The 72,089-nt window shown below is 46.1% G+C and overlaps 1 protein-coding gene across 1 annotated transcript; it reads right to left on the reverse strand.

The window, feature by feature from the left end:
• Positions 1-22,241: 22,241 nt before the first annotated feature.
• LGI2 (leucine rich repeat LGI family member 2) lies at positions 22,242-50,062 on the reverse strand. Its single transcript, XM_032633072.1, has 8 exons — positions 49,652-50,062; positions 47,657-47,728; positions 46,599-46,670; positions 44,543-44,614; positions 39,378-39,449; positions 38,517-38,686; positions 32,180-32,344; positions 22,242-24,025 (listed from the first exon to the last, which is right to left on the reverse strand). The coding sequence occupies exons 1-8, from the start codon at positions 49,846-49,848 to the stop codon at positions 23,208-23,210; spliced, it is 1,638 nt and encodes a 545-aa protein (XP_032488963.1). The 5' UTR covers positions 49,849-50,062; the 3' UTR covers positions 22,242-23,207.
• Positions 50,063-72,089: the final 22,027 nt, after the last annotated feature.

Here is a 72,089-nt window from a genome sequence, read left to right on the forward strand (position 1 = left end):
GACACTCAAGATCTGTGGGGAAACATCAGTGGTTCCTGCTTGCCCGGTACCCATTATTCCCTTCTCCTTTAGGGACCCGCCCCCGACTCTGTCTTGCTTTCATGGCGCCAGAGGTGGACACTTGACTTAATCCTGGGATATAGTTATTGGGTCAGGGATGGGAACGGGCCCATGCCAGACCAATGAGATCCCTCTGCAGGCCTTTGTTGAAACTGTTGGGAAAGAGGTTTCTTTTTTTTTTTTTTTTTTTTTTTGCCATTGAGGATACCAAGCTGGCAGGATGGTGATCTTTGCTATCTTGTGGGGAGAGCCTGCCTGAGAATGACAATGATACTAAGCATAGACAAAAGCAGAGTTTTCCTTTATAGGCAACATATTGATTCCTAACTTGTTTCTTTCTTAACTTTGTTCCCACAACTGAGAAGACTCCCTGTGGTTTCAAAATCAGGGTTGACGGGTAAGTCATGCCGTTTTTTCCTTCCTGAAACCAGAGTGCAATGGTAAGTGAATGAGGAGCTGCAGGAGGTGGGGGCCGAGTTCTTCTTGTGACCCAGCAGCCCTTCCAGTGAAGAGGACCTCGCTGGGGAACCCACCCAGCTCTCTCTAAACACATTCAGCTCCATGTTCCAAACTGAATCCCATGTCCAATGCATTAGTGTTTCTTCCAGAAAACTGAATTCACATCAAAAATCTTGCTTCTAAGCACAAAGGCTTAAAAGGTTCCTTTGATGCTTCAGGGATTCTTACAGAACAATAAATGGAAAATAACTAAGGAGTTATTTGTATACAATATAAAATACTTATTTCTACAAATAATTTATGAAAAATAACTAAGGAAGAAGTTAGAAAAAGAAATTTCTCTTGAAATTCACATCATTTCACAAAGATTCAGGAGGACATCTGGGCTCTAGGAAGATTTAGCATAACATCTGAGACTCCCTGAAAGCCTGCCTCTCCAGTATCCAATCCTGGATCCACCAACTTGGGGCAATTCCTCTTTTCAGTTTTGCTTTTGGGGGATGAGTGGGGAGGTGGGAAAAGAGATACAGTTCCATTCCTGATATGGCCACAAGAGGGAGCTCCCAATGATTGGCTGTACCTGAAAGGAAATTATAGTCCAGTCCACGGAAACTGACAAAGAAAACTTGATTTAAAAGGTGTCTTCTGATAAACCTCAGCGTCTTCTTGCTAACATGCCAAGAACAATCGCTGAACACTTTTAGTCTGTTCAGTGCATCCTCCTGGGATCTGAGAAGCATTGTCCTATTAAATCTAGGTCATTTGATTTTGGGCATCAGTTTATCTTGGGAGTTGCCCCTACATTTTACAAGGTGAATTCTGGAGCAACAAGATTAAATATTCAGAAAGGGTAAAGTTACCACTGAGCCCTTGGCCTGGTAAATTGACAATCGTGCCAGAATAACTATTTACCATTCTAAACCTCTGATCCTCATTTCACAATTGTTTATGAAGAATGCCACCATCACCTCCCTTCCCCACACTTGCCCGGGTCTTGTCAACTCATATTCGAATTGATTTTCTCTCTCTCTCTCTCTCTCTCTCTCTCTCTCTCTTTATTATTATTATCATTTTGCCAGGGACTTTGGATCATTATAAGATTGCTGGTAATGACAGACTATAATTAAGCTTAAGACAGATTTTCCTTTTAGGAAAGAGGAGAATCAGCTCTAGCTGAGACTCCAGACGGCTGGGGCTATAATTTGCGGTGCTGTCACAAAGGGGTCCTTCTCGGCAACGGCGCACACAATGATGAGCAAGGAGCTGCAGTTGGGGGGTGCGTGCCTTTCCCCCCACTCTCTCTGGAGCGAGCAGAATGGGCGCCTACGTAGCTGAGTATCGTTTGAGACTGATTACAGGCCAGAGCCTGCTATTGTACCTCATCAGTTGTCATTGTCGGGGCTGCAATTGCGCTGGGATATTTCTCTGTTGCCTGCTCCAAGCTCGTTTCTAGGACAGTAGAGAAACTGTGTGGTGAGCCTGAGGCCAGGGTGAGGAGGATTGTTCTGGTTGTCGCCCAAGGAAGGGCTTGGCAGATCACTGGAAATGAAAGATGGACTGACTTCAGCCATGATGCCTGTAGCCTTGGTCTTGGTATGGCTCCCAGGTGTATGGATTATCTCTCACAAAGACAGTTGAAGTCGTGGCTTTGCCCTCATCAGCTGTGTGTACTTAAGAAAGCAACTTAACTTCTCTGGCCTTAGTTTTCTCATCTGTACAATGGGATAAACAATATTTACTCTCCTATTCCCAAAGCAGATTTGAGGACCAATGGAAAGAAATTTGAAGAACCTACAGATAGCTAGATGTAGACAGATAGAGATGGAGATAGATAGATACACACACGTATAATTTGTACAGTAAATATAGCAACTACCCATATATATTATTATGAGCATTGTGTTTGCATGTGTGTGTAGTTTCTAGGTAATAGGGATCAGATTACAGAGGGTTTTATATGCCGGGAGATGAAGTCCAGACTTGACTACCTAATAATAATAATGATAATGATAAACTTGCATTGGGTGCTTACTATGAGTCAGGCACTGCTCTGAGCACTTTTCATGCATTAATTAATTAATCCATCCATGCAGTGGGTCTCAGTCAGAGAACTCTCAGCACTTGGGCAGGACACTTCTTCATCCTCTTTGGGACCGTCCTGGGCATTGTGTGAATGTCAAGATTCTTGCAGGACCCTCAGTTTCTCAGCCCACCCAGCGCAGCGAGTGCATTTTCAGTCATATGACATTCCAACCCCCTGCACTTCTTAAAATATCCAGCTGAGTGCCTGTCTGCTACAGTGTAGGCATGTACCGTCCAGTATGGAAGCTCCCAGCCACATGTGACTATGGGGCTGTTGAAATGAAGCTAGTTTGAATTGAGATGTGCCGTGAGTATAAAATAATACGCATTGGATTTTGAAGACTTGGCATGGAAAAAACCCTGAAGCATCTCATGAATGTTTTGTAATATTGGTTACATGATGAAATAATAATACCTTGGAAATATTGTATTAAATAAGATACATGAATTCAATTTCACCTGATTCTTTTTTACTTTTAAAAATGTGGGGCTTCCCTCGTGGCACAGTGGTTGAGATTCCGCCTGCCGATGCAGGGGACACGGGTTCGTGCCCCGGTCCGGGAAGATCCACATGCCGTGGAGCAGCTGGACCCGTGAGAAATGGCTGCTGAGCCTGCGCATCCGGAGCCTGTGCCACGCAACGGGAGAGGCCACAACAGTGAGGGGCCCGCGTACTGCAAAAAAAAAAAAAAAAATGTGGCTATGAGATAATGTTAAAGTAGCCCATAACTTGCATTTGCAGTTTGTGTTATATTTTTACTGGGCATTGCCAATATGGACTGGGATGTTGTAGAGGGTTTTGGAGCCACAATGGTGCCCAGAGCTGCTGAGGCACACTGCTGGGCCAGCCCAGCAAATATCTGTATTCTGTTTCCTCTGTGCCAACAATATCCTAATTGAGTTTGGAATGGCCTTGTGTTAAAAATACTCTTTTCCTTAGCTTCCCATGTAACCTAGTTCTTGCCCAAAAGGTACAAATGGAAGTCTACTGGATGGGGCATCTGGGAAAGCTATCATTAACCTGAGAAAAGGGGGATTTGGCTGACACGTGACTTTTGACCATTGCTCTTCACCCCTTTTCCAGCCTGGAATGCAGACACAATGTCTAGAGGTAAGGCAGCCTTCTTGGAACCATGAGGTTCACAGTCACACTCTAAGAATGGTGGGAGGAGGAAAGAGACTGGTTCCCTGTGCAGCATCACCAGCCCAGCACTCACCACCCCTGGACTCTTCGTGATGTAAGCAGAACAGACACCTCTTTTGGTTAGGCCCCTGAAGCTGGGTTTCTGTTACATGAGCTGAACGCGAGACTAACCAATTATCATCTTTACCTTTTGGAGTCAATACAGGGGATATTTATCCCATTTTCAGTTTTTCCCAAACATTGGAGCATCCTCGGTATGTCTGGGGAAATTCTGACCTTAAGACTTGGGCTTCCCCACAGCAGAACTCAGAAAACAAAAATGCTCGGGCCCCTCCCAGCATGAGACTCTGGCGATCAAACTGATGTAAGGGAGGCTTCAATTCAGAGAAACTGGAGAAGGGGATCTATGGGTTATGCCCCAGTAGCCTTTTAGTAAGCTCCTTTTTGGCTTAGTCATCCCAAGTCAGCACCTACGACCTGCGACCTAGAGGCCCAATATACGCAGCTGTGACTTGGTGAAAGCCCTGCTCCTCCAAAGTCTCTATTAAACTCCAATTCCTCAAGAAAAGACACAAGAGCCCTGGACTCCTCAGCAGGAATGGCCGATCTGAGATCAGGCACTTCCTTTGGACTTCTGTGACACAGACAAAATGCAAGACAGTTCTTAGTGTCTCCACCCATCTCATTCCCAGAGGCTACCACAATGCTGGGCTTTTTCAGTTGAAGTTACTGATGTGGAAACTAAGGCAAAAACCAGACCTTTGTAGGGAAACCTAACAAGTGAGGAGTTGCTCAAACCTCAGCCTTCTGACTCCAAATGAAGTGTACTTTTCAGCTCAGCCCTCTGCCTTCAACCTAAGGAAATGTATATAGAGTTAGACAGCATGGATTCAAATTGTTGCAGCAACACTTAAACCGCTGTGTGACTGTAGGCAGGACACGTAACCTCTCTGAGCTTTGGTTTCCTCTTCTACAGAACCATCTTCTGGATCGTGCAAGCTGTGGTCACACAGGGCCCACTCTGCTTAGAAGGGTCCCCACTTTGTTTCCTGCTTTGTTATCACCATCTTGAAATTCTTAATTTTTGAACAAGGAGCCCAGCCTTTTCATTTTGCACTGGGCCTTGCAAATGATGTAGGTAGTCCTGCTACTTTATAAAATGTGAATGATATGTACCTCAAAAGTTTGCCATGAGAATTAAATGAGAAAACAGCTCTTATGTGCTTAGCCTGGTGCCTGGAAATAGCATCATCTCAGCAAATGATAACTGCCCCATGTCGATGCAGGTTAATTTTCATGTGGCATCTTCTCTGGCAGGATAAGTCCCCACTCGCTTGCTAACCTCCGTATAGTCAGGGCCCATCTGGGGACAACTATGACACCCACTGCAGCATCAAGGAAGTGGGAAACCTTAGGCAACTCAAAATTCCCAGAGGTGAGATTTTATTTCAGTTCTTTCCCAATGTAAGGGCACATTGAACTTCTATGAGTTTGAGGCTGCAGATGGAATTTCCTAGAGAACTCCACGATGAGAAACCCAGGCCATGTAATTAGCCGGAAACGCCACAGGCTCATAGTCACCTTCCTCTTCTGAACGCCGACATCCATCTGCGCGGGAAAGAACTGAGGTTTAGGGATCAGACCCCTCCTGAATGCTCCTTAAAACTCTCTGGGGGCTTCCCTGGTGGCACAGTGGGTGAGAGTCCGCCTGCCGATGCAGGGGACACGGGTTCGTGCCCCGGTCCGGGAAGATCCCACATGCCGCAGAGCAGCTGGGCCCGTGAGCCATGGCCGCTGAGCCTGCGCGTCCGGGGCCTGTGCTCCGCAATGGGAGAGGCCACAACATTGAGAGGCCTGCGTACCACAAAAAACAAAACAAAAGCTCTCTGGACCTTGCCTCTTGTTTCAGCTGCTTCTGCAGTGACCAGTTCCAGGCAGACCCTGACCAGCTTTGCCCAGGGGGCAACAGGAAACATCGCGTGGAATCCTCCTTGGGAGGACATATATATCTTGATGCCATCGTACGGGGCACCCCCAGAGGCTGCCCAACCCAGAAGTGGGCAACAGTGAATGCCTGCAAGGCAACGCTTGGCCAATGGGGAGTGACAGCTGATGGATAAGTACTTCCATCCCCTCAGCAGGCAGCTCTGAAATTCAGGTCACACGGCCACTTAGATGTCCCTGGTAGGATCGGATAGCAGCCCCCAGAGCACCGGCCAACCTGTCTCTTCCTTCTCCCGAGGGTCACAATGCCCTTGCAACCAAAGCTTTTGTCTCAGGCCCTGCTTTCTGGGGACCCAGGCTGAGACGATCCCCATGGCTCTCCTGAAATGAAATTCATTCATAATAACCTACCTCCACACGTATTTCTTTTAAAAAATCAATATGGAGTTCTAACTGGATTTCAATGGAGAAATAAAAGGAAGTAATAAAAAAATACATCTTTCAATTCGTACATGTTCAGACCAAACTCTACTAGAAGACCAGATGAGCAGGCTGAATACCAGCACCTTCTTGTGGAGTCACCTTGAATGTGACCTGGTGGGAAGAACCTGGAAGGAGGATCGGGAACCTGGCTTTAGGAGTCAGCTCTGCCGTTAACCTCCTGTGTCATTTGAGTCCTATTCTCCGGGCATCCGTCTCCTCAAGGATAAAGTGTGGCATTGAACTGTGTGCTCATTAAGGACCAGTTCTGCTCTATTTCTATATGGTTTTCTGATCTTCTGACCTTTTCTGAACATTTGTTTTCTTGCCTGGCCTTCCTCCAGCTGTTAGATCAGCCATTGAGAGTTGAAATAATAAAGTTTGCACTGAGCATCCATACCTGCCAGGCTTTGACAGATGAGACAAAGTTTGCCATTATGAAATTTACATTTTGGGAGGAGCTAGGGGTGGGGGTGGGTGAATAGACAGCAAGAAAACAACTAAACATCGAGTGTGCCAGATAGTAAAGGGTTAAGGAACGTGGAGGTTAGGAGGCAAGGGAGGTTTGCCAAATCGATAAATTCCTTATAATACTCATCCCAGAATCGTCTATGAGGGGCAGGTTCTCATTTGGAATGCCCGCTGTTCTAGTCACTAGTGCTACATAGAGAAAGGCCCCAAATTGTAGTGGCTTAAAACAATAATTATTTCATCATCTCACATTGTTTCTGTTGTCTAGGAATTTGGGAAGTGCATAGCCAGGTGGTTTGGGCTCGGAGTCTCTCCTGCAGTGCAGTCAGATGGGGGCTGGAGCAGCTGGGAGCCTCCTGGACATCTGTCTCTCTTCACGGAAGCTTCGAGTTTCTCCAGAAGGTCTGTCTACGTGAGGTAGTTTGAGCTTCCTCACAGCATGGAGGCCGCAGTGCAATCAGACCCCTCATATGGTGGCACAGAGTTCCAGGTGAGCATCCCAGCAAACCAGACGGACATTGTAACACCTTTTAGGGTGCACATGGTGGACATCCCCTAGGGAGGCCCCCATGATTGTTGTGCCCTAATGTCTACACCCTGTGTAATCCCCATGCCTTGAAGTAGCAGGAATTGTGCCCTGATTCTAAGAATGTGGCCAAGGCAACAGACTGTCGCCCCCATGATTAGGTTACGTTATATGAGAAAAGTGTAAGGATTCTTCAGATGCAATTAAGGTTACTAATCAGTTGACTCTGAGTTAATAAAAAAGGAGATGATCCTGAATGGGCCTGACCTAATCACATGTACCCTCTAAAAGAAGGCCTAGACCTTTCCAGAAGTGAGGGACTCCAAGAAGCAGAGACTGTCTCTGTCCATTGCTTGCTGTTATGGACTGAACTGTGTTCTCTCTAAATTCATATGTTGAAGTCCTAACCCACCCCACCATATCTCTGAATGTGACAGTTTGGAGATAGGGCCTTTAAAGAGGTGATTAAGTTAAAATGAGACCACGAGAGTGGTCCCTAATCCAACCCAACTGGTGTCTTTATAAGAAAAGGAAGTTAGGACACACAAAGAGACACCCAGGATGCACACACACAAGAAAGGACCATGTGAGGACCCAGCGCGAAGGCAACTACCTGCAAGCCAAAGAGAGGGAAACCTCAGAAGAATCCAAACTTGCCAACACCTTGATCTCAGACTTCCAGCCTCCAGAACTGTGAGGAAATAAATTTGCGTTCTTTAAGCCACCTGATGCTGTGGTGTTTCATTATGGCAGCCCCAGCAAGCTAGGACCTTGCCTTGAACAAGTCAGCTGCCACGAATTGGACAGTCACAAGGACATAAATTCTGCCAGAATGCCAAGGGAGCTGGAAAGTGGCTCCTTCCCTAGTTGAGCTTCCAGACAAGAGCACAGTCCAGCCAAATGCCTTGATTTCATCCTTGGGAGACCCTGAGCAGAGAAGCCAGCTAAGCTGTGCCTGGACTTTTGACCCACAGGGAGTGTGCAATCATAATGAGTGTTGCGGTTAGCTGCTGTATTTGTGGTAATTGACTACACAGCATAGACACTGAACCCATCTTTTCTGATCCGGCCTTGGAAGTCACAGCATCATTTCTGCTGCACTTCACTGGGGACAAGTGAGCCATAAGCCCACCCAGATTCAAACACTGAAATGGGAGTTATTGCTGGGACCAAATTTGGAAAATACAGCCTGTAGCACCTGTATAATTAAACTTTAATTTGTGGCTCGTGGTTGAAACGGTAGCCTGTTCTTTATCTACATCATCTTAGTTTACACTGCATGCTTTCTCCAAGAGGTCTTCACATGGGCCTCTACTGAGGCCTGTTTGAGTCCCTCTGGAGGATGTTTGTCTGTTCCTTTGAGGACACCCCCCAACTTACATAATACCAGCATGGCTTGTAAAACAGGCTTTTCCAAACATACCACCCACATTTTATGACTCTTCAGTCAGACATTTTCTCATGGTGCCTTGATAGAAACATTGATTTATTTTCATAGATTTTCCTTCATCCCACCTTTGCTGTTTCCAGTGGCTGATTCCATCTGTCAAGGCTGGGAAAGCATGAGTGTGGTGAGTGATGGGAAGCGTGTGTCTCAACACCCTGTCAAGTGGTCCCTGACATAGGTTCTCGGGGGGTGGGAGGCGGTATCTGCTGTGAGAAGCCCCCAGTCTGGGCTTGCACGGCACCTGAGGGCGTAACAAAAAGCCTGGCTCAGGTGGCCCCAGCTAGGAAGGCCCCTGGAGACCTCTAGGCCAACCAGACATCTGGGCTCTGTTCCCTTCTACAACATCCCCATCTAGTGGGTCTGCTGGAGTGCTTCTCCAGTGGGGATAATAATAAACCCCAGTTGTCCCAAGGAAGGAAAAGAACAGGTTCTATCTGGAAGAAAGAGGCCATTCATCAGCTTGAGTCTCTAAGCTCCCTTCCTTGACCTCCTTGGCAAGTCAACAGTCTTCACGGCCAGGCACTGTCTAAATTCCTCTAGTTTGATTACATGTTAGAGCTTGGCTGACTAGAACAGAGAGTTTTACCTTAAGACAGAGGAGAAAGAAGCCATGGTATGAGGCAGAGAAGATGGGCAGTCCATTTCTTCTACTTTGGGAGATTATGGAAAAGGGGAAAGATGCAGGGGAAGCCAAGGACCAGTCAAGGTCCTGGCTGTGCAGGATGTGTTGCAAAGGTCAAGGTGAGGGCCAACAACTCAGCAGAGCCAGTGACCCACTTCTCTACACGTCCCAGTGGTGGCTGCAGGGTCTAAGAGAAGCTCACCTAGTGGCTTCTTCCAATATGGCGCGAGGGGAGGGATGGTGACCCTGACGGAGAAGCTTCTGGCCCCGTGGACTCTCAACGTCTATGCACCTTGGGGAGCAGAGTTGCAGAGGCTGAGGGGGCTGGCAGGGAGGCCTGCGAGGGGGACAAAGAAGCCACTGATCTTTTATTATGATCACAATTTTGTAGATGAGGGAATCTGTGCAATGTCACTCAGAGAGAAGAGATGGGATCAGTCAGACCTTAGTGGTCCCAGGGCCAGAGACCGGACCAGGGCAGGGCAGAGGCCAGAAAATTCTACATGTACGTGAGGACCACTCCCTACCCCAATCCCACTGCCTTGAGGACCTTGAAAGCTCTCCTGAAGGAGAAGTCGAGAGGGTGGAAATCTGTAAAACTGTGTGTTTGACTCACCACAGCCTGAATGATCTAATGAGACTATTTAAATTGTTGGGTTAGACTGAGTTTACTAGATTGGTCTGCACTTAGTTTACTCATTACCCTTGGGGTGGGATCCATTAAAAATATATTAAGTCAATTAGAGGAAAAATACAGAAGCTTAATTTTTTGCATGTTTAACTGCAGTGCAAGTCAACTTACAACTTAACATCAACGCTAGCCTGGCTTATCAAAGGCACTATTTGGTCTAAACTTGAGATTCAGACAGTTCTGGGTTGGAATTGCAGCTGAGCTACTACTCACTAGCTATTTGACTTTGAACAACTTATTTAACCCTGGAGGGCTTCAGTTTCTTCACATGTAAAATGATGATCACGAGTGTATGTTCTTTTGATCAGAGGCCAGCAAACATTTTCTATAAAGGTCCAGAGAGTAAATATTTTAGGCTTTGCTGGTCATGGAATCTCTGTCACAACTATTCAGCTCTGTGGTTGAAGCACAAAAGCAGCCACAGGTGATACATAAATGGTGAGCATGGCTGTGTTCTAATAAAACTTTATTTACAAAATCAGACAGAGCTGATCAGGGGAGTCCTTGCCGTGGTGAGGACTGGGGACAAGGATAACGTCTCCAGCTTTTCATGTTCCCCACGCAGCACTCTTTGCGTTCCTTGATCCAATACTACACACACAGGCTTTACTTAGAATGGAGTCAAACACATGTGGACCAGCAGTCGGCACTTACAAAGCTACAGCCTTTTTTTGTATTTGTGAAATAAAGCGTGAATGTAGGACAGTGGATGAGAGTATACTCTTTGATGCCAGATTTTCCTGGGTTCAAAGCCAGGCTCTTCCACCTGCTGGCTGTGTGACTCCAGACAAGTTCCTTAACCTCTCTGTGATGCTATTGCTCCATCTATGAAAAGGGTATAATGATTGGAACTGTCTTGCAGGACTTGTGAGGACTAAGTGAGAAAATAGGTATAAAGCTCTTAAAAGAGCACCCAGCACTGGGCAAGTGCAATGTAAGGGATAGATGTAATTAGCATTTTCTGTGTGATTTTAAGGCAAAAGACATGAGCTCTTTGGGCCTCAGATTCCTCTTAGTATTGACCCTGCACATTGGTTTTGAAGATGAGATGCAAAAATTTACATATGACGTAAACTATCCAGACATACAAACTAAAATGACAGGGGGGATCCTTCTCTCCAGCTGCAGGAAGCTGAGCATCTTGAAGAGAGTGCAGTGCAGTGGTTAAAAGTGTGGGTTCTGGATTAGGGTTGCCAGATTTAGCAAATAAAAGTACAGGACAGGGCTTCCCTGGTGGCGCATTTGTTGGGAGTCCACCTGCCGATGCAGGGGACACGGGTTCGTGCCCCGGTCCAGGAAGATCCCACATGCCGCGGAGCGGCTGGGCCCGTGAGCCATGGCCGCTGAGCCTGCGCGTCCAGAGCCTGTGCTCTGCAACAGGAGAGGCCACAACAGTGAGAGGCCCACATACAGCAAAAAAAAAAAGTACAGTACACTGTACCTGTGAAATTTGAATTTCAGAAAAACAAAGAAGAATTTTTTAGCATAAGTATATCCCATGCAATATTTGGGATATCCTTATGCTTAAAAACACTGTTGCTATCTGAAAGTCAAATCTAACTGGGCAGCCTGAATTTTTAACCCTAGTCTGGAGGTGAACTATGTAATTGTGTTCTCAACCCAGGTCTTAATCGCTGAAGAAACGTGAACAAGTCACCTGACTTTGCCACTCTGTAACAGTGTGACCCAGAGAAGCCCTCAAACTATTTGTGACTCCATTCTCTTGTCTGTGAAGTGAGGATACGAGAGTGTCTGCTTCACAGGCTCGTGACATACTGGGTGCTGGGGAAACAGTGGTGACCCACAGACACAGCCCGTGGAATGAGAGCTTCCTCCTGCCATGGCCTCCTTCCCCACCCACGACTTTAATGGTTATAGAAGTTCCACGCCTTTCATTTCCTAACAGCCATTGAGCTTTTGTTTGAATTCACTTATTTTTCCTTTACAAATGTCCACTTATCCCTTCCTCTGGGCCATCACGACTATAAATCATTGTCTGTGATTCCATGCTTAGAAAGAGCCAGGGCTAGAACCTACTCATTGGAGGGTTTTACTGGGTTATTTATTGTGACAGAAAATGCAAATGCATTGGCAGTAAACATCAGGGCAAAAAGCTACCTCAGCAGTACGCACAGAACGTAAATGCAGATGGAAACGGTGGGGAAAGATTGTCATTTTTAGTAAGTAGAGCAGATACTCCACTTTGCTGAAAATATGGAATGCCAGAAAATTCTCCTGAATTTCTATGTTACTGAAAGACAATTAAAGTTGCCCTGCTTCTTCTTTCAGGACCCTGGAATGACATTATATTTCACTCTATTTGGTGCTATGCAATGTGAAAAGCTGATAAAATAGCAAATAAAACTTAGAAAGGGATTATGGGGAGAACAGAGCTTTACTGAGTCTTATCTACTCCCATCACCTGCAGGGAGGATCCTCCCTCAGTGCTGGCAAATTTCCCTTTTCTTCTGGTCTATCTTATACCAAAAGATCTTTTCCAAATGGTTAAGAATATGTTCCCCTGGTCTCTGTGGACGACTTGCAGAGTTAAGAAACAGGGAGCTGAGCTCCCCAGATCCACTCAAGGATCAAGAAACATTGCCTTATCCTGAGCTGTCGATGGTGGCAGAGAAAAGGCTGCTTTCCTTCTCCTGAGGTTGCCCTCCACGTGGAGGAAGCCCAGGAGCATTTATTCCTGGCACCAGCGTGTTGGCTTTCTCTCTCCACCCTGGAAACGGGGGTGAGATGTCTGAATGCAATTGGTGACTTAGGATGAGAAATTGGACGTGCTAAACCCAGTCACACCCTCTCCCTCCTGGTCTGCCTGCAGAGAGCAAGTGTGTCCCTTGCTCCTCCAAACTGTAAGTCTGTGGCCAGGTATGGCAGTCTGTTTCGGGGTTCAGTGTTAAGAAGCCCACTTGCCCGCAGATAAGTCACAGTCTCTGAAGTGACCCTTATCAGCTATAGAGGTGCTATTCTGGCATTTTCGTATTTCTCAATGGGAACAGCTTTCAGACAGAGAACAGGGGCTTGTGTCTTAGTCTGTTCAGGCTGCTAGGACAGAATACCATAGACCGGGTGGCTTAAACCACATTTATTTCTTGCAGTTCTGGAGGAGGGAAGTCTACGATCAAGGTGCTGACAGATTTGTGTCTGGTGAGGACCCGCTTCCTGGCTTGCAGACGGCTGTCTTCTTGTTATATCCTCATGTGGCAGAGGGAGAGATCCCGTGTCTCCTCCTCTTTTATAAGGGCACTAATGCCATTTTTGTTGTTGTTGTTTTGTTGGTTTTCTTTTTGCGGTACGCGGGCCTCTCACTGTTGTGGCCTCTCCTGTTGTGGAGCACAGGCTCCGGACGCGCAGGCCCCGCGGCCATGGCTCACGGACCCAGCCGCTCCGTGGCACGTGGGATCTTCCCGGACCGGGGCACGAACCCGTGTCCCCTGCATCGGCAGGCGGACTCTCAGCCACTGCGCCACCATGGAAGCCCACTAATGCCATTCTTAAGGGCTCCGCCCTCATGAGCTAATCACCCCCCAAAAGCCCCACCTCCAAATATCATCCCATTGGGGATTAGGCTTCAACATATGAATTTTAGGGGGAAACGTTCAGTCCATAGCAGCTGATGACAGGCTTACCTCAAAGCCCAAGAGCTGACAAAAATATCTCTGAGGTATCCTGGATGGTCTTCAGAGCATCGCTATCTTTCTCTAGGTCAGCCACAACCCACAAGCCTCACTGTCACTAAGAATTCTTCTTGGGAGTGGTTAAGGAAGTTAAGACAATTGCATTCCTCCTCCACACTCAATTCCCAGTCAAGATTCTGATCATATGTCTTCAGGTAACCTCTCCTGATTTTTCTAGGTAAACTGAATATTTTCTCCTTTTAATTTTAATAAAGCTGTTTACTCAGGAGGCATATACCAACCTAGGAATGAACTATTTGTGGAAATGGCACCTGTCCCTTAAACAATGTGTGTGTGTGTGTGTGTGTGTCTGACGTGGCATGGCGTGTGGTGGAGTGTGGTATAGTGTGGTGTGTGTGCATGTAGTGTGTGTGTGTGTGATGTGGTATGTATGTGTGGGGCTGTGTGGCGTGTGTATATGTTGACTATTAAACTTCCTCAAATTAATGGATTCACTTGGCAACAATCTCATTCCTATAAGCCAATAAAAACATTATATAGTTATCCATTACTGCACAACAAATTACTCCCAAACTCAGCAGCTTAAAATAATAACACTTATTATCTCAGTTTCTGTGAGTCAGAAATGCAGGAGTGGCTCAGGGGCACAGGGCCTCTCATGAGGCTGGAGTCAAGATGTTGGCCGGGTCTGCAGTCATCTGAAGTCTTGACTGAGGTCGACAGATCCACCTCCAAGGTGGTTCACTCACATGGTGCTGCTGTTGGCGGGAAGCCGCAGTTCCTCCCCCATGGGCCTCTCAACAGGCTCCTTAAGTGTCCTCGCAACATGGCAGCTGGCTTCCCAGAGGGAGCGGTCCAAGAACAAGAAGGAAGCCACAGTGCCTTTTAAGACCTATTCTCAGAAGCTACACACTGACACTTCCACTACATTCTGTTCCTTAGAAGTGAGTCACCAGCTACAACTTGCACTCAGAGAGTGAAATCAGGCTCCAGCTCCTGGGAGGGGGGAGGGAAATCAAAGAATTCGTACACATATTTTAAAACCACCATGAGTAACACGGTGCAGAAAGAGAGAAGCAAAGTAAGAAGAATCTTAAAATTTTCGGAATTTACTACGGCAGCAATAAAATATATTAATGTTTGAGCATTCGTGCTTCTTTCCCTCTCCTGTTGTCCCAGAAGAACTGAGGTGAAGAAATGGGAAAGAGGGCCAGGCAGCGGATGACAAGGTGATGGAGGGGAGGTTTTGGGAACAGTGGAGACTCAGGACTGGGGCTGCTTCTGGGGGTAAGCTGTTGGAGAGTGAAGGGCTTGAGGGAGGCTGGATTTAGGAAGCAGTGTGTAGAAGGTTATGAACAGGCTTTCCTCTCCTTTCAGGGACACAAGTAGAGATCAGAATCACTCGTGTTAACTCTTTGGTTTGGGGCTGTTTCATTAAGTGCTACACTGTGGTGAGACTGGATCACATGGGCCTCATTATTTACTCGGGTTACATTCACACTTCCTGAGAATTTTCACCATGAACGTAAAATGGCAAGGAAATACTATTTTTAAAGCTTCTTAAATGCTTCTGCCTCTTACTAAAGACTTTTGTATTCTTGGTATCTAGCACAGCACTGTTCACATAGTGGGTACTCAATATTATCGGAAAAGAATCAAGTGAAAAAGTTCATTTGGATTTTCACATAATTGATGAACCAAGATGCTATAATCCAAAGGAACAGAGGAACAAGGTAAACTTGAAATGAAAATATTTTGGAGTTGCAATGTGTCAGAATTCTTAGGTGGGCCAGCAAAAACAAAGGCAGGAGATTAGGAGCGAATCACCCCAGGGGTGAGCAGAGTTGCGCTTGGGGCCAGGCAAAATGTCAAGACTGCTATTTTTTCCCGAGGCCACAACCTTACTTTCAGATGCTCTTCAGGCCTACTGCCCTTGAGAGCAAATAGGGAGATGACAGAGCTCACTGGGCTGCCGACACAACCTGGAATCTCACAGCCCTACTGCTGGAGATGCTGACTGGGGCTCTGGATCATTTCTGGGGATGCTGGATGCGGGGAGGTGGAGTCTGGAGGGCGCGGCCGGTTTCTAGTAGACTTTCTGGAGCAGAACCTGGAGATATATGCAGGAGAATGTTCTCCAGGGCTCACATGTAATTTCGGAAAGGCCTGGGGATTCTGGCGTGGTTCCTCCATTACTGTGGACCTCTCTGCCTGTGTTGTTTCGGTTTGTTGTCTGGGTGAAGGAGAATCTCAGGTTTACCAACAGGCTGCCTGGAGCAGAGGCCAAGAGGTGGGCTTCGCCAAAGGCCTTCAGTCTCAGCTCTGCTACCAATTTGTTGGAAGAAGTCATTTGTGCCAATTAGACACGGTTAGTAAAGGGCTGTAGTGTCTGGGAGATAGGTAGAGAAGCCAATTGCAAGAATAGGTGATCAATGCAAGTAACACATTACTTATGCCTCCAGTTCTTTTTAGACAGTTAGTCCCCCTCAATCAGCTCTCTGAGAAACAGAGAAAATAAGTGCGCTTGCCTTGCTAATGGGCACATGGTCAGGACCGGGCAACTTGCACAGAGCATTTTAGCTCCAAGATGAAATGCGCTGAGAGACTGAGATGAATGAGCTTCTGACTTGCAGGTGTGGAAAAATTCAGTTCTTTCCTGCACGTCTCCAGTAACACAAAACAATCATGAAAAGGAACGAGGCCCTTCTCCCCTCTATCCTGGTCAAGGGTTCTTGCCCTGGCATGAAGTGACCTTCTCTCCTACAAATTTATTATCTGTATTTATAGCTCATGTTCCACTGGAATGCACTGGTCAAGGTTGTTCATGACTAGTATCTACTCTGATCAGCAAGGCATCCATTCTATTTGGCTGGTGCCTGTTTTGGACACAGTCTAAGGTGATCTGTCTCCAGGAGTCATGCTCTTTATAATTCCCTCCCTATGAGTGAGGGTGGGACCTGTTTCAAATCAGTAACAGGGCAAAGGTGATGGAAAGTCATGCCCAAGATTCCTGATGACCATGAAGAAACCAACAGCTCATGTTGTGAAGACAGCTATGGTGAAGGTCAGTGGCATGGAGCCATGAGGGGCCTCGAGGAGCTGGAAGTGTCCCCCCAACCACAGCCAGCAAGAAATGGGCCCTCAGTCCTATAATCACAAGGAAATGAATGAGCTTGAAATCAGATCTTTTCCTAGCTGAGCCTCCAAATGAGAATGTGGTCTGGCTGACACCTGATTGTAGCCTCGTGACGCCCTGAGCAGAGGACCTGGTGAGACAGGCCAGGACTCCTGACCCACGGGGACTGGAAGCTGATGGATGTGCCTCTGTTTAAGCCGCTACATGTGTGGTCATTTATTAAACTAATTCAGGGCACACGCCATACCAAGAGTTAAATATCTGGTTGTCACCCTTACTTGTCCCATTCATTGCACGGTTAGTCACACACTGTTTTGCAGAATATTCCTTAAACCTCATATTATAACTATAGCTTCGTGCAATTATGACTTTTCCTCTTCGCTGGATTGTAAATCCAATGAGGGCAAGAACTCTGGTCTTGTATTTTTTAAAAAGCCCCACAGCATATCAAAGTACCCGACACACAGTAGGGACACAGTCATACGTGACTTGAGGTTCTGACCCTTCATTTGTTCAACTAAACCAAGTGGGTCTTAGATTAAAGGCAGGTGGCCGACTTTGACTGCATGACTACTGGGTACCAGGTTAGACCTCAGACATGCAGAGAACAAATCAGAAGTCCTGACCTGAAGTTGATCATGGCTCAACCCAGCCAATGGGATCTTATAATCTCATCTCCTTCTCACCAGCAGAATCAGAAAATACCCAAAGATCCCTAGAGTTCTTTGTCAATCTGTCAAGATTGCGATTCTGCTGATCTGGCCAAGGTATAACCGTAAAAGTTCTTCAGTGACTTTTTAGTTTGCAAGTAGAAGCAAGAGGCACCTGCCATGCCCATCTCCCATGTAAACGGGGAGGAAGCCACCAAGAGAAATGGGCACGCGCTGCCCTTCCTCAGTAGCCCATTGTGGGCAGCCCTTCAACTCCACGACTCAAGTGGCTCTATCCAGATTCAAGCAGACCAGAAATCAAAGCCATATTAGGCACAGGTTACTTTTTATTCATAGGCTTACAGGATATATTGAATTAAGAGGCAAGTCATTCGTTAAGTCTATTTACCAACAAGAGCTAAATATATGTTCAGCCTTAAAATTCATCCATGGTAGCTTGCATTGTATTGTAGATTGCAAAATCTGCTTTCATATACATGTAAACTATTCTTATTTGGCCTAAGTTATGCATTTAAAATACATAGAAATGGTACCAAATGGCATATTGGCCAGTTTGTCACAGGTCTTATACATTCCTGATAGTCAAAGAGATTGATAGGGAATGCATAGTTTCCTACTAGAAAAAAGGCAGATTCTGACACAAGCAATGGAATGATGTCAGGATAGGAGTGCCTCAGTGTAGATCTCAGTAGCTTTACAATATAATTCTTATTTTAAATTGCATTACACTTGGTTCTCTTCATTAACAATTGGGATGCTGTTAAATTTGCCTGGTCTTTCCACACTCTACCAGCTCGGCTGAGGCAAAGGAAACCATTATTACTTTTTCTTTACTTCCACTTTATTTCTACTTTCCTAAGAGAGTTTCCTCCACAGCCATCTGCCCTGCTTTTCTGCCCATTCCACTATCCCCCAAGTCTGGGCCACCTTGCTCACTGCATCAACTTCTAGATTATAGCATTCCACTCCAGAATGCTGTTTAACAGATTCTTTGACTACGGCCTAATTAAAGAAGTCTCTTCCAAAACCACGAACGAAGGCCTGATACCTCTGCAGAAGAATCAGGAAGCTGCCTAAGGACATTTTCTTTAGATGGCATGCAAATAGAGTCCCCTCCTGCAGACCTTCATCTCTCTTTCATTATACCCAGGTCGGAGAAATTTCCATCGTGAGTGTTCCTGGCAGCCAAACCTCCAGCATCCCACGCTGATTTCTTGCCTAAAAATACACAGCCTCTCACTCCATGGGGAAGAAAAATGCAACACTGCCATTTCCCCAAAGGCTGATTACGGCCCGGGGGCAATTCATTATCACTCGTGCATTGGAGGTTTTAGTTTTTCCCTCATGGAACTCTTCTTGTTTATCTTGTGGACATTGTGACAAGAACCAGATGTGTCTCAACTTTAACATCCCTCCCATAGCTATCTGGGGAAGGGGTTGGGGAGAAGCTCTCATGCTAGCTAAAAACCCTCCTTAGAACAGAAAATTATCTATAACTTCTGGCAGACTTTTAAGAGGGTCTTGCTTGTAAGAGCAGTTCTGTACTGTTTAATTGTTAAATGGACCGGTTGATGGAATGGTGTCTGTTCAGCACGATTTTCCCTCTGTCTATGCACATTTTGTTGCATTTTTTATTTTATCTCAAAGTGCTGCTACATTCAAAATTGGGATAAAAAGTCTTTACTGGGAGGGCATGGCAGTGTCACAGAAAGAATATACAAAGCCTGCTGTTCAGAGGGAAAGCTCTGGCTCTGCCACTCACAGCTGGATAACCTTGAGCGATTGACTTAAGGTTTTCTGTGTCTATTTCCTTCTCTCTGAAATTAGAATAATATCTGCCCTCCAATATGCCTTCAAAAACTGAAGAGCTATTTATGAACTGAGATGAACACAAATGTACATTGTAAAATATGAAGTTTTGCCAAAATGCAGGGTGGTCTTATTATCCATTGCCTGAGAACACAGTGATACTCACACCTAAGGCTTATTTTTAGAGTGTTCGTGAGAGATGTATTCCTGACCCCGTGGAGTCTGGGGACAAGTCCTCAACTTAAGGCTGTGTGGCTTGGCCACATGGCCATGTGGAGGGACTCCATCTGGGAGCCTAGACGCTGAGATTATAAAGAAGAAACAAACTGAGAAGATGTGGGTAATGGGAAGGAATGGAGATGCAAAGGCAGACTCTCCTAAGGCCAGCTCCACAGGGGATGGGCCCACATGTCTCTCTGCTTTGGGTTTCTGTTGCTGCTCTTTGGGGTTTTTTTGTTTGTTTGTCTTCCATTATTACTGGAAGAAAGCTTCTTGCAGAAATTCTTTCTTGGGGTTCTTGGGACGGAGCAGTAAAATGAATGAAGCAAAGCTTCCACAGCCTCCCGTCAAGAACATCTATGCTGTTTCGGTAAGTTGGCCAGAACAAATACCTCCTCCCTTAGCACGGCGACTGTACATTGCAGCCTCCGATGTTGTCTGCAATTTTTAAAAAAGAAAAACTGATGGTAGCCGAGTGGGTTTCCCACCCTCTCATCCCCACACCCCTCCCCATCCCCAGTTGCTTTAGATCTTCCTTTCACTCTCCAGTATCTCATCTGGACTTAGCAAGTCCCCCCACTCCCAGTCCCGCCCCCTTTGCTCCCTGGTTTTCCAGATTCCAGGCCATGGTTCCCAGCATGGTGAGTGCAGAGGGCGGCCCCTAACTCCGCCCTCAGAGGTAAAGGCTGGGAAGGTGGTCACTGCTCCATGGAGACAGCACTGAGAAAAGATGCTCCTGCCGTCTCCTCTACATTTCAACCCAGCACGAGTGCTAGGACAATCTAAATGTCTCTTACACTCCTTGCCAAGTGTGCATTTTTCCACCCAGGCTTGTTGCCTGAGGGGCTCCATGCGCCAGAAAGCATAGCTTGCCCGTCTTGACAGTCAGAGGAAAGGCAGATCAGCCTCTGATGTGAGGATCTGGGTATTTCTAGTCAATTCAAATAAACCAGGAAGGCAAAAGAACATGGAAGAAAGAGTGATTTGTGCTTACAAATGAAAACAAACCACTTTTTTCCTTGTTTGCTCCACGGTTAGTAGGAAAGTTTCAAGCAGCAGCGCTACTATGTGTGGGTGAATTAGTTCGGCTGGAAGCCCTGAGCCTGCAGTCCCATAATGTTCCCAAGAGCGCTGCTGTGACATGACCACATCGTTCTCTAAGTGCTGTTTATTGCCTCCATCTGCACTGCTCAAAGTCTGGAAACAACAAACACATCCATATTTGTGACAAAACATCTACCTACTCATGACTTGGCAAACAATCATTAAAAAACAGCAATACAGGGCTTCCCTCGTGGCGTAGTGGATAAGGATCTGCCTGCCAATGCAGGGGACACAGGTTCAAGCCCTGGTCCGGGAAGATCCCACATGCCATGGAGCAACTAAGCCCGTGCGCCACAACTACTGAGCCTGCACTCTAGAGTCCACGAGCTACAACTACTGCAGCCCGTGCACCTAGAGCCCGTGCTCCACAACAAGAGAAGCCACCGCAGTGAGAAGCCCGTGCACCAAAACGAAGAGTAGCCCCCGCTCCCCGCAACTAGAGAAAGCCTGTGCGCAGCAACGAAGACCCAACACAGCCAAAGATAAACAAAACAAAACAAACAAACAAAAAACAGCAATACAATACAAGGTGACTGTGCTACTTTCACAGCCACAAGAAAACTTGTTGGGTTTCTCTTTGAGAGCCACTCTTGAAAGCACTCATTTCATATTCTCTGAAGAGAACCAGCTAACCAGGCAGACTATCTACCTGGAAACTTCCACAAAACCAGACCCCATGAGCTTCCTAAATGGGCCACACCAGAGAGGCCATCTTGTCCCCTGCGTGTGGACCGGGGTTCAGTATGTCTGGCTCCAAATCTGGTCCCTCTGGATCAACCTGAGACCCTTCCCACCCCCAGCCCCAGCCTGTACCAGATGAGCCCCTGCCAGCACGTCACCCTGTGTAAGGGCATGGGTTTCCTCTGCAAACGTGCTGGGAGAGGAAGGGGCATTGCCATCACGAATACCCGGGTTTCTGCAATTTGGTGCCACAGCACCTTCAGAAGGACTGGAGTGGCAGCAGCAATATAAGCAAGTCGACAAAGCAGGACTGTGACGTGAGTAGGCGGGTAGGCAGATGGGCAGGTAGGTAGGCTGGTATTCAGTTACTTGAAATATTAAGTTGCCCAGAGGACAAAGACATGCATCCATCACAGAATCATCCTCTAGGCAAGAAACACAAGAGAAGGAAAAGACCTACAATAACGAACCCAAAACAATTAAGAAAATGGGAATAGGAACATACATATCGATAATTACCTTAAATGTAAATGGACTAAATGCTCCCACCAAAAGACACAGACTGGCTGAATAGATACAAAAACAAGACCCATATATTTGCTGTCTACAAGAGACCCACTTCAGACCTAGAGACACATACAGACTGAAAGTGAGGGGATGGTAAAAGATATTCCATGCAAATGGAAACCAAAAGAAAGCTGGAGTAGCAATTCTCATATCAGACAAAATAGACTTTAAAATAAAGGCTATTAGAAGAGACAAAGAAGGACACTACATAATGATCAAGGGATCAATCCAAGAAGATGTAACAATTGTAAATATTTATGCACCCAACATAGGAGCACCTCAATACATAAGGCAAACACTAACAGCCATAAAAGGGGAAATCGACAGTAACACAATCATAGTGGGGGACTTTAACACCCCACTTTCACCAATGGACAGATAATCAAAATTGAAAATAAATAAGGATACACAAGCTTTAAATGATACATTAAACAAGATGGACTTAACTGGTATTTATAGGACATTCCATCCATCACAGAATCATCTCTAGGTTTCAAAGAACATCAAGACTTGTATAAAAAAGCCCTCTCTGACTCCACAAAGACTTACTTCAAAAATTCTACCAAATGCTCAACAGATGAAAATACCTGTTCTATTGCTCTAAAGGACAGAACAGAAAGCACCATTCAGTCTTTGGCCTGTCTGCTGGTTACCCACAAACTCGAAGGATGGGTCCAGAGAAGCAGATGAGTCATGGACAGCATCAAACAAGCACAATTGCTCTGGCCACCATGCGGGTCATCTCTGAACCCCAAGAAGGGGGGGAAACTTCGTCTCACTCCTGGGTCCACAGCCTGTGATGGACCAATACATGTGTCAGCGGAATATTTTTTCTGTAGCAGAGGAAACAATGTTAAACGTTATTTTGTTAACACACCCGTGATGAACATCCATCTATATGAGCCAATGAAACAGTCAAGGCTCTGCTATTAGGGGGGATTCAGGAAACAGGGAAGGCTCAAAATAGCATTGCTGAGTGTTATCAGATTTTTAAACTAATCTTCAGCAAATCTTTTCAGCTGACTTTGGCTTTAAGAGTTCTTACCCACTAGATTGCTAAAATGGAATGAGAAGGGCCCATAGTGTGTTTGGTCTTTTTTTGTTTTTATTTCGTTAGAAGAGCTGTCCCATCTTATCCGATTTTCTCCTTCCTCATTAAAAAGAAAAAAAGGCGCATTGTTTCCCTAGATGGTGAGACTTAACGTTGGACTCTTTTCTCAGTAATTACAGGCTTTCAGATGTGCTTTTAAGTGGGAGAATGGACATGTCATGCAGTTAGCCAATAAATGCAATCCCTGATTAAAATATGAGTTCTAAAAGTTTGAAAACTTCTATTTCCCCAGTGCATTTGTAATTTCAGACCTGTGAACCTGGATTCTTTTTTCCCCCTTGGTCCTCTCCTGTGACAGCTAAAGCTACGCGTCTTTTACATTCACCAATCACACCTTCACAAACTTAAGTCAACAACTATGTGTTCAAAAATCTTTGTTTTCCCTTTGAAACTGGATGCAAAAAAGAAATCTCTCCTGTCAGTGGAGACGGCTGTGAAGGAACGAGGCGCCTGCACATAAATCTCCTTAAATTTTTTGAAGAGCTTCTTCTCTTTATCCCACTGGTATATCTGGGAGAACGTATAGTCACTCCCCAGGGCCAGGTAGTGATTCTCTTTAAAAGAAAAGGGCTGCAGGGTCATGGCCCCCCGGGATGGGAGAGCCTGGATCTCCACAAACTGCTTACTATTCCACCTCATGACCCTAGAGTCCCCGATGAAGCGGGTGAGGGAAAGGTAGAGGGCGTTCTGCATCCTGAAGCTCTTCACGGCCAGCACATCCTCCATGTTGGGGATGTCGCTGTACGGGACAAACTTCTTAGAGCTTTTATTCCACTGGAGGATGATGGGGACCTGGGAGCGGCTGGAGAGGATCAGGTGTGATTTGCCGTCTATTTCAACAAACTCGGCATCCGTGTCCCTGAACCACTCGTGCAGAGACTGGTACGAGTAGAATCCTTTGCTGTTCCATTTATACACGGTCGACAGACCAGCTTTGGAGCTGTCTGCGATGACAAAGAACGTCTCGTCCTCGATCTGAAACAGCTCGATGTCGTTGGGCTTGGAAATGCGAGAGACTTCTATGTCCTGGAATTTGACAAACTTGGTCCAGCTCTCGTCGTATCTGTAAATGTGGGAGCCACCGAAGAGCTGGGCCACCACCACAAAGACCTGGTCGTCGATGAGGATGGCCTTACAGCCCACGATGGACTGACCTGCGCTCCAGAAGAGGGGAGATGGGGTTAGGGCAGCCACCGTGAGAAACACTCGTCCAGAGTCAGAAAAAGACAAATATTATATGATACCACTTATATGTGGAATCTAAAAAGAAAACAAGTGAACTTATTTATAAAACAGAAACAGACTCACAGACATAGAAAGTAAACTTATGGTTACCAAAGGGGAAAGGGGGTGGATAAATCGGGAGTATGAGGTTAACAGATACACACTACTATATGTAAAACAGATAAACAACAAGGACCTACTGCATGGCACAGGGAACTATATCCAATACCTTATAATAATCTATAATGGAAAATAATCTGGAATATAATGGAAAATATATTGGAAATATATAATGGAAAAAATATATATATATTATATATATATAGTATATATATATATAAATATATATATATATATTTCCATAAAATATAATGGAAAAAATATATATATACACACACACACATATATATATAAAACGGAATCACTTTGCTGTACGCCTGAAACTAACACAATATTGTAAATCAACTATAGTTCGTTTTTTTAAAAAAAAGAAATAACAAAGAACAATGAGCAGAGTAAATATTTATTTATGTAAATCTAAACTATATATAACAAAAATTTCTTTAGGTAAATTAACTGTATTGAATAATAATATATTAAACAATCAGAATATTTTTTGCGTTTAATCAAGAGAATGAAAAGGATAAATCTTTATGTAAATCTAATTGGTACAAAACAATAATAAAATCTTTAGGTTAAAAAAGAAAAAATGCCCGTCCACAGTGAAACTGGAAGCCTTATGAACTGCTGGTGAGAAATATAACATGTTCAGCCACTGTGGAAAACAGTATGGCGATTCATCAGAAAATTTAACAAAGAATTACCATACGATCCAGCAATTCCACTTCTGGGTCTGTACCCAGAGAACTGAAAGCAGGCTTTTGAAGAGATATGTGTACGCCGTGTTCACAGCAGCATTATTCACAAGAGCCAAAAGGTGGAAACAACCCAAGTGTCCACTGATGGATGAATGGATAAACAAAATGTGGTTTATACACACAATGGATTATTGTTACACCTTAAAAAGGAAGGAAATTCCAACACATGCTGTGTCATGGATGAATGTTGAAGACATTATGCTAAGTGATATAAGCAGTCACAAAAAGACACATAGTGTATGATTGCACTCATATGAGGTACCTAGAGGTGTCAGATTCATAGAGATAGAAGGCAGAAGGGTGGTTGCCAGGGTCTGAGAGGAGGGGAGAATGGGGAATTACAGTTTAATGGGTACCGAGTTTCAGTTTTTCAAGATGAAGAGCTCTGGGGATTGATGCATTTATTGAACCACAAATAAACACAGTTAAGACGGTAAATGTTATGTTATGTATATTTCCCCACAATTAAAACAAATAGTTTTAAAAGTACCTCCATCGAAATAGGTAAGTGTTGGTCACCTACGCCTCTGGCATCTTTAGAGGCAGGTGTATAATTCAGGAAATTCACTAAGACACCAAGCGAATTGTCTGCATGCTATTCCCGACTCCATAGGAGAGAATGAGGCATTTAAACGGGTTTCTTCTCTTGGGGGGTAAAAAGCTAGGAGTCAGGACTTAGAGGCAGGAAAAAAAAATGTGATGAGAGCTCTTGAGGACGTTTGACCTTTTCTGATTTCTGAAGCTGAGCGGAGGCAGAGCAGACCGGTGTTAAACCTTGTGACTCTAGACCACACGGCCCAGCACCTCATAAGCTTTCTGACCCTGTGGCAGTTCCCTCAACTCCCTGTGCTCAGGCTTCTCCCCTACCAGATGAGACTAAGGATGCTGCCAGCTCTGACCTTACACAGCCGCTGTAAAGACTACCTGAGAAATTTCACGGTCAGGGTTTTTAGTACAGAGCTTGCACACACAGGAAGTGATCAATAAATAGTCGCTCTCATTATTGGATCATTGAGGCAATTGAGATCACGAGCCATGATCTGAATGATCTAGCTCAGGCGGCACCAAACCAGAACTTTGCAGGAAAAGGGTAACATTTTCAGTCGTTGACTCACTCCCCTGTCTGGGTCACCTCCCATCACCTTCTCCCTATCTGCACCCAGACCCCCCACCCACACCGTTCCAGCCAGACAGCAATAAGCTCACCCACATCTCAAAGAGTATTGGCCCGTCATCTAGGTCATTCAATTAAAAGTTATTTCTTTCCCCTAATTTTCTAGGCAGTTTGGACCAAAGTGAATTTGGTCTGTAAATTACAAGGATAATTACCCAATTTCTGTCCTCAGTATTAACATTGGGGGCAGACGGTTGGTGGATTTTCGGGTGGTATTTACTTTTCTCTTCCACTGCTTTGGCTTTCCTGCAAGAACCTGGTCCCTTTCCTTTGTTTAAAACTAATTATTACATTTTTTCTGAGTATAAAGGTTTTTAATGTTCATCAAAGCAAATTCTGAAAATAATAATAGGTAACACATAAAGGCGCTATACTAAGCACTTTACATGCTTATTATATACTTAGCATACACTTAATTTTGTACCCCGCTTTATAAAGGCACAGAGAAGTTAAGTAACTTATACAAGGTCACACAGCTACAATGTGATGGAGGCTGGAATCCAAATCCAGGTAGTCTGGCTCCAGTCTACACTCCACCACAAATGTACCAAAAAGTACAAAGAAGAAAATCAAAATCACTTGAACTGCAAATGCTGAAATAACATTTAATATCTTGATATATTTCTTTAATTGCCAATCTCTGCACATATCCACATGTGCCTTTTAAAAATAGATCTGGGCTTATAGTATACATAGATTTTTTTATAACCTGCTTTTTTCCCTTGACCACTATGTTGTGAACATTTTCCCATGTTATTGCGTCTTCTACAACTTGATTTTTTAACACTACATGGTATTCCATTGCATGGAGGCACCATATTTTATTTAATCCCCGACTGCTGGACATTGCACTTATTTCCAGTTTTTCATTATTGTAAGTAATAGGCTTCCCTGTAGAGAAATCTGTGTTTGAAAACCATCTGGCAGTGTTCTTAAATGGAGAGATTGCGGGGTAGACATTGTGCACATTGTAAAGGCTTCTGGGTTTAAACTACCAAACTGCTCCTCAGAAACTGCACTGACTCCCCCCTGACAGCACTAACTGAGGTACATGCTCCCCCTGAGTCCCTGGCTACGTAGGTCCCTTCTACCCAGAAGCATCCTGCAGCTCTACTGGTCTCAGCTGAGGGGCCGTGTGAGAAAGAAAGAATTCCTTTCTTGGAGATGCTCCATAAAGCATCCTCTTTCCTGGTGTAGCCTGTGGAGTTGTAGCTTATGGAGTTGTCAGCAGCAGCAGAAATCCTCGTGTGTGTGTGTGTGTGTGTGTGTGTGTGTGTGTGTGTGTGTGCGAATATGTGTTTTAGTCTAGGAGGAGAGATGCTGCAACATACTTAATGGGCAGAAATCAAAAGGCAAACAAAATTAACCAAAAGCAGGAGAGGTGAGAAGAGATGTAGAGAGAAAAAAGGAGCAAAACTTGGCGGTGGCGGGGGGCGGCTCATGACCCTGGGTCTCCCTCTCTCGCCAGAGGATGGGTGTCCCTTTTGCACAATGCCCAGCAGGGCCACAGAGGGGGAAGCATGTGTCCCGCCCATTCCTCGGAGCCCCAGACTTGCCGGCCATGGATGGAGAAAATCCTGCCCAGCTCTTGCTGACTCTGGGATCACCCTGTGATCAAACGAGATGATAAATGAGGCATGCACAGCCCCATGAGGAGAGAACGGTCCACGTTTACCTTGGTCTTGTTCGAGGCAAGTGGTTCTGGGGCTGTGCCCTTGCTCATCCATTTGTCATCTGCCCAGCTCGTGTGAGCTGCAGGGCTTTCCTTCACACCAGGCTGAATTCCAGCAAGCCACACTCTTCCCTCCACAGAGCGAGCAAGGCCCCTACTTCTGTAACCACCCTCTTTCCCAGCCTCCCTCAGGCCATGCTCTGCTAGTCCTGGCACTCCTATGCTTTTGAAAGTTGTGGAGACAATTTTATTGAAGTCAAAGAATTAGGGTCTATGGGAGAAGGAGGGCTGCTCCTATTTTTTTTTTCACTATAAAATAGAGACAATAAGTACACATTATGAGGTTGTGTAGCTGACGAAAGAAACAGCTTATAAATCACTGAGTATGTAAATGTGAGTTGCCTTCCTCTAAGTGAAAAATTATGTGACGAGATTTGTGTTTAATGGAAATTCATGTAATAAGGGAGCAGAGAAGGCAGACTTCATTCCAATCCGTTCATCAAGAAATGCTTCCTGTAGGAGGCTGCATTTGAGCCTGGAAACCCAGGTGAAGGGAGAAACAAAAGAGAGGTGGTTGAATTGTAAGATGTGATCAGAAATCAGTGTGACAGGAATTTGGCAATAGGTATTCGGAAATGTGTGTTGGGACCCTGATGTATGAAATCTGTGTGCTTTCATGAATTAAGAAGAGTAAAAGATCCAAACCTGATGGATTTCCCTAGCGGTGGTAGCAAGGCATAATAATCAAATATCTATTTTTTTATCCGCAACTGATATCCCAACACTTGGTGAGAACTTACTATATGCCAGGCCCCATGCTAAGTGTTATATAAGCTACCCAGTTAAATTCCCATGGGCCCAATACTATGATGATACCATTTTACAGATGGAATTCCCACTTTACAGATGAAAGGGGCTCATGGAAATTAAAACTTGGCCAAGGTCACCGGCTAGAAAGATCTAGAGACAGATTTATGAAAAACTAGTGTGACGTTGGAGTTCATAAACTTAACGAACACAATTTTGTAGCTCACTTCTTGGGCTTGGCTGTGAAGAGGATCCCAGTGGGCTGCATGTCCAGCTGCCCACCTCTCAGAAGATTCAGACTTCAACACTCAGAGGCCAAGGGATCCCTGGAAACCAGTAAGCTCCAGCCCTGGCTCTGGCCACACCCACTCTGCTCTCACTGACCACTTCCTACCCGCAGCTCTGCGGCCTCCGCTGGGTCCAGGCCATTAGCACTTGCCTGAATCCTTGCAATAGCCTCTCAACTGCTTGCTCTGATTCCACTTTGGTCCCCTCCCCACACACGGACTACTCTCAGCCCAGCAGCTGGACACAACCCAGCATTCTGTAGCAGGCACCTGCATCTTCTATGCAGCCTGGCTGACCTCTGCACAAAGGTAAAAGCCCAAGTCCTTCGTAGGACCTGCAAGGCCCCCATGATCAGCCCTCTTACCTCTCTGACTTCGTCTCCTACAACTGCCCCCGGATCATTCTGTCCAAGCCAAACCAGCCACCTGCCCGTTCATCCAACAGGAAAAATACCCTCCTGCCTCTGGACTGCTGCACTCACTCTTCCCTGTCTGGAATGTTCTCCCCGCTGTTCCCACTCTCCATGTGCATCAAGCCCTCATGTCCCACAAGTTTTATTCAAACACCTTCTTAACGAGGCCTCTACCAGACACTCTACCTAAAATTTCAGTCCTCTCATGCCAACACTTCAAATCTTTCCTCCCTGCCACCTTTTCCCTTCTTAGCACGCTGTCATCTAATGTGTTGTACGTATTACAATTATTTGTCTTATTTTATTGTCTCTCTCCCTCCCGTTATAACACAGACTCCTTGAGGGTGGAGGTTTTCTTGTGACTTGTTTACTGCTATGGCCCCAGCACCTAGACTGGGCCTGGCTCAGAGAAGCACTCAAGAAATCTTTGGGAACAAGTGAAAACAATGAATGAATGACTTGATGAACCTAGGGGTGTGACCAGCTGCTGCATGTAGGAAGGGCAGGTGGAGGGCAATGCTGTCGCCTCCTACCAAGGTCAACCTGGGAGAAGGAAAGGGTGGCATGCAGCAGTGACAGGTCCCGGGCTCTGCCTTGGAAGTAACAGTGGAGTGATTCAACGTGCCTGAGCCTACATCTCTTCTTTCGGAAAGGTAAGGAGGAAGCCAGCATTAAGAACTGCCTGCTTGGGACTTCCCTGGTGGTGCAGTGGTTAAGAATCTGCTTGCCAATGCAGGGGACACAGGTTCAAGCCCTGGTCCGGGAAGATCCCACATGCCACAGAGCCATTAAACCCATGTGCCACAACTACCGAGCCTGTGCTCTAGAGCCCGTGCTCCGCAACAAGAGAAGCCACCGCAATGAGAAGCCCACGCACGGCAACGAAGAGCAGCCCCAGCTCTCCGCAACTAGAGGAAGCCCACGCGCAGCAATGAAGACTGAACGCAGCCTAAAATAAATAAATTAAAAAAAAAAGAGAGAGAGAAAGAGGAAACACTTTAAAAAAAAAAAAAGAACTGCCTTCTCTGTGCCTGGCACTCATCCAGTTCTCACAACATCCATGGAAGGTACATCTCCTGCCCATTTCACCCATGAGAAAACAGAGGCTCAAAGGCCACAGCTACTTCCTAGCACATGGCAGAGTCAGGAGTAGAATCCATGTTCATAGGTTTTCAAAACCTGAGCTCTTTATAGTTCATATGCCTCCTCTCTCTTGAAGAGAGGTCGCTTGTCCTCTACCTACAGGCAGGGAACCCGCAATAACACCTCAGACAGCTGTCGTGAGCCCCAAGGAGACTAACCCGAACCTGGCTCTCTGCAAGCCCACAGCCAGCACGGGCAACAAGCACCGGCCTCAGAACTGCCTGCACGAGAGCACGGCTTCCCTCTGCTCCCACCTCCTCATGTGAGAGGGAGGAGAGAAGGCAGAGGGGCCTGCTCATTCAGCCCTCACCGACCTTCCAGGTCAGAGAAAAGATGGAAGCAAAAAACCATGCGGGTGGTGAGTTCCTCTCTCACCTCGTTTCCTCTAACACGGACCAGCTTTAGGGTCCTGAGGCCTGGGCTCCTTCCACAGGTTCACCTACACTGCTCTGTGCTGAGTCTGCGCTTGGAGCGAGCGGGGCTGCTCCCAGGAATGTGGGCTCAGCACTGGGAGGCCAGATGGCACGTCGGAGCGTCAGGATCTACGTCTCACAGACCTCTCCGGGCTGCTCCCCGAGGGTGAACGATGCTCTCCCTGCATCCCTGCACCTGCTGCAAGGCCAGAACCTCCGTATCTGCAAATGCTACCTGGATACGCTTCTCTCTGCCCCAGCAAGACGCTGCTCGAACCAGAGAAGGAATCACTGAAGGAAACCCTCACGTGGGGCAAGAGTCAGGCCACGTGGTGCTGTCTGTAAAATGAGTATTAGTATCAGATTGCACTTTGATAAATGAGACGTCTTTGAAAGATTGTTTTGACTTTATCCACTGATTTAAAAAGCAAGTAGACAGTCCATTTTTAGTAGCGCTAAGACACTGGGATTCAATGATGGCCCCAAATGAAGCTCTAAGTCTTATCCCAAAGGCTTGAATTAGGAAGCCATTTATGCTTATTTTGTACGTACTTATTAAAAGGAAGTAGTGATCACCAGAACTTCGCAAGGGGGCAATAGAAACAGCTGTAGTGTGTGTGGGTTCATGAGCGTGTGCATATGTGTACGTGAGCACGTGTGTGTGTGCGTGTGTGTGTGCATTAGCCTATTAGTTAAGAGCTTACAAAAGTCAAAGGATTCGGGCTTCCCTGGTGGCGCAGTGGTTGAGAGTCCGCCTGCCGACGCGGGGGACACGGGTTCGTGCCCCGGTCCGGGAGGATCCCACATGCCGCGGAGCAGCTGGGCCCGTGAGCCATGGCCGCTGAGCCTGCGCGTCCGGAGCCTGTGCTCCGCAACGGGAGAGGCCACAACAGTGAGAGGCCCGCGTGCCGAAAAAAAAAAGTCAAAGTATTCATTTAGCTGCTAAAACGCTCATGCAGTCTGAGGCTGTCATAACTGCTTAAAATCAAGGGATTCTGGGAGTGACTTCTCACCATTTCAGGAAAATGCTTCCTGCCACAGGCCCCCATCACCCTCTCCCTTTACAAAAGGATCACCAACAATAAATAGAATCACCACCTAAGGTTTCTGCTCTCACCAATAACTGACCATGTCCAGAAAAAGTTGGAGCAAAGAGGGTGGGCTGGAATGTGTTCCCAAATCAAACCAAGCCAGAGAGCCAAGCTCCCTCTTGGGCTAACAGAGAACATTTCTTCTCTCCCGGGCTTTAGGCCACGCTGAAATGAGGTCAGTACATCCAGTCAAAGCCGTAACACACCTGTAATATTGTCATAGCTCCGGAAATTCATTTCGATGTGGTCCCACTCCAGCACCATGCAGTTCTCCATGCTGGGCTGAGCGATGGCCACGTACACATCATTCTTGGAGTTGAACGTATCCACTGAAACCGACTGGTAGGGCAGAGTCTGATGAACAACAAAATCTGGGAAGGGGTGTTTAAAAAAAAAGTCTCCATGAGCTCTCCTGTGGGCATTATGGACCGCCATTCCCCTTCTATCCTTTCTCTCATCAGTTCCAAAGAGGACTGGGGAGCGGGGAGGGCAGGAGAGAAGCAACACACATCATGGCATGTTTCACTCTGGATGAGTCCAGAGAGTTCTGGCTTGTGCAGAAATAGCAGACTGAACGCACAGCTTCTAATACAGCTTCCCTGAGATAAATAGCTCACAAGTCTGGCTAGAGGATCTCCAAGTTTTAAAAAAATTTGCTGAGACCTGGCTTTCAGAAAGACAGGACAGAAAGGATACTGCAGGGCAACATTCCTGAAACTATGGTGAAATTTACTCTATGAAGAAGGGCTGCTGTGGTCAGATTCCTTTGGGGAATGCTGTTCTTTTTAGCTCTCTCAGAAGAGTCCAGGTAGTAAAGAAAACTAAAAGTAAATTCCCCAAAGGGCACACTGCAGTTTTGGAAACCCAACCAAACTCTTTGACGGGTTCTTGGAGGTTTCTAAAGCCCACCGTGCGGGGAAGTTAACCTAGGTGTGTTTACTGGTTACTGGACTGGTAGCAGTGCTAAGTACGGCTGTGCCTGGGATCTGGGTACTGCTCTGCAGCCCAGGGAGCAGTTACAGGAGATCTATTAGACTTTCCAGCAATATAGACGCCATCCTATTTAAGCACGCATTCTGCTCTTACACTTAGTGGCAAGTCAATACCCATCATCTGTGTCGCTCCCTGAGCTACAATGACTCACTCTGTGAAATCTTGGTACGGAATGTACAGTCTTACCAAGAAACAGGGTTAGCATGCCCTCGGATGCAAGAACGGTTAGTGTGTACAGTAGCTAGAGAAACAATGAAGAAGGAAGTTTTTTAAAAAAAACAAAATACTAATAAAGTTTAAGTTATTTCTTTGGCCAGAGATCTTTCAGGGTGCACTGCTTCTTAGCAGGCTAAAAGTGCCCAGGGTAAACTGAGGGTGGACGTCTGGCTTAGAAAAGTAGTTCCTATGAGAAAATCCTGGCTTTGCCCACCTCTTCCCCCACCCAATCCTTATCCATGCCCACTGAAGTCCCATCTCCTCTTGCAAAGCTGCCCTGACCAGTCCAATCAGGGACCCTTCCTAACTTGCTGGACTCATAATCAGGCAATGTTGTTTACATATTATTATTTACTAGGATTTAGTCTCCAACATAGAGACATCAGGGTCAGATTTGAAGAAATGGGAGAGATCTCAGAGCCACAAGCTGAAGCTCAGAGAGCGTGTGTGCCCGGCCATGGACACACAGCCAGCGTGGTGTGTCTCCTGAACCAAGGGCTTCCTAAGGAAGGTCCTACACTTCTCAGAGCTCCAATGACACAAGCCCACAGCAGCCACTAATTGACTCAGAAACCTCATGAAAGATGTCAACTGAGGGCTTCCCTGGTGGCACAGTGGTTGAGAGTCCGCCTGCCGATGCAGAGGACACGGGTTCGTGCCCCGGTCCGGGAAGATCCCACATGCCACGGAGCGGCTGGGCCCGTGAGCCATGGCCACTGAGCCTGCGCGTCCAGAGCCTGTGCTCTGCAACGGGAGAGGCCACAACAGTGAAAGGCCTGCGTACCGCAAAAAAAAAAAAAAAAAAAAAAATGTCAACTGAGAAAGGCATTAAAAGGGCAGGTACCAGGTAGTGAGTAAGGAGGGCCAGTGCAAAAGGACTAGAGGCAGGTAAGGGGGCAGAGCTGCTGAGTGAGTGTTAAGGTGGGAAGCGTGGAGCCGGGGCCGGAAGAGCAGGTGCCCGTCAGCGGGCAGAAGGTAAAGCTGAGGAGTAAGGGCGGCGTGAGGCACTGGAAAGAGCGCTGTGCTTGGAGTCAGACCACCTGAAACCACTCCCTGTGTTTGAATCCCTGGGCTGCGTGTGCACCTCCCCTTACAAGGCCTCGGTTTACTCATCTGCAGTATGGGGGCAATGATCCAAGCTCGATGGCAGGAACAGACTAGGTAATGTGGTGGACATGCCGACCTCAGGCTCAGCACACAGTAGGCGACCGATAAATATGGAGTTGAGATCCAAGCAAGGACAGTCCCCCTCCACTGTCCTGGTCACCACTGGGCCATCTCTTGGGGACAGTGTTCATTTTAATGGCATCTAAGATAAAATGCCGGAGCGCTGACTCTGCCTTTTTGCTGAGTGACTTTAGGGAAGTTACTCAACCTCTCTCTGCCTCAGTTTCTTAGTCGTCTGTTGAATCCATACTGACGTAGAACAGTGCTTTGCACAAGGTGCGTGCTCAATACATGCTACCTTTTGGAGGGGCCCCTCTCGTTCTCAGTGGACAGGAGCTGCTGAGTAAATGCTTGCTGGCTTGGCGAGTGTGGGAGGGCTGGCCTCGCCCCTGACTGTGGTGGGAGAGGACGGGGCTGAATGAAGGACGCTTGCAGGTACAGGGAGAAGAGGGAGAAGCAAAGAGGAGGCTGCCTCTGCCCCCGACAGCAAGAGGTGGCCGAGGGACAGTGGGGACAGTCGGCAGGAGTGGAGGAGGTACCCGCCCCTTCTGGAACATTCGGAAGAGCTGGGGCAGGTGAGACAGACTGGTTTCTACCCCGCCTGCACTTGCAGCTCCAGGAGCTCGGGCAAGAGCCTCAGGTTCCCCAGGAGTAAAATGAGGGCAACGTCTATTTCACAAGGTTGCTGTAGAGGCCGAATAGGAGACTGAGGATTAAGTGTTAGCGCCCAGCCTCGGCTGCGGTGATCCCTCAGGAGTTCTACATGCGTAACAGTGACAGCGTGAAGCTGCCTGCGTGAAGACTTAGGGCAGAGTCACCATGGATCCTAGTTCCCCCTCCCCTATCAAGTCCCCCAAAATACCAGCGTTGCTTGGTCAAAGACTAAAACCTGAAAAACCCCTGGTTCATTCCTGTGGGCCCCGGTGGCCCCAGTGTAGAAGTCGGAAAACTCTGCAAAAGGCTTCCGTGTTCACAGGCTGGTAAATGGGAAAAGGGAAATGGAAGCAGTCACGGTCTGCTTTCTTTCCTGGAGGTAGAAGAGGACTCAGAGAATACAGCTGCGTTCTTCTAATTACCACCGAGACGTCTATAACCTCCTCCAGCATCTCTGGTTGCCTCGCCTCATCCAAGTCTGCCCAAGGTTCCCAACACTCCTGGTGCTTTATAACCCCCTCTGCTTGCGTTCAGAGCTTCCTGACTACACTCTGAATTCTCAAGCACTTGTGAGCTTAAAAATGCAGGCCGTTTAAAGTGCAGACCCAAAAGTTTCAGTTTTTTATTTTAAAAAAATTCCAGAATTTTAATTTTATTTTTAAAAGAAATATAGAGAGCATTTTACAAATCTAGCCTTTCATGGTCCTATTTCATTGATTTCCCCCAAACATTGGTTTCATATTTTCTATATACTGGCTATCTGGCACAGCACAGACTGTTAAATCATTCGAGTTATAAATCTAATTCTTAATAGGACACTCCTTCTCCCCCTTCGCTGCTTCTGTCCAAAAAAAAGGAGGAGAAGAGAAAGAAGGAAGAAGGGAAGAAACCGGTGAAACAATATGATTGATGAATGTGTGTTTGTGTGAATGGGGGAGAGGACTCGGGGAATTTAAACATCTTCCCCATCACCATCGGAAGTTATTTCTCACAAACGACAAAAGCACATTCATTGTGGAAAGATCTCAAACAATCCACATGCTGAATTTACTGGTGTTAAAGTATTAATGGCCTTCTCTGCAAAAAGCACTTCCACTTCCATTCACATTGGATTAAGTTCATGATGTCAGTGGGACTCTTACAATTTAGGCCTTGTTCCCACTGGAATCAACAGACTTTTACATACCTATTTATAGCACTTGCAGAAAATAAATTATACATGATGCTGATCCTATTGGGAGAGAAACTGCACATTAATGCATTATTTCTCTCTGCATTTTCATCAGCCCTGAAATAGGGAAACTAAACGGGACAATTAGGATGCAAAATTCACTCCCTCTAAGGAATTTAGTGAATTATCCACCTAACATGGGGAATTCTGAGTAGCTAAGGGTTTTTGAGGTGGTTAAAAATAGACTTGAAGCGGAGGGTTATGGAGGGACTGATTAAAGCTGAAACCGGCCAGGGGTGGCTTTGTGGTGTTAATTACACCCCTGTGCTGAGGAACAGGATGGTAATGTACCCTCCTCTCCCTGGGAAGAACAAGGTGAGACATCTACCGGAAAAATTTACTCCTTTGCTAAAACCCCGAGCTAAGAGGAAAACAGTGCACTCAGAAAAATGTGCTTCTTCCCCAAACTCGAGTGAGGAGTGTGGTAATGGGTACCATGAGTCTTAGACTTGGCTTTCCAACTTCCATCCATCCTCACCTATCTCCTCCCTGGCCTTAAAAAGAGCACCAGCGTGTGAGGCTTGATCTGAGCCAGAAGATAGGAACCCCCAAAACTCATACTTTATCGACCTAGTTCTTACAAGTCAGGGACTATATTTGGGGGGAGGGGGTCACAACTTGGTGGCACGATTTTTTCGTGATGGAAGACACCGTGGGTGAGAGCTCATCTGTTCATGAGCCTTAAAGGGATAAAACAAGAGCAAAGACAGAATCATCTTCTCCCTGTTTCCAGGTGGGGGGGGGGGGGCTGGACTTTCCTAAATTTAGCAAAAGCTTGTTAGCAAAGATAAATATGTATAAGAGAATGCCCCCAAATGTGTTAAGGGGCTCATGCTGCCCCAGAGATTCTGGGTTTAGGACAAACTCCTAGTTTCCAAGGCCCTCTATAGTCCAAGCCATTTCTCTCTGAGACTGGCAACGTTGTCACACACTAGGGCCGGGAGTGAAGAGAACAATGGAAAAGCTGCTCACTTCAGCATGGGGTTTAGAGAACTCTCCAGAAAAATGAGAAGAGGCAGAGAGGCGCCCCAGCGAGCTGGGGTTTCACATTTCATAGGGCATGGCCTTGAATGCCACCTTTTGGTGCAAACGTCACTGACCGTGACCTCTGATAGATTGCACTGCTCTACAGTACAATAAATAACCCCCCAGTGGCCTCAGCTGGCTAAAGGGCACCTGCCAATTACACAGCTGAATAAGTCCCTGTTCAGTGATGAAAGACAAGGGCATTTCCGTAAGACTTCAGGTTTCCTCTGAGAAAAGAACAGAACTTGTCAGGTCCCTTATTTACAAAGTTATCAAGAAATAATTTTTACTTTTGAGTTTGTTTGTTTATTAGATCAGGGGGTAGCAGTAGGACTAACCTAAATGTGATATTTTGTTCTTAGAGTTTTTTTGTCTTTTGAGTTTCCATAAACTATTTACTGAGTTTCTCTTTTCTGCTACTCCTACTGACATGACTTGAGGCTTTGTAGATACCAACTCTCAGCCTAAGTGTTTATTTTTATAAGTCCGGTAAGCAGGTTTCATACTGTGGATTGATCCACTCTCCTTTAAAATCTGGCTTTTAGAAGCTATAGAAACTCCACCTAAGCCTTTCATATGGAGATATTCTTGGGCTCTCTACAAGATATGACAGTTGAGGCAGTTAGATTTTAGCTTTATCTTATAACCTGAAAATGTATAAACTGAAACTCTGAGGCAGACTCTGGAAAACAAAATCAAACTTTCTTGACATTTTTTTCCTCAATGTGAATTTTTCCTTTTGATAACTACTTGTTAACTTATATTCCTACTTTGCCATTGACTAAGATGCCTAGCTATCTCATTTTACATGGAACTACAAAAGCAATTTATAAATTTTAAAGTCTGGTGTTTATTAGTTAAATGTCCTATAAATTTCATAGAATTCAATCAAGAGAACAGTGACTTAGGTCTCTCTGTACTGTCTTTATATGAAACCTAGACTGCTTTGAAAATGTTCTCATGCCAAACTCACCTTTGAGCTTAAAAAAAAAAAAATCTTTAGACAAATTTGAATTTTGTAGAGAATCAAAAAGAATCAAAAGTAAAGCCAGTGCAGTTAACAAAAATCCTTCCAAACTGTTGAGATATTTTCCTTGCCACATCAAATCATTTCTTTGAGAATGCTTAAATTTCCCCTAAAATAATTTTGATAGAAAACTTTTACCCCCATGTTTCCCCACTCCCTGTTGACAGTCTAAAAGAAAAACAAAGGGTTATTCTAAATATCAGACTTGGATGATAGAGGTTCTGAATACCTGTAGTTGTGCATTCGTAGTCAAAGCTGGTCACGTCATTCAGCTTCTTTTCCTGATATTCTGGTGGACCGATACACAGGACATCAGAAACAGTGGAATTTGTCATCTTCAACCACAGATACAACCACTTGGCTTTGCAGTCACATTCAAACTTATTGCCCCTTAAATCTCTAAAAAACAAAACAAACACAGACACAGAGAAACAGACATGTCGGAAATATTTTGGCCCTAACATGAAACTCCAGAAATCCTGATATCCTGACATATTTAATAACTCCCCCAATGGAATTTTTTTTTAATTTTGTATTTAATACATCTGATGTCTTTTACGTACCACTGACTTTATTTAACACTCTTCAGTGCCCATGATTTTAACCGTATAGCACGCAGAGAGTGCTCAGAGTTGACACAGCACCGTTTTTCCAAATCCTCTTGAAACTGTCACCACACCATGGTGGAAATGGGGGAGGGGTGACAGAAGAACACCACCCAGCAGAGGTTCTCACAAGCAAAAACAGGACATTACAGGAAGATAGTTTTGACAAACACAATTGAAACTTTAAGATCTTGTTAAACTTTGCCCAGCAAGGAGTGACAAGCACTAGAAGACAATGCAGATGGATACGTTACTGCTCTCTGGGAGAAAGGAAGCCCCACCCCCCACCCCCCGCACCCGACCCAGCATACCGAATTACCATTGGCCTAATGCTACTAAGTATATGGCAAAGCTAACACAATACAAACTATATGCTGTTTCCCAGTATTCGCTACTTTGTCATAGATTTTTAGGTACAACACACAAAAAATGCAGTATAGGGGATTTCAAGACAAGCACACATAAACTTAATTTTCATTACTTACAGTTCAATCAGAGAGTCTAAATCACTGAAGACATCCCTTGGGAGTGCTTTTATGTGATTATTGGCCAAAGAACTAGAACAAAAAAGTCACATTTTAATGTGGTTATTATCTTCATGTCCTATCCCTCTGAAGTCCCTTAAATAAAGCAAGTGATTTAAAACAGAGTTCTAAACCTCTTTAGCAAAAGGTAGTTCAATTTCTGGCTTTGGTCATTGATACTGAGATAAAGAAATGAGTTTAGTTAAACAAAGATAACATTATAGATGCTGGAGCATACAATGTCCGTTTTTTTGTTTTGTTTTTAAAACAAGCATTTATTAAGCTCTTGATACACGTTAATAATCCTCAGATGGCATCTCACGTTTCTCAGAATAAAAGTCAAAGTCCCTTTGATGGCACCCAAGGCCCTCCATTGTCTAGTTACCTCCATTCCCACTTACCTGTGGGACTGAATCTCTGATGATTCAGATCACCCACACTGGTTCCTTTGCTATTGCTCACACAGGCTAGTCACACTCCCAGCTCAAGTTCTCTGAACTCGGTGTTCATCTGCCTGACGCCCTCACCCTAGGTGTGGTCCATCCATCACCTCCTTTAGGTCTGTCCTCCACTTTCACCACCTTCCCTGATCTCTACACAACTCCTTTCCGTGCCCTGTTGATCTCCACTGCACTACTGTCACTTAGCATACAATATATATTAATTATCTATCTATTTGTTTACTGACTCTGTATTCTCCCTATATATAAGCAACATGAGGACAGAGATTTTTGTCTGTCCACCTCTGTATCCCTTGCATCTAGAACAGTGCCTGGCACATAGTGGGTACTCAGTAAAGTCTTTCTGAATGGATGATTTAAGCACTAAAATGAGAATGATAAAAAGATAGATGTACAGTCTTATCCTAAGAAGTTCCCTCATGGGGCATCTAAGTGAACTTTATTACTTGTGACTATTAAAAAATAGTATTTACTTTATGTAAATATTCTTTTACATAAAGAATCTCAGCTCTAACACTAATGATAATAGAAAATCTCAGTGAACCACAATGTTTAGGGAATGACTGATTGTGATCAATTTCATTTTCTCATTAATTAAGGTTGACCAGAAACCATATTTTGTATTTTTGCTCTTAGTGTTGGAGATCTTTCTAAAATGTCCTAATCTACCCCCCATCTCCAGGAAGCAGACTTGAACAAACATCATCAACGCTTTCTCTGATGATTCAGGATTATGCAGTGCCCTGTCATCATCCTGCTGAAGGTGAATGTACGTGGTGCTGGGCTGCTGACGTGGAAAGATGATAGGTGTTGAAATGACTTACATCAAGTCTGATTTCTCCCAGGCATCATGCCCTCATGTGAGTCAGCCAAAAAACCGATGCTTACTTTTGTTTTCTTTTATACATTTGAGTATACAAACAGCAAAACATAGAAATGATAATCCACATGTAGGTAATTCAGCACCAACCTCTTTAAAAATATATATGAAATTAATCTTTTGTAGCATCATAACGACCCATCCCAGAAGTAGGAACGAAAGGGTCCTCCTCCTTAGAGTCAACTAGGGTAGAAAGTTTGTGCCCATTTTAAATCCAAACATTCTTGCTGAGTGAGAGCAACGGAATACAGGGAGACCTACAGTTTCTAAATTATGTCTTTTCCCATCCAGTTAACCACGAATGGATTAAAATACAATTTCATGTATTATTTTACCTTCCTTTCCTAAATGATTTATTGGTACAATTTTAAACATGTTGGAAAACAGGCTGAACAGATTGAAATCGTAACTACAGACTGTAGATTATAGACTACAGACTGTCATCAGACTGAACATTCTCTAGAAGTAGTTTCTTGAAATTTAAAAAGGAGACAGTTTTTTTTTTTTTTTTTTCTGGCTGCTAGTCACTTTTTCTGGAAAGTAAAGTACAATATTTTTAGCTAATTAAAGGTAACTAGTTTAGCGAAACATTTTTAGTGAATTGAAATGCATTGGATTGAAGTGATAAGCATATACGGAATGGTCAAGGCCAAAAGAGAAAAAGCTGTATGTTTAGTAACTGTTCCAAGTGTTCACTTTAGATTTCAGAAAGCTGAATTATTTAGATGGACTGTCCACCCCTACCCCGCCCAGACTCCGTGCATAACATCTCACTTTCCACTTCATTTTGTGTACAAGTTCATGGCACTTCATTTCTAAAACTACTTAACAGCAACTGGCCCCTTGGGCTTTGTGGGACGGCTGCAAAACAAATGTCCTAGATTTTAGTTACAGATTGGCACTGCTCCTTCAATGCTCTGAAACCTGATCTATGTTTCTTTTACCTATGGATGTGAGTCTGCAGGTGTTGGAAAAGTTCATAAAGGTACAAAGCAGATACTTAAGCAACTTCCAGATAGTCACTTCCTTAAGCACAGGAGTGAACTTTAGAGAACTGATGTGTTCTCCTTGCTTAGAAGTTTACCAAAAAAGGGGGATGGGGTGGGCTGGGAGGATCAGTTCATTCTTTCAACAGTGTATTAAATGTTTTTATGACTACGTACATCTCCAGCCCAGAGGAGTCAACTTTAAAAGTCCTAAGACTTGCCCTGCAGTAGAGCACATATGGAAAACCCAGCTTAGTAACTCATTGGTCAGTCAGTGAATCAGAAAGAATGTCCTGCTGGCTTAGCCCTGTGTGAGACCCTGGGGGAAGAGCAGAACTAATGGAAGATCAGCAGGGGCCCTGCCCTCAGGGAGCTTTCAACACAGCTGGGGAGATGAAACTAACATCCGTGAAAGGGCACCAACCAATATGGCCAGTGTCTACAGCAAAGTGCCGGTTGTGTGGAATCAGCTAGGAGGGCTGCAAGAGGTGTGGAGGGGAGATCAGGAATGGCTCCAAGGAAAAGACAGAACTTAATCTGGACTGTGAAGGAAAAGGTGGATTCCAGGAGATCATGGGCAGAAGAAACCGCATCCTGGGCAAGGGAAAGGATGTAAGGGAAAGGCCCAGTAATGGGGTGAATTGGGTGTGCAGAGGGGTGCCCTGAGAGCCCAGTGTTGTGGGCACATTCAGGGAAAGGAGCTGGAGAGCTGAGGGGAGGCGGGCCCCATAGGCTTGACTGTGGGATGGGAACACACGCTGGATGGGCTTACATCTCCTCTAATGCATCAGATGCGCTCTGGACCCAAACAAAGGACTCCTTTGTTCCCTGTGTGTGTGCCCCCTGCATGTCACACAGACAAGGAGGTGCCTCTGGGACACATATGGGTGATACACAGCATATGGCTGTATGTGCAAATGTGCGAGCACACACACACAGTTATGTGCACACATGAATAGAAGTCCATGTACCCAAGGGCCCACATGCACAAAGATATGCAAATACATATGCACAATACCCGCATATTTACATCTGTTTTCAGGCCAAGGACCCATAGCCAACTGGTCGGATGAAAGTTGACATCTGGGCGAACTCAACCAGTCACACGGGCTTTACTTTAGGCGTATAATCTGCCCAGAGCCTTTGCTCAAAAACAAAGCCCTTCATTCCTGACTTCTGGGAACTGGATTTGTCTTGCCACAGCTGTTCTTCTCCAGACCCCCACAGTTGTCTTCCTAGCGCACCCTGTCTAGCCACCCAAACTGCCAAGGCTACTCAGCAGCCCCTGGAAAAAACTGAGGCTTCTTCATTAGCGGAGGGAGGGAATGATGCTGTTGTTGTGAACGATGACGATGATGATGATAACAATGCCAACCAGACCTTGAACATTTACCGTGGATAATGGGCCGGATGATTTGCAAGCAAGCACTAACCCACTACGTGCGGCAATCTTATGAGGTCTGTATAATCATCCCCATTTTTAAGGATGAGAAAAGTGAGGCTCGAAAAAGGCTAAGCGATACTAACAAATGGTGGCCTTGAGATTTGCACTCGAGTCTATTGTGACTCAAAGCCCATTGTCTTCGCCCCTACAAGAACGTGGGGATTTGGCATCTAGGTTGAATCTGAAAAAACACTCAAGACTTTTATAGCAAGGACAGAAAACATGGAGGAATGATGCCAATAAGAGTCTGATGTTGTCCAGGATCGGCTGTGCTGCTCCAGATGTTGAGAGACTCCCATTTCCACTCCCTCATCTCCTTACTCTACAAGCTGTAACTTAGGCAGGACTTCTGATCGGTAGCATTCCAGAATCAGGTGCTTCCTGAGCCTACTGACAGACACCTTTGCCTCTATCAGGGTCTGATGTGAATGATTATCTCCTTAGATGTCGTATCGGTTTCGGCTACACACCCTGGAGGTATTGCCACCCTGCCTAATACCCCTACTCAAAGCCCTCTAACTTCCCCAATTGTCTTTTTACCACAGATAAGCTGACTATGGAGATGGGATATGTTATCCTATGTTATCCTACTCAAACACAAAGTTTCTAGCGTGCAAATGGTTAATAAATTGCTCCTGCCAAGACAATGACGATGTCCACATTTTCATAAGCACAGGCACTATTCTTCCAGTTTTCTAAATTTGCTAAGTGTGTGTGCTTGCTTTATTTGATATGCCAATTCAAATCAATTTGTTTAATTTTTTCCTCCAGAAAGCTATTAAAGAACCCAGAGAGCTTAGCTTAAACCACAGATTAATCCAACATAAAAAAAAGAAAAGCTATTTGCATCCAAATTAAAGGAACCACAAAAATGTCTCTATTCTACTTCATCCTAATGTTGATCCTCCATTCAGCAAACATTCTTCAATGAGTCAGGTAAGCCTCAGTTCCCAAATCTGTACAATGGGGACTCACAGATTATGGTGAAATATAAAGAGAGAAGGCTTAGTGAGCACTCAGCCCAGGGCCTGGCACAGAGTAGATATATGATACATGTTCCATTCCTTCCCACCTCGTCCATCACTCCCAGCTCAGAGCGCTCCTGTCACATGCAGTCATGTGGACCGTAACGGCAATTCGGGAGGACGGAGAAGATAAGAAAGCCAAGTGTGTGAGTGATCACAATGGGCTGGTGTCTGATCGACAATACGGAAACCGCTCGGGCAATCTGGCAATGAGTTTCCCTCAGAAGCTATCACAATATGTAGAAAACAGTCAAGAAAGAGAGAGGCACTGGGAAGTGACCCTCACTCTACACATTAAATAGGGCTTACAACACTTTTCACAGGACTTACAGGTGAGTCAGGTCACGAAGGCCACGGAAGGCGTTTCTTGAAATGGTTTCTATTTTGTTCCCTTCAATGAACCTAAGGAGAACAGCCATATAATTAAACTGAATTTTCTCTGCTTAATATCTCGAAAAAACGATACTGCGATGCTTTCAGAATGAAATCTAAAAGCATTTATAAATTTCAGAAATTCATCTCCAAAGGCTCGGTCAGCTATACCAGATTCCAAGTGGGAGCTGGGTGTGTGTGCAAGAGTGCCTCCACACAAGGGTGCTTTTTGCACTCCTTCCAGAAGCAGCCTGGAAGTCTTCAAAGTCAGGATTGGCAGCATGGGTAAAAACATCTTGGGGGAAAAAGGAGGAGAAAGCCCTACACAAAGGCAAGATATTCTCAAATTCCACAAGACTGGAACGCTTCCAGACATCTTCCCCCCTCCAACCTTCTTACATTTCACAGTGCCTGGCTATAATACTTCTGTTAACATCATTGCCCCTTGAGGGGAGCCCATTGTTTTACCTCTTCATATTAAAGTCTTTGCCCAGGGAGAATTCCATTAAGCTTGGCTTCCGGCAAACTTGAGTTCATCATGTCCTACACAGTGTCACCTCTGAACAAGTGGGTGACAAAGCAAGGATATTCTCAAGATCTCTAGGCTACTTGGAAATAGAGAGTATAAGGAAGTTGAGCATGGGCCACACTTCTTTCTCTGTGCTAAGATGTCTTAGGGCTTGCACACAGGACCTTGCAGTAATAACTCCAGCCATGCTTTAAAATGGGGAATACATGAAGTGAATGCACTAGGACTATTCCCTAGGGCCACAGAGAACTAAATTTTCGTTTACGGCATCGCATTTCTTCAAATGTAAGAAAGTCTCTGATGAGATGGTCCAAGGGAGACTTTGCAACATGATGTTTTTCGTTAGTGAAACAGTTCTTGATTCGTACACTCAGAATGATCCGGTGCCTGGTTTGTTTTTTTTTAAATCAGGGGTCTGTTCAGTAATAGACTTCAGTATAAGCTGAGAAGCGAACTTCCTCCTCAGTAACCTTGACAGGAAGATGTACTGCTTGAAAGAGAGAATGGATGGTTCTTTGTTCACCACCTCCATCGGCTGTTGATGTGCTCTGATAGAACCTAGTTGGCCTAGCACTTCAGCGTGACCACTCTTCCCAGGTTACCCAGACTATCAAGTATTATGAGAGTACCCGTATTACGTATCCTCTGAAGAAACAATTTCTCCAGAGACATCTTTCCTGAGGACAGGAAATCAGCAGAGAGCTTTCTTAGACCCAGGATGTATTTAGAATTCCAGCATCTACCTGTTAACCTCAGATAAGAAAGCAGAGACATGGATTTAAAAAATCCCCCTGAATGCTAGGTAAGGAAATCCCATCTGATAGCAGGATTAATATTATTACAAAGTGACAGAAGACAAGGGTGGAAGAACTCAAGGGGAAAAAAAGACTACCTGAAAGTGTGAAGAGGCAGAAATCAGAGCCAGGCATTGCTGGGGGTGGTGGTGGGGGGGGGAAATGCACAACTGAAAAGGGAAAAATAACCTTTATTTTAAAGGAGAAAAAAAAAATTAGACCCTCAGCTGCAGCTCACAGGAGACACTGCAAACGGGATATAGGACAGGTAAACTAAAAACGTGAAGCTGTATCCCCAAATAGGGTGACTTTCTTAAAAGTATGTAACCCTCAGAATCCTTCAGCTTCATTTCTGGCTGATCAGCAAATCCATGTCTAGCTTTGAGAGGTAAAAATATCCAATATAATTTCCAATTGTGCTTATGACATGACAAATTAAATGTCAGCAGAGAATGAATGAATATCTTTCCTTCTTTGTTTCCTTTCCCCCTCTTTGTCTCCAGCCTCCTCCTGTCTCAGCATGTTTATACACAAGTAAACTATAAAAGGTCAGCGCTGAAAACAGAATGGGGTTTTCTGAATTTTCTCCACCCTTAAGCTCTCTAAGAGATGCTGTTCCAGCTTGGAAAGCAATACAGCCATTCCACTGACATACCAAACGCTCAGCAAATACACAAAGCACAAAACTTACAGGTATTCAAGATGAAAAAGTCCAGCAAAAGCATCATCCCGGATGACTGTGAATGAGTTAGAATTCAGCAATCTGAAAATAAGAGACATTAGGTTTCAATGCAGAAGTGTAAAATTTGAGTCACGGAGTGAAGCCATTTCTGTTTCTTTTGTTATGTTCTGATCTGTGGGCAAACACGGGCTCTTCTCAGTGTAAAACTGGCCCATTCGGTGTGCGACCTGACTCAGACACTGATGGACAATGGCAAGTGGATTCTCTTTGGCCAGATTTTCTGGTCACCCCCATTATTTCACCTTTCTTCCCTACGGGTCTCAGTAAATATGACCTGAGAGCTCCTATTTCCATAATAACATTTAGAGGTTAAAAATGGAGGCTCTCTTTTAAAGTGAGGTGTTTGGGAAATGGTACGTTTAGGTGAAATTCAGGTCATAATTCAATGTAATCATGTCCCCAGTTGCTGGATATGGGCGACGGCATCTACAGTAAAGTCCTTGACAGGAATAAAGATGCAGATGTAGAGAATGGACTTGAAGACACGGGGAGGGGAAAGGGTAAGGTGGGAAGAAGTGAGAGAGAGGCATGGACATATATACACTACCAAATGTGAAACAGATAGCTAGTGGGAAGTAGCCACATAGCACAGGGAGATCAGCTCGGTGCTTTGTGTCCACCTAGAGGGGTGGGATAGGGAGGGTGGGAGGGAGACGCAAGAAGGAGGGGATATGGGGATGTATGTATACATATAGCTGATTCATTTTGTTATAAAGCAAAAACTAACACAACAATGTAAAGCAATTATACTCCAATAAAGATGTTAAAATAAATAAATAAATAAAGTCCTTGAGCAAAACATGTGCTGAAAGAAGGAAAGGACACTGCGTGCTGGGGACTCAGCTCAGTAGGGACACAACAGGGCAAGTAAACACTAAGAGCCAGCCACAGTTTACTTGTGGAGCTTGGGTAGCTTGGGAAGGACTGATACCCAAGAGACAGAGACGGCTCTTCCCAGGACCGCACCTCCAGGAGAGCCATCTCCAGAGAGGACTTCCCATACTCACAGCAGCTGCAGGGAAGGCAGATGAGAAAACATTCGGTCCTTGATTTCCGAGAACGTTCCATTTACCAGGCTCCTACGGGCAAGAGAGGAACAAAACAAGGACTAGGTTGCTTTGAGGAAGTGCCGGGCAAGATGGACGAGAGGCCTTATCCTCTACCTGTGCTTTAAACTCCTCCACTCAGGGAGGAGGCTTCAAATGGTTGGCCAGGGTCTTCTCAGGGGTACGAACAAGATGAGTCCAGCCATTTTCCAATGAACTGGATCAACAGGAAAACTGGACTGAATAATAGAAACCGTTACTATCAGTCTAGCTCCTTGCATAGACATCATCTCAGCCGGTTTATATCAATAACCCCTCACTTCCTTTTCTTAACTACAGGAGGCCCTAGCTGAAGACGGATAATTCCTTCACCTCTGCCCATGATTCTGTTCGTGTAGACACAGCATTAGTGTTGGCCGACGAAACTCAAGGGTAGGATTAAGCGTTCCCCTTGGGAGCACATCTCTGAAAGTCGCTCAGAGCACTTCTGATTAAATGCACCGTGAAAGCCTTGGGAAACAACCCAGAGACACCTGAACTTGAATGTGTGGTGGGAGGCCATGCCATCTGCCAGAGTTAACGGCCAATCAGAACAAGGAACCTGACTATTTTAGCCACCAGGGCCCCTATCCTTTTTGGCCGCAGTAGGACCTCAATACATCATTTCAGAATTATTTCAGTTAATATGCAGGTGCGTTAAGCAGCTGCTGGTCTAAGGGATTTAACCAGGGGAATTCTCATTTCTGGAATGCTCCATGTCACCCGACTTAGCAATATTAGGCGTCCAACGGGCCCTCTGTTTCTGCTCAGCCAGACTCTTCTGACTGCCTATAAATGCAAACAGGAAGCCCTTCACTCCTGGGTCCAGGCTCCAGCGCCTTGCCTGGGGTGGAGACACGGAAGTGGAGCGCAAGAGCAAGTGAGAGCAACCCCCGCTCCCCCATGGGAATCCCTGCCTCTACGACGGACTGGGCATCACCCAGCACCTCGGCCTGGATGTGGGAGTCATTTCAGCAGGAAACATTTCCCGGCAGTGAAGATATTGCCCAGTAGCCCCTTCCCCAGCCATTATGAGAGCTGGCCATGTGGTTTGAGTGGCTGTGTGAGGCCAGGCTGAAAGCCCCTGAGCAGGTGGACCAATAATGGGAAGCCCTTTCCTGTCCGTTCCTCCAGCACTGAACAAGCAGCCAGCACAACGCGCGGTGAGGAGGGGGGCAAGAAGCCCTCATGAGCTCAGGGAAAGGAGTCCAGCTGACTCCCAGCACTTGCCCTCTGGGCTGGATGCCCACATTCCCCAATGCGCCGCCAGGTCCTCTGTGCTTCCCTCTTCCGGGCCACATGCGGTGGCATCTCCACTTCTAAAGGTGACATGCCTTCTCCCAGGTACTGCCCCACCTGCAGTGTGGACAGGTCCAGAGGAGGGCATCGTGTAAACCACAGCCCCAGACCTCAGGAGGGACAGTGAGGCCTCATCCCTCTGCAAGCGCTCCAGTCATGCTCGGCTGCATACACAAGCCCCCCACACAACCTTCCCACCCCCAACACACATCCTCTCAAACTTTAATGCGCCCCAGAATCACCTGGGGAGGCCAAACGCAGACTCCAAGGCTCCTCTCTCAGACCCTGCATCATTCGGTGCGGGCCCCAGAATCTGCATTGGCACAAGCCCCCCCAGGTGGATCTGATGCAGGTGGCCCGCGGGCCAGACTTTGAGAAACACTGGCTCAGGGACTTGTCTGGCTTCCCAGACTCTGGATCTCGGGCTCCCCTCATCCTCCCCCGGAGCCCGAGACTCCAACCCACGTCCCACCGCGCGCCCCAACCCAAACGCAAAGGAAGGGGCTGGGAAGTGGGGTCAGGGTCGCGCTGTCCCGGCGCCAGAGGCAACTCCCGGGCGGCGGCGGGCGCCGGGTGGGGCAGGACGGGGCAGGGGCTGCCGGGGTCCCACTCACTCACAGGGAGCTGATGTCGCCCGGCACGATCCTGGGCACCCAGGAGGAGCCCACGCAGATGATGGACTCCTTGGTACAGCTGCAAGTGGCGGGGCAGCGCGCCAGCCGCCTCACCTGCGCGCTCGGCGGGATCAGGCACGCGGCTCCCAGCAGCAACAGCAGCCGTCCCGGCGCCCCGCCGCCGCCCCGCCGCAGCGCCATGCCGCGTCCCCGGTCCCCGCCCCGGCCGCGAACCCCGCTGCCGCGCCGCGCGCTCGGACTCCGCGCCGCTGCAGACGCGGGCGCCGCTCGCTGCTCCTCCGCCGCCGCCGCTGCTGGCTAGGACTAGGGCGCCGCGGGTGTGGGAGGCCGAGCCGCAGCCGAGCAGCATGCTGGCCGTCACCACCACTCGGCGCCCCCCCACCGGCGCTCGGGCCTCGCCCGCGCCCGCCTGACATCAGCACCCGAGCCCGCAGCCAGCTCTGGCCAATGAATAATGCGGGGCGGGCGCCCGCCCGCGGGGGAGGGGGCCTCGCGCCGCCCCCCGCCGCGCCCCGCCGGCCCCTCCCGGACCCTTCCCAGGAGCTGCGGAGAGAGGAGAAAGTTGGGTGACCTTAGGGGAGGAGCCGGCCTGGACGGAGACCCTCTGTGGACCTGGCCGAGCGGTTGGGGATCAGAAGCCCGCAGTCCCTCCACCGGCTCGAAATAATTTGGGGGAGACACTGGGCTCCTTTTAGCCGGGCCAAAACGTGAGGGGCTGGCGGCGGAAAGAATAGAGCCTGGGGAACTGGCTTGATGACTGGGAAGGAAGACTTTGTCCCGGGTCTTTGAAGAGTACGGAATTTTGAGCAGCCTTTATTAATGTTTAAAAGACGTGAATGCTGCCATTGAGTTCAGCGGGCATGGCTTTGCTTGTCTTTTGGGGTGCGCGATGGGGCTGGCTCCCTGCCCACAGCGCCCTGGGCTCACTGAAGCCAGCCCCCTTTCCCTCCTGAAGGCATGCAGGCAAGCAAAGCTGCTACGGCAGTGCGCGCCCGGCTGCTCTGGGGCCTGCCGCCTGCTTGCCGCAGAGCTCAAACGCCCGTACCAGTTCTCCCTCCCTCGGCGGCTCACTAGGCACAGCACTCACCCCAGTTAAAGGACAGGGGGCAATTGTTAATAGAGCTCAATGGCGTGATACATTCTGGGCTCTGTACATTTAATCTTCTAACCCTTTGAGGCAGGTCCTAATCTACGGATTAGGAAACTGAGGCACCGAAATCATCAGTAACTGGCCGGTGATCAAGGAGGAAATGGCTGGGGAGAGATGGGGATGAGAGCCTGGGCTGGGGATTGGTAACCAGGCCCTACTGGGTCCCTCTTCTCTCCGCACCTTTGGTGCAGGGAGCTTGAATCTTACCACAAGGTAGTGTGAACTGGAGAAATCAAAGAAAATGGCCAAAGCAGAATCAAAATTGCTAAAAACCAGGGCTGCTCAGAGTGGGGAATCAAGGTCCCATCATCAGGCTACTAACCAAGGAAACCCATTTCGTATGTTAAGCTATACCCTGAAAAGGCAGTGACCGATGCAAAAGGTTATTATTACTGTAGGAATCACCAATACTAGACTCCTTCAGCAGTCATTTGGAGCACGTATGGCTGGCCACTGGTTGGAGGGGGCAGGGGAACAAAGGGACAGGTCCTATCCTCAGGGAGCTTGAAGCCTAGCTGGGCAGATAGCCCTGAAGAAGTAACTCCACGTGGCTACATGGGGGTCACACATTGACCAAAAGGGGTTCAGGAATCGAAAGTCAGTTTGTTGCAGGTAACTTCAGGGAGGGAGTTGACATTCGTTACAGGTCACCATTTAGCCAGCACCTAGCATCCATGGGAACCAGTGTACATTTATCATCACACAATTCACATCTGCCCTGAGAAATGGGTCTTCCCATATTATAGATGGGAAAACTGAGCTCAGAGATGTTTTTTCTCTTGCCCAGGGTCACACAGGACACAGCCAGGAGAATCCTACTCCAGAGATGGCTGCTGTGCGTAGCCCTCACTGCTGTGTGGACATGCATTGCCCACATGCCTTACTCAGCAAGGCCCAGTGCTGGCACTGAGGATGCAGACCACGGTCTGGAGAGGGTGATAGGCACACGAACCCACAATCATGGGTGTGTGTCCTGCACATCCTGAAAGATGTCTGCCTTAAGTGAGATGGGCTACTGCTTTATGGAGAGGAGGGTGCGGGAATTCTCAAACACAGTGCCTTCCTGCTGACCCAGGAAAAGGTTCTCAGCTGTGTTGAAGAGGAGCAAGGAGAAAAGGGTGGGGAAGGTAAACTCTCTGTCCCCAGAGCTAGACAGCTGTGGGTTTGCAACCCAGACTGCCACTTACTAGCTGTGTTAATTGTGGGCAAGTTATGACCTCTCAATGCCTCAGTTTCCTCACCTGTAAAATGGGATAGTTGTATGCACCTTTGGGAGCTAAATGTGATCAAGACTATAAAGGATCCAATGCCACACAAGAGGTACTAGGTATTTGTTCAGAGATCTGTGTGATATTGTGGGCAGGGCAATTCTCAGATAAACCCTGGGACTGGAGGGAACGGGTGGTGGGTGGGGTGTGAGAGGCAGTGAAAGGGGATGAATTTTCCTAACCTTTGTGCCTCCATTTTAATCAAGGACAAGGGCACAGTCTAGCACAGTGGTTCTCAAGCAGAGGTGACACTTGACAATGTCTGGGGACAGTTTTGGTTGTCACAGTGGGGTGGGTGATACTGGCATCTAATAAGTAGAGGCCAGAGATGCTGTTAAACATCCTGCAATGCACAACAAAGCATGATCCAGCCCAAAATACCACCAGTGCCAAAGTGGAGAGATCCTAATCTAGTATCCTAGAAAGACCCTTGGCACGAAGAATTCCAGAGGTGCAGATTCTAGGCCTGGCTCCATCACTCATAAGCAAACCTTCTTGGTCATGTCACTCCTGTCTCCAGCCTATATTTTATCATCTATAAAATGGGTATAATGAGACCTTCCTCTTTCTTCCCTAAATAAATGTGACATATTATTATTACTTCTATCCTTACCCTCCCCAAGCTAGGTCTAGCTCCAACCCATTCCCTCCAACCTGAAAAACTAGAAAGTTCCTGATAGGAAGGGTGCAGAGAGAAGACTTGGGTGGTATAGCTGGCACGGTTGGTATTTGTTTCGGTTCTGTTAGAGACACTAAGTGAATGCTTGTAAATTATAAGGTGCAGTTTATAAATTAAGATATAAAAATGGAAATGCAGATTACTTTGGTTTGATTCCAAGATCTTCAGTGGTTAAAAAAAAAAAAAACTTAATAGACAATCAGAGAGACACAATCTGTTTCCAGGAAATAGCAAGTTTTTCAAAATGTAAAAATCCTTGTTCAGATGTACAGTTACTCAAGCTGTATCTCCATGGCAGGAGCACACATTCCTATGGGAGATGAAATGGCACAGGCTGGAGTAGCATGTGTAGGCAGCTCAAAGCATTGTTCATTCATTCACCTCTCATTCAACCACCTGTCATTAAGTCAGTATTGATTCAGAGCCTACTAGGTGCTGGGTTGGATTTAGGCATGAAGTTGAAGGTAAAGTCAAAAATGCCTCCTCCCAGGTTTTGACTGGAGCCAGTGGGTAGATGGAGGCACCATCCCTTTAGATGAGAAAGCCTAGGAGAGGAGAAGGTTTGGCTGGGAGACAGGTATCAACGGTTTGGTATTGGAAGTGTTGACTCCGAAATGCCCGTGAGCCATCCTCATGCCAATGCTGAGTTGGCAGCTAGAGGACCAGTGGAAATGGTAAGGAGGAGGTGGGGGGTGGTGGGTAGGAAATCTTCAAGATGAAACCTTGATTCTCCCTCAGTAAGCCCTCAATGTAATGTTGGTTGATTGAATGAATGAATGAGGGGATGAATGAATGATATTTTGTACATAAGAACATTAAAGACATTCAAGAGAAAATATCTCTCAGGTGCAATCAGCAAGGAATCACAGAAATCTTGCAGAAAACTGCAAATCTAAGAATACTGCAGTTTGGGGATCTATTTTTAAACCAAGCATAATCTTCAAATTCTAAACCAAACTGTAAATCTTGTAAGAATCTCAGAGACCTCATCATGTTTCTTATCCCCCTCCCCCATTTTTCAACTAACCCCCACCGCGCCACCCTCCCCTCCCCCACCTTGCTGGTGTTCTCACTAGAGCTCTAAGCTTTGGAAAGCATTCACTAACATCTAACTGGCTCTGATGCTTGCTGTAACAACCGAAGAAAACTTATTCATCCAAACCTCAAAGGCTTGGTTTGAATGGCTACAAATTGGATTCTCTGGGGAAAAAACCCCAAAAAACACAAAACAGAGTCTTGTCTCTCTCTTGTTTTTTAATCAAAGAGTTTGCCAATCCCTCTTTGACCACATCACCCTAATAAGCCACTCTTGTGGTTGGCTGCTGGTCAAATGTAGATGCCGTTTCTGGCTTCCCATCATTTCCTTGCTTCATAAACTCAGTGGGTGTCACAAGTCTGGAATTCATTCTGAATCTGCCCCAGACTGGCCTCTTGAATTCAGTCATGTTCTTGAAGAGCTGCCTGTGGATATTTCATGCAGTTTCCTGAATCAGCTGAAAGGCCCTCAAGATGTTGGCCATACCACCAGTGGGACGGACACCTGTGGGAAATTTGTTGCCCAGCGTGAGCCACCCCTTCTCATGACAACAGGACACAATTTTGCTTTGGAGGGAATCATTCCTTCCCAACATTCAAACCATGTGGCTCACTTGATGAATACTTCCATTTCCCATGGCACATGGCTCTAGACTAGAGCAGTCCGGAACATTCCACTCTCCCAGCCACAGTGACTGGTTCTGAGGTGAATACCTCCTCCAACTGGAGCAATCAGGGCTAACAAAACTGCTTAACAGGACCTATGCTTGACATATTGGAAAGCAGTCTCACTCTTCCACTGGCCGAAGAGTTGGGGTAGTGTGAGCCTGGAAACCCACACAGGTTCCTGAGAAGGTGTCCTCCCCCACACCCAGGAGAGGAATCCTGATGGTATCATTTGGGTCTCAGATCAAGTCACCCATTAAATTCTGCAGTTTTCTGAGATAATAACTTCCCTTTTTTGTTTAACTAGCCGGAGTATGGGTTTCGGCTTATTGCAACAATATGAATCCTGCCTCGTCCATCCAGACATCGCTAGTTCATTCAGACATCATTAGTGCATGCAGACATCAGAGACAATACATAGCACCTTCAAGATGAAACTGAGAAGCAGGTAAAACTCAGTAAGTGTCCCCAGCTTTGCCTCTCAAAGCTCTTTCCCCTCTTTCCCCAATTTTGTGATGTCCTTTCCCTCCCCTTTGTCAGGGAAATTTTGAAATTCTATACTGTTTTTGTCATTTTTCTTCTTCTCTTGGTCAATACTGCCAGAATTTCGTCTATTTTATTAGTTTTCTCAAGGAATCAAGTTATGCCTTTGTTGATCTTTTTCTATTTGATCTTTGCTCTCTATGTCATTACTATATTTTAATCTTCATCATCTGTTTTCTACTACTTATTCTGAAATTTCGCACCTTTATAAAAGAGTTAATCAGAGTAACGTTAGTTTACAAGTCACTTTATTTTACAAGAGTCACTTGTGATAGTTAATTTTATGTGTCAACTTGACTGGACCATGGGTTGCCCAGCTCGCTGGTAAAACATGATTTCTGGGTGTGTCTGTGAGGGGATTTCAGGAAGAAGTAAGCTTTTGAATTGGTAGACTGAGGAAAGAAGATCACCCTCACCAGCCTCACATGTGCAAGCAGACGTCATCCAATCCACTGAGGGCCTGAATAGGACAAAAAGGCAGATCAACGGTGCATTTGCTATCACTGCTTGAGCTAAGACATCTGTCTTCTCCTGCCCTCAGACATTGGTGCTCCTGTATCTCAGGTTGGAGGAGTCAAACCAGGACTTACAGCATCACGTCCGTGCCCTACCCATCCACCCCTCCCCAGTTCTCAGGCTTTTGGATTAAACTAAAGTACACTGTCAGTGTTTCTGGGTCTCCAGTCTACAGACAGCACATCATGGAACTTCTCAGCCTCCCTAACTGCAACCAGCCAATTCCTATAATAAATCCCCTCATCTATATCTTATTGGTTCTGTTTTTCTGGAGAACCTTGATGAATACATCACTTTATTTATATTTATATCAGAAGGCCTTTAACTATGTTCCTAGTTCTAGGAGAACGTCCCCGATCTTCGAGTTGGGTTGAGTTGATTAGAAGTACATCTGTGAGTCCCAGACAGTGGGTCTGTGAGTAAAGTCAATCTCCTAAGACAAGGACAGTTTTCTGTATAACCAACTTTCACAGTCTCAAATTTACAAGTCAATATAATAATTTTATGGGAAATCGCTTCACTCTTCTTGGCAAACAGACTTAAAAATTCTACTTTAGGAGAACAAGTTACAAAATGAGTACAGATTTAACTTCAATGTATAATAATGGGTCTTTAAATATCGTCTAAGCTCTTCTCTAATCCATAAACCATGGCTAATTCAAAGCTTTGCATTCTCTAAGGATATATAGCCTCTTAAGTTTCTTGCTGTTGAAGCCTGTGGCCTCTGGTCTCAACTTAATTTTAAATAAGACTAAATTAAAGACATTTGGGGCTTATTTTTTCTTTCATTCAATAGCATCTGAGTTATTCTGTGATCTTATGCCCTCTGCTCAAACCGCCCCAGCCCACGTCAAAATATATTCTGAGGGAAATATCTGAAATGCATCCACATTTAATCCCAATGGCTATTAATTCACTGGACTGCCCTTCCCAGGGATGTTTGTGTTTGAACATAGCTTTCAGGAGTAAGCTCAACACCAAGAGAAGAATTTCAGACAGACTCCCTGAAATCAGAAAACGGACTGTCTTCCACTTTTACCTGCAGACCTGGCTATGAGTCTCTCCTCTTCAACCCACCCATGTCTTATAGGAAGAGCTTATCTTCAGAGTCCTCCCTCGACACTTCCTGCCTGAGCTCTTCAGAATCTAGTACTAGGACCCACGGGTGGAGTGGGAGGCATCATGGAATGTGTTGTCAGGGGTCCCAGTTTCACCATTTATGGATCCCAGTTTCACCATTTATCACCACCGAAACCTGGGCAGGTCTCATCTTCAAAGGGCCTTGATTTCCTCTTCAGCAAATGGGAGAGGACGATGCACATCACCCTGGATTGCTTGAAGGATGAAATCAGTTGAAGAATATGAAAATTCTTCATATTTGAAGTTAGTTAATTACGTGATTAATTACATGGTTAGCTAGTTGGGCTCTACCTGTTCATTGAGAGCCACAAATCACAATAGATAAAGATATAGCTTTAGATATGAATAAAAATTGATATAGATATGGATAGATATAGATTTACATATAAATAGATTCTCCTCAGGGAGCTTAAAATATACCCAAGGAGGGTTTCCCTGGTGGCGCAGTGGTTGAGAGTCCGCCTGCCGATGCAGGGGACACGGGTTCGTGCCCCAGTCCGGGAGGATCCCACATGCCGCGGAGCGGCTGGGCCCGTGAGCAATGGCCGCTGAGCCTGCGCGTCCGGAGCCTGTGCTCCGCAACAGGAGAGGCCACAACAGTGAGAGGCCCGCACACTGCAAAAAAAAAAAAAAAAAGTACCCAAGGAAATAAGACTTTTCTATGTCAAAAAAGCCTGCTGGTACTCAGAAGGGTCTTAGTTCTTCCCCACCACTTTCTTTCCACATCCCAAGAGACAGAATCTGTGCATTTATCTGAAAGCTGGAAAAATTAGTTTAATTGGCCAATAAATATTTATTGAGAAGAAACTGTGCTAGACTTTGGGAATACAGTGGTGGACAAGACAGATGTGGTCCAACTGTGGATTCCCACTGCCCTCGGCCAGCCCTGCACATGCAGTAAATCGGGGAGGATGTCCTGCGTGCCTGGGTTAGCAGCCCCCAGGCAACTGGGCAGAATCTCAGGAGCCTGGCGAAAGGGCAAGATGGTGGTGACTCCAGCACGCTGTTCCCCTCCCCAACACACACACTCACATTACACTAGGGCGAGACCAGGGCAAGACCAGACCTGCCACTGCACTGAAATAAATTCACATCCCTTAAACAAACTTCATGACTCCTTGTTCTCGATCGTTAGGATGACATTGGAGCTTAGAATTTATGTGGCTCCTGAAGACTGCTAATTCGGTAGGAGAGCAGGGGATCCATCATTTAAGGAAGGCAAGGGGGTGTATCCACTGGCACGAATGCTGACCCACAGGGGCAGTCATTTCGGGAAGAGGGCAGTAGTAAACCCCAATTTGGCCTCAGCAGGCCATCTTAGCTCATGTCAGGCAAAGGCTTGCCCTCTGTTGAAAAAAAGGTCTGCAAGTGTTTCTAACTCAAGCATCTCTGTGTAGGGATATTTACCTTCCCAGGCAGGAGAAGTAAAGTACCTCTTAAGGGTGCAGTGATAGGGGACTTCTCTGGCCGTCCAGCGGTTAAGACTTCGCCTTCCAATGCAAGGGGTGCAGGTTGGATCCTTGATTGGGGAGCTAAGATCCCACAGGTCTCCCCGCCAAAACACCAAAGCGTAAAACGAAAGCAATATCATAACAAATTCAATAAAAGACTGTAAAAAAAAAGAGGGTGCAGTGATAGGATCTGACATTCACACAGCAGTTTCATAGCTTACAAAGCCTTTTCACACTCCATGATCTCAAGTGCAGCCTCATGAACAGAAGGCATTTTCAGAGGAAGAAACTGAGGTGTGGACAGGTTAAGTGTCCTGACCAAGATCAGGCAGCCAACGTCAAGGTGTCAGAGAGTGCAGTGGACAGGGTTGTCCTATCCCATCACAATACTGCTGGAGGGTATTGGGGAGAGTGTTAGGGACAGCTTGGGAAAAAAATACATATCGGGCTTCCCTGGTGGCGCAGTGGTTGAGAGTCCGCCTGCCAATGCAGGGGACACGGGTTCGTGCCCCGGTCCGGGAAGATCCCACATGCTGCGGAGCGGCTGGGCCCGTGAGCCATGGCCGCTGAGCCTGCGCGTCCGGAGCCTGTGCTCCACAACGGGAGAGGCCACAACACTGAGAGGCCCGTGCACTGCAAAAAAAAAACTTTTCACAGTATTCTAGAAAACAGTAACCCTGGCATTCCTTTCTCCATCTTGTCCCCCCGTTATTTGAAAGCATATCTTCTCCACCCCGCCCTGCCGCCCCATGTACTGTTGATGGGAATATAAATTGGTGCAGTCATTATGGAAAACGGTGTGGAGGTTCCTTGAAAACTTAAAATAGAGCTACCATATGATCCAGCAGTCCCACTATTGGGTATATACCCAAAGGAAAATGAACTCAGGATCTTGAAGGGATATCTGCAATCCCAGGTTCATTGCAGCATTATTCATAATAACCAAGATACGCAAACCATCTAAGTACCCGAAGAGGAAGGCATATCTCTATGTTGGACTATTGTCCAAAAGCAATGTTAAATATTACCGTTCCTCAAGTCCTCAGAGGGTGGGTCTTGATGATTTTTAGGCATACGTGACCTACAAGAATGAAGGCAGAATGAAGGCCCTCTACAAATTTCCCCTTGATGCACATGAGGCCTGGCTTGAGGCAAAAATCCCCAGGAACCAAGAGAGAGTTGCTGAAGGGTGACAAGGGCAGAGAGAGAAAAAGTCATAGTCACCTTTGTAGATCATGAATAATCCTGGAGCCTCCAGACCAAAAAAGGGCCAACTGAGAAAACTACCCCCAGCAACCCTCCACACTCTTCTCCATCCCCGTACAAGCTGAGGCAGTTCCCTGGAGTGTACAATCCAGGCAGTGCTCTTTATTTTTATCTTCTGTCCTCTGAGAGGAATAATAGAATTCATCAATAATGTCTTATTTTTAGACTCGTTTGGGAAATCAGAAAATGTGCCATGAGGATGCATTCTTTCTGATCGATTTCACTATAATATTTTAGACAATGTAATTTTATAGTTGGATTTTCCCATAAAAACCAAAGATCCCTTGGCATCCTTTGTGGTATCTGGGCAGGCCACTGGAAAAGGCTTCCAATGGTCAGAGTATGGCCAAAGTTGGTGCTGTCAGATCAGCTCAATATTCTGTATTTCCTCACCTGCCGTAAGTGTGCATCTCTCCTGGAAGATGAGGTCAGTCTTCCTTCCGGCTCTTTCTAGGCTCTTTGGGGACACTGGTCTACAGTGGTGTGCTATTTGGGAACTGGAGGAAGCAGAGGCTGAGCTGAAGTTGAAATTGCAAAAGCTCTATTAGGGAGGAATGCCTATAAAAGAAAACAGGGAGAAGCAGGTCGGGGGAGGGGGGGAGCCATCAGACTGCAATGCAGACCCCACCAAGCTCAGCCGACCTTGCTGCCTGGTAAAGGGGTCCAACTTCCAGCAGAAATGGCCAGCCCTTGTACCTCCACTTTGCTCAGTCATAGTGCAGAGTTTCCCTGAGAGAAGAGTGAGCTCGGCTTGCAAGCTGAGAAGGATCTAGAAGGAACTGGCAGCTGGAGACTGGCAGCTAAGCCCACTCCTGGCCGCTGGAGAGCCAGGCCTTTCACAACGAGACATCTGAGTTGTGATTCTCTGGGTCTGCTATAAATGGTGAAAAAGACATTTGGGCTTTGCCAGTTGACATGAACTGAGAGGAACTTGGTAAAAGCTGTTACAGAAGATCTCTAGGCCTTTCTGAACCCAAGAGAAAATTAGCAGTGATTTCTTCTGAGAAATGTACTGCTTAAGAAGAGCTGATAACTGCTGTTCATTGAATTCCACCCTTTCATATTTCACTGGTTGATTCAATAAGCATCTATTGAGCACTTTCAATATTTATCTATTGAGGTCCTTGAATATGGCAACTGGAGTGAAGGACTGAGGCTACAAAGATTCCTGAGGCTTAAGCCCTGTGCTCAAAGACCTGGCACTTAAGCAGCAGATAAATAACTAAAGAAATGCAAGCGATCATACAATCTCTATTGAAAAGAAAAGCTTTGAGGGCTTGATCAGTTGACAAAAACTGAGAGGAACTCGATAAAAGTTGTTACAGGAGATCTTCAGGTCTTTCTGGACCCAAGACACTATTAGCAGTGATTTCTTCTAAATTCACTGCTTAACAGGAGTTAATAACACAGAGTGCCATAAATGTACAGAAAAAGGAGTCATTTCTTCTAATTTGTAAGCCTTCCCAGGCCTGCTCTCATTGGGCCCTGATGGATGGGTAGGACCTGAGAAGACAGATACAGAGAGAGACATTCTGCATGGAGGAAATAAAAGGAGCAAAGCCATTGATTAATAACAACAGCAAGGATAGTAGCTAACACTTTTCTAATGCCTATTTGTGTTAGGCACTTTGTATAAGTTTATTTTACTTAAGACTTGAAACGTCTCTGCCAAGGAGGTGTTTATATTCCCAACATACAGGAGAAGAGTCTGAGTCTCAGGAAGGTTAAGTAATTTGTCCAAGGTTGCATAGGCAGTAGCTGATTCAAGAGTCTAAGTCGGGTCATCTGACCTGCAAGTCAATTCCCAACCCTACGCTGTCCCCTAACATGGGTAAATTGGAGACCAATGACACCAGTGGCCACCAGGGAGGGCACATAGCCGGATGAGGAGGGAAACGAGGGAGGATTCTAGGGAAGAATAGTGGGTCCAGCCCTGGGTTGTCTGTAGAACGTCCAGGTGGACATGCCGAAGAGCCAGGTGGAAATTTGCATCTGAAATGCAGACAAGAGACTGGCGTTGGGAAAAGGTCTGGGAGAGACATGGGGAGAGGATATTGCTGTGTTAGGAGGTGGAGACCTGTTTATTTACCAAAGGAAGCAGTGGGTCTGAGGTTAGCTAAGTGCCTTGTTTGCAGAGAAAGAGGAGCAGGGTATGTTTTGTTGGGGGTGAGAGTGGGCTAGAGAGACAGGGAGAGAGCAGGAAGGACAGACTCAGAGACAGGAGGAAGGCTCTGCTAGCTATGAGCCCTTCCTCGCCACTGCCCAGTCTTTGGGAAAACTGCCGAAAGCACACATGCTCACAATGAGTGATTGTGTGTGTGTGTGTGTGTGTGTGTGTGTGTGTGTGTGTGTAAGCCAGCAAATGAGCCTTTCATGTCAGATCCACACTGAGTCCAACAGAGTCTGTCTGCCTGCAGCAGGGGCCCAAGGAAGAGGGACCCTGACAACCCAGGAATTCGTAGAAACCATGGGTGGGGCCCCGGCCTTTCACAGGCTGGAGATTCAAGTCAAATCTGTCAAGTTCTCCACCGAGCAAGGGGGCCATGGCCAAGAGGAAACACGCTGAGGATGGAACTTCAGCCACTGAAGAAGCTGCAGTGGAGACCAAATCCAGTGAAGGGGAAGTCAAAGGGCAGACTAGAGAAAGGCTGGCGTGACACTGAGCGGACAGGGCATGGGGCCTGGCTCTGCCCTGAGGCAATTGTCGGGCGTTGGATAAATCAGCAGAGCACCCCTGGGTCTCCTGTCCTCATATGCGAGCACCAGACCCCAGGACCCCAGAGCTTTTCAACTGATGATGCCTGTGGGCTTTCAGGAAGGTTGGCAGAAGGTAGGAACACCACAAAGAGCTGCGTGTCCTGTGTGCAAAGAGGGGAGTTACAGGGAGGCAACTTCCTGTGCTGTCAGGTGTGGAGACGGAGAAGGTTGTGGACTTAGAGTTGCTGTGGGTGCGGTGAGGGGCAGTGCCTCTGGGGAGGGTAAGTGCCCTCCTTCTGTCTGGGAGATTGTGTCCACAGTTCCTTTTTGTAAAAGGTGCTGAGCCTAAGTGTGTTCCATTGGGAAAGTGTCCCTGTACCGAAGCTGTGTCCTGATGTGCGTGTTGGCAAGGCTGCCCACTTGGTGAGGGTGGCACAGTCTGTCCTGGCTGCTGACCCATTTCCCAAAGCCAGGTGACAAAAACCCCACTGCTCAAACTCATGGCTCCAGGGATAATTAGGTTCTGATCAAGCAGTTCTGGGAAATGATGCCTTCCCCTCTCCTGAACGGATGAAAAATTCCCAGGAGGCAGGAGGCATGCGATTTCGTGCGCTGTGTCTCCTTTGTGCCCCTCTGACTTTGACTATCCCAGCTGACTCTCCACAGTCCCCTGGCTTCGCTGTCATTGGGCAACTTCAGACACAAATTCATGAGCCCGGTGTGGGTGGGGCAGACCAAGGGACGCTGGGAAGACCCCCTCCCCGGCTCAGAGGCCACAGAGACTGAGCCCACATGGGCTCCCTTCATTGTCGGTTCTGCTGTGGGAAGAATAATAACCCATCACTCATCTCCACTAGGCAGAGGCTCACCCCTCACTTCATTCAGATCTTTTCTCAGGTGTCTCGTCTTCAGCAAGGCCACCCCTGCCCCCAGCCCGCCAAAAACGGACCCTCCATCACCCTCCGTCAGTTCATGTAGCTTTTTCTTTGTAAGCAGTTCCCATCGCCTGACAGAGTGTATATTCACTGGCTGGTTTATTTGTTTAATACTGTTTTTCTCATTAGAATGTGGCCTCCATGAAGGCAGAGGCCTTGCCTGGCCTGTTCTCTGCTGTCTCTGGAAGGCCTAGAAGAGCCCCCCGGCAGTGAATAGTCTCTTGATAAATACTGGAGAACGGGTGGATGAGGGGACGGCATTGAGGCGATACGTTTCTGGGGGAGCCCGAGGGCAGAGAGCATCTCGTTTGGTTTACCTTTCTAGTCACATTGCCTAGTGCAGTCTCTGACACATCAAAGACTTTCAAGTATTTGTTGGATGAGTAAGTGAAAGAAGGAAGGAAGGACCAATGTCCATCCCAGCATCCCCGTAGGGTAACTGAGGAAGTGTCTTAACGGCATTGGAATTTGGAACACCTGGAGTGGAACTAATGAACAGGAAACACTGTACAGAGGGAAGTCAGGCACCAAAGATGCTCTGGACCCCTGGAGTCATTTGGACGTCTGGTCTAAGATGGGGAGGTTCCTGTCATACAGTGTGAAGGCTGGCTTCTCAAATTCTATGCTCGTGAGAGGAGTGATGCTTTAGCCAAAAGTGACAGGTTCTGTCACTGACTGGCTCTGTGACTTTCATTGCCTAACTTCTCTGGGCTCCATAAATGGTTATTTGAATGAATGAATGAATGAATGGTAACATGATGCTGTAGGAACTTTCAGTGGAGCATGGAGGTGGAAGGGGATTAGATCGCGTGCAAAATCAGATTGCCTCAAAGATGTGCTTCGAGTACTCACCATCTACATTCCCATTTTTCAAAGTGTAAAGGAAATTTCTTCACAAGTTAAGAAATAGATATGTTTAAAGGCAGCGGGGCTTGGCCTGGAAATCAATATGTGAATCTGCTTCTCTCTCCCCTTCCTTTCTTTCTGTCGTCTTCTTGGGTAAAGTTCTCACCTCATCCGTGTTCTCAGCTCAGGGTGTTGGGTTCACCTCATCTGACTGGATGGAGGACAGATACCACTTCCGGGCACAGAGATTAGAACCTAGTGGGTCTTGCTTGGCTTCTACTCAAAGAAATCCCTGTGGAGTTGTTGCGATTGTTATCTCTGATAACCCACTAAAAACTGGTCCCATTGCCTGCTGTGAAGAGTGTCAAGGGGTACAGTGGAGCTGTTTCATTTGAGTGGTGACTAGGGAAAGTTTTAGTGACTTGGAATCATTAAATTTGGTAACAGGCTCACCTCACCTTCCAAGTGTGCCTGAATTGTTTACATCCGTGTTTATTAGACGAATTATTTATTCTGTGCTTTCATTGGTATGCAGTGTTCCCCCCTAAACTGTTGACTTTCTTTTTGATTCTTCTTTACTGTTCCATGTCCATGATTTTGTTCGACATCGCCCATCAGCTGCCAAGGATGGCATTGCAGGGAGTCATTTACCCCATAGGAGTTGAATGACTTTCACCAGAAGAGTGTTTCATTTGGACAACTTTTGGCATATTGTGACTGTGGAGGGTTCACGCAAGAGCTGTGCTTTTTTCTGCCTGAATGTCTGCAAAAACTATCCCCTCTGCCTGGAGCTCTCTGCCCTTCCACCTCCCACTCGCCCACTCCCTCACTTAATTAAGCCCTAATGATCCTCTATTTCGTAGCCCAAACATGGCTTCTTCAGGGAAGATTTTCCTGAACTCCCTCAGTAGGTCAGGACTCGCCCCACCCCCATCTTATATGCTTATAACACCTGTAATTTTCTTCTAAAAAGAGCTGCCCAATATAAAGATTATGCAAATTACTGATGTAATTTTTAACTTTCTAGTAACCACATTTTTAAAAACTAAAAAACAGGGCTTCCCTGGTGGCACAGTGGTTAAGAGTCCGCCTGCCGATGCAGGGGATACGGGTTTGTGCCCCAGTCTGGGAGGATCCCACATGCCGCGGAGCAGCTGGGCCCGTGAGCCATGGCCGCTGAGCCTGGCGTCCGGGGCCTGTGCTCCGCAACGGGAGAGGCCACAACAGTGGGAGGCCCGTGTACCGCAAAAAAAAAAAAACACATACATTGGGGTTCAGTGGGGTTCATCCACCACCCAGTGGATCATTTGGGACATACCAAGATTCAGAGTGAAGTGGAGGAACCCTGGGGAAAGAAACCACGTGTCCTGGAGGATGGCAGGCAGGGCATGGAGATATATCTCTTTCTCCAGCAGAGACTGGGAGGCCGTCCTCATAGAAGATCTCACGAGTCCTCACACTCTTCTCCTGGATGGGGAAAGTGAGGCTCAGAGAGGTTAAGTAACTTGCCCAGCTCACACAGCACACAGGGGACAGAGCTGGGTTTCACTGTCCTTCATAGGCTCAGAAATCTGTGAAGCCTAATGGTTTTTCTTTTTGCATTTCTTTCTTGCTTTCCTTTCTAGCTTCCCTGAGTGCTTGGTTCTGTCAGTCTAACTCCTCCAGGCCTCACCATCTTGTGTTCTCATAGGAATACCCGTGAACACTGATGACATAAGTGTTAATTCTCAGATGTGTTTACAAACTAGTCCCTGATGAAAGGCTCCGGAACCCTTGAGACATCAGAGACATTCCTGATGGGAAGCGGGAAGGACACCCAGCTCCCAGGTTTGTTTCCTGCTCTGTTAACAGAGTATTCCAGTAGCACTGAGTGAACCTAAGCACCTTCTAGGGTTTTTATGAGAAATATTTTTTTTTCTGGAACAGCATCGCACTTTGGAGCTTCCTGTCTCTGCCTCCCCATTTACAGTAGGGTGAACCTGAGTTCACGCTTCACTCTATCCGAGAACCAGTGTCTTCACCTCTAAAGTGGTCTAAAGAGTCCTAACCTCACAGGGGTTGTTAAGCGAATTACATGTAACATTTAGACAGTTTTTTTCCTAATCACCCCTCACCGTGAAATGTGTATTTATATCCGTGCTTTATACATAAAAATGATATGATTTTTTTTATCATCCAAGAACCAATTTTCACATTGAGAATGCATGATCTGTACCATCCCATATCATCTTTCTCTATCATCCATTGAATCAAAGTTTCAGAGGCAAACAAACCATCAGTGCTAAGAACCCACTGAACAAGCCACTTTTCTCCCAAGTCACTTCTTCAAGGGTCCAGGAAACATGGGGGCAGATTTGAAGACAGCTGAGCCACGTCCTTGTGTATGTTGAATATGATACATCCTGTACGTCTTTTAAAAGTTATAGAAGCTGCCCTTTCTGGCTTGGAATTTTATTTCCTTGGTGCTGGCACTCTTCCTGGTTTGTTCTGACCTCCTGGACTTTTCACAGGCAGTCATGGGCCTTAAGGACACGCTCTCCTCATTGGTGTTATCGGGAATATTGTCCATAAACATGTATCTTCCTGCTACTCTGTCCAGTGTGGCCCAAAGGGCAATGGGAGGGAAGAATTATAAGTATCTATTACTTTTGTTGTTGTTAAGTGGTCATGACTCAAGCATGCACAATAGAAAAATTAGATAGTAATCATTTGTTATTGAATTACAAAAGTGTGTTTTCCCTTGGGCTTCCCTGGTGGCGCAGTGGTTGAGAGTCCGCCTGCCAATTCAGGGGACACGGGTTCGTGCCCCGGTCCGGGAGGATCCCACATGCCGCGGAGCAGCTGGGCCTGTGAGCCATGGCCGCTGAGCCTGCGTGTCTGGAGCCTGTGCTCCGAAACGGGAGAGGCCACAACAGTGTGAGGCCCGCGTACCGAAAAAAAAAAAAAAAAAAAGTGTGTTTTCCCAAATTGGAAAAGTCACTCTCGTGAGAGGTTTAATCATTCATGCAACAGATGTTTATTGAACACTTGCTACATGCCAGCCTGTGTCTTAGGCCGGGGGGACGCAGCGGTAAGTGAGGCAGACTGTGTTCTTGGAGCTTCCCTTCCTGTGGAGAAGGCAGACGATAAACAAGAAAGTACCCAGGGATGAGAGCCAGGAAGGACATAGAGCCAGGCAAGGGCTGGAGAGGGAGGGAGGGAGCGCTGCCTTTGAGGAGGTGGCACGGTTGCAAAGGTCATTCTGAGTAGCGGGGACAGAAGGCCAAAAGCTTTGGGACAGGGAAGGACTTCATGTGTTCAGGAGCAGAAGGGAGGTCGGGTGACCAGCACAGAGGGATCAAAGCGGGAACGGGCTGGCTTGAAGGCAGAGGAGTCAGTAGGGGCCTTGCAGCCTACGGTAAGAAGCTTGGGTTCATTTTAAGTGCAATGGGCACTCACTGGAAGGCAGGGAGCGCCCAGATCTAGCATGTAAAGAAGAGACTGGACATAGCAAGTGAGAGAGGGAGCAGGCTGTAGAAGGGTCCCTGCAAGATGTGATGGGGGCTTGGACGAGTCGTGGTACCAGGAGGTTTGAGGTCTCGAATCTCTATTTTGTTTTTTTGAAACTTTAGATTTTTAATTTTTATTTTATTTATTTTTTTGTTGAAGTATAGTTGATTTACAATATTATGTTAGTTTCAGTGGTACAGAAAAGTGATGCCATTATACATATGTATATATATTCTTTTTCAGATTCTTTTCCCGTATAGGTTATTACAGAATATTGAGTAGATTTCCCTGTGCTATACAGTAGGTCCTTGCTGGTTATCTATTTTATATATAGTAGCGAGTATATATAGTAGTGTGTATACGCTCCAAACTCCTAATTTATCCCTCCCCCTCTTTTTCCTTTGGTAACCATAAGTTTGTTTTCTATGTCTGTGGGTCTATTTCTGTTTTGTACATAAGTTCCTCTCTATTTTAAATAGTTACCAAGACATTCAGTCTCATCACTTTATATTCACACGTTGTTCAACCAATCTGGGAGGCACGTGCAGTATAGATAAGCAGATATGACACACAGACATTAAATATTCAATAATGGAGGAGGCAGTGCATACCGACTCAAAGCATGGCAGAGACAGTGACATATAAACATGTATTGAGCGCTTCCTATGGGGAAATCGTGAGCTAAGCACTGGATATCATCTCATATGAACTTCAGCTCAACCCTCTGGGTTGCGTACAGCTGGCCCTCTGTATCTGTGTGCTCTGCATCCACGGGTTCTGCACCCACAGTTTCAACCAACTGCAGATAGAAATTTTTTTTTTTTTAATTCCAGAAAGTTCCAAAAAGTGAAACTTGAATTTGCCATGCACTGGCAAAGATTTACCTAGCATTTACATTGTGTTAGGTATTATAAGTAATCAAGAGGTGATTCAAAGTATATGGGAGGATGTGCATAGGTTATATGCAAATACTATGCCATTTTATATAAGAGACTTGAGCACCCTGGGATTTTGGTATTCTCAGGAAGTTCTGGAACCAACTCCCCGGCAGATGTACTAATATACATCTGGGGCAAGTGCAGCTAATGAGGTCTAGCTGGTAAGTAACTGACCCGGGATGTGAACCCAGACCTATCGGACCCTCAGCTACAGTCCAGCTGGTCAGCTGATTCCTCTTTCACATGAAGATGCCTTCCACATTTCCTTTCGGGTCTAGGCTTCGTGAGTCAGTGGTGTCCAAGTTATCAGAGTGGGCAGAGGTTCCTGGCGCTAAGAAGAGGCCACAGAACATCCCTAAGAGAAGAAACTGTCTTCTTCACCTGTAACTCCCACCAGCCAGCATAGTACTTGGCTTTGCGTAAGTCTTCAGTGGTCTGTTCAATGGGGCAAAGAATGAATGAATGAACAAACTCAAGCCATTCACTCTTTTCTCAACCAGAAGCAGGCTTGACTCTTTTTTAACACATTGCTCAGGCATAAGATTAGCATATAGCTTGCCTGGAGGTGTGCAGTGTCTGGGTGGACAATTTTCATTCATTTATTCATATATGAATGTGATAAATATTTAACAAATGCATACCATGTATAAATTACTGTTGAGCTGAGCCATTCTCCCCTTTCCAAATAACAGAAAGCTAAGGTGGGGGGAAAAAATTTAAGACCTGAATATATCCCTTAAAAAGTTTGACTCAGGAGTTCCAGTTTGGATGCTTAACTATCTGGATGACCTTGATCTACCAAGATTCAACTGCTTCAGCTGTGAAATGTGGTTAATCATACTCCTTCTATTAGGTCGTGAGAGCTAAATTAAATGAGTATGCAGGGCTTCCCTGGTGCTGCGGTGGTTAGGAATCCACCTGCCAATGCACGGGACACGGGTTCGATCCCTGGGCCGGGAGGATCTCACATGCCACGGATCGGCTAGGCCCGTGAGCCACAACTGCTGAGCTTGTGCTCCAGAGCCTGCGAGCCACAGCTGCTGAAGCCCACGTGCCTAGAGCCTGTACTCCACAGCAAGAGAGGCCACCCGAATGAGAGGATCTCGCACCGCAGCGAAGAGTAGCCCCCGCTCGCCGCAACTGGAGAAAGCCCGTGGGCAGCAATGAAGACCCAACGCAGCCAAAGATAAAGAAATAAATAAATTGATTTTTTTAAAAAAAGAACCTCTAAATTAAATAAATAAATAAAGGGTATGCAAAATCACTCCTTCATAGATCCTATATAGTTAAATTGAATTATTATTGCTATTGCTACGTCATTATTAGTCTGTCACTTGGTCTGAAAAGAATCTTGCTCTTTATTATTCCCTTTTTCTTTCTCTGTTTCCCCCTAGAATGGAGAAAGAAGAAAGGAAATAATGTTGGTGGCATGGGCTCTGCCATTAATTAGGTTGTAAAAACTCTTGGAAATGCATGAGCTATTATTTTAGAAAATATCCTTTCCCACTTAATTTATCTGGATCAAGCCTGCTTAATTTAATGAAGACACTAAAGTGATAGCAGAAGACATTTTATAGCTTTAATAAATATCACCAAGCAATGCTAATCAACCACCAAAGTAAAGGGGTTATGCCCAAGTGTTGAAAAAGGGCACTTGTCAGAATGCAATGTAAGTACCTGTTGAGTACAGGTCTTGAATTAAATACCACCCTATAGATGTAAATCCAACTTTGACACAAAATAATTGTAACATCATTTACTAGAAAACCTATGGTTTGTAATCCTTTGGATTGCATGAAATCACTGCAATTATTCTCTTGGCCTTTTGACTTTACACTGAACTTGCCTGGTGAAGAGGTACATTGAGAAGTGAGTGGAAAAAGTAAGGTGTGACAGCTGGAGAGATAATAACGTTGTATGTTTTCATCTTACTATTTGAAGCAGAAGGTTAAAAAGCTTAATTTTTCTTTGCTTCGGTAAGAAATGACCATAACTCAGTGGCTTAAGAGAGCATAAATTTAGTATCTTACAGTTCTGGAGTTCAGAAGCCTATAGTCAGTCTCGCGGGCTAAGATGAGGTGTTGGCAGGGCTCCATTCCTTTCTGGAGGACCTCGAGGAGAATCCTTTCCCTTGCCTCCTCCAGCTTCTAGAGGCTGCCTGCATCCCGCAGCTGGTGGCCTCTGCCTCCATCTTCAAAGCACATCGCTCCAACCTCTGCTTCCATCATCACATCTCCTTTTTAGGCTCTGACCCTCCTTTCTTCCTCGTGTAAGGTCCCTTGTGATGACATTGGGCCAGCCCGGGTAATCCAGCATGATCTCCCCATCTCCAAATCCTCAGCTTAATCACACCTAGATCACATCTTAATCACATCATTTGTCAAAAGAGGTAACATATTGACAGGTTCCAGGGATTAGGATGTGCACGTCTTTGGGAGACTGTTATCCTGTCTGCCACAGAGAGGAAAATAAAAAAAGAAAAGAGAGAGGAGTGACTCCAAATCTTCTAGGAAATAAGTAGAATGCCATTCCACCCTCTAGAGCATTTTCCTTGACGTGTATCTCCATAACAGGCTCTAGGTTCTGGGCAGATTTGTCTTCAGTCTGTGCCTTGGCCTTCCCCTGCTCTGTCACCTAGAGGCAGTTTCTGGGCTTCTGTGCCAGTGAACTGCTGACTGAGTTCAGCCCGTGAGAGGGGCTGAGCGGGATGGGAGGGGGAGGAAGGGAGAAGCGGGGGTATTTCTTCCCTCCCTCTCCACCTCACATCGTGTCCCCTGCAGCCCAAGCTCCTCCCACATAACCCCACCACGGTTCCAGCTTCTTCTAGGTAATCCTGACCCCCTCCCTGCAGGCGATCATAGCTCCCTGCTGCTGCTGCCGCCGATCTCGGGGTTACCGCCCTGTCTCCTTTTGACTTCTCTCTCGGTGGTATAACAAATTCCTGCATTCAGTTCCCTCTCTACAAATACCCAAAGTGATTTCTCTTTCCCTAGTTAGGCCCTGATTGATAGAGATGGGGAGGAATTATCTTAAGTAGACAATGGGGGGGGGAAAGAGACACATTTCAACGATACTGTCACTGCTCTAATTAGCTCGGAAATTCCTTGCTCTTTGGGGATTGTCTTAAAACCAAGTCTTCAAGCCCCAAAAGTAAAACCAGAGTATGAATTTTCTAGAGCTGCTGCAACAAATAACCACAAACATGGTGGCTTACAAGAAAATTAATTTATTTTCTTAGTTCTGTGGACCAGAAATCTGAAACCAAGGTGGCAACAGGGCAGTGCTGCATCTGAAGGAACTAAGAGAGAATTCTTTGTTAGCTCCAGCTTCTACGGGCCCCAGGCAGTCCCTGGCACGTGGCTGCATCACCCCAATCTCTGCCTCTGTTTTCACAATGTCTCCTCCTCTTTGCTGTCTCCTATCTCCCTCTGCCTCTATCTCATAAGACACTTATCATTGGATTCAAAGCCTACCCAAATATTCAAGGATGCGCTCATCTCGAGAACCTTAATTACCTCTGCAAAGACTTTTTTTTCTAAATAAGATCACATTCACAGTTTCCTCAAATTACCAGAGGAATTATGTATTTCCCTCAAATACATACTTTTTCTGGGAGGGGCACCATTTAACCCACCACGACTAGTTTCATTGCTTTATAGCCAATTAGGAAAATCTCTTACACACACACACATTCATTACCCTGTTTGATCATCAACTTCCTTCACTCAACTTAGCTCTCCGTGTTCTTTGCTGTTGCCAAAAATTAAATCAACTCTGAAAGATAAGCGATGTGCTCCACGGC

The sequence above is a fragment of the Phocoena sinus genome, chromosome 5 (assembly GCF_008692025.1).
Source record: "Phocoena sinus isolate mPhoSin1 chromosome 5, mPhoSin1.pri, whole genome shotgun sequence".
Taxonomy (NCBI): domain Eukaryota; kingdom Metazoa; phylum Chordata; class Mammalia; order Artiodactyla; family Phocoenidae; genus Phocoena; species Phocoena sinus.

Bases quoted from the DNA above. Each gene is read 5' to 3' on its own strand.
- LGI2 (XM_032633072.1), bottom strand. From the start codon at position 49,848: ATGGCGCTGCGGCGGGGCGGCGGCGGGGCGCCGGGACGGCTGCTGTTG. The intron at 44,615-46,598 runs GTAAGTTTTGTG...TGTTCTCCTTAG, and splicing joins CTTTTTCATCTTGAATACCT to GTTCATTGAAGGGAACAAAA. The intron at 38,687-39,377 runs GTAAGTAATGAA...TTTGTTTTTTAG, and splicing joins TTAGACTCTCTGATTGAACT to AGATTTAAGGGGCAATAAGT.